The 71,467-nt window shown below is 41.4% G+C and overlaps 3 protein-coding genes and 7 non-coding genes across 10 annotated transcripts; 7 read left to right on the top strand and 3 right to left on the bottom strand.

Annotated features, from left to right (window-relative positions):
* The first annotated feature begins 11,453 nt into the window (after nt 1-11,453).
* OR6S1 (olfactory receptor family 6 subfamily S member 1) lies at nt 11,454-17,703 on the top strand. The gene is made up of 3 exons (XM_069492580.1): nt 11,454-12,437; nt 16,454-16,523; nt 17,441-17,703. The coding sequence occupies exons 1-3, from the start codon at nt 11,454-11,456 to the stop codon at nt 17,701-17,703; spliced, it is 1,317 nt and encodes a 438-aa protein (XP_069348681.1).
* TRNAP-UGG (transfer RNA proline (anticodon UGG)) lies at nt 15,504-15,575 on the bottom strand. Its single transcript has one exon. It is a non-coding gene; the product is annotated as a tRNA-Pro (tRNA).
* On the top strand, nt 17,090-17,162 carry TRNAT-UGU (transfer RNA threonine (anticodon UGU)). The gene has a single exon. It is a non-coding gene; the product is annotated as a tRNA-Thr (tRNA).
* Nucleotides 17,704-21,721: 4,018 nt separating the features above from the next.
* On the bottom strand, nt 21,722-21,803 carry TRNAL-UAG (transfer RNA leucine (anticodon UAG)). The gene has a single exon. It is a non-coding gene; the product is annotated as a tRNA-Leu (tRNA).
* An 8,413-nt stretch (nt 21,804-30,216) lies between these two features.
* Nucleotides 30,217-30,289, top strand: TRNAT-UGU (transfer RNA threonine (anticodon UGU)). The gene has a single exon. It is a non-coding gene; the product is annotated as a tRNA-Thr (tRNA).
* Nucleotides 30,290-30,666: 377 nt separating this feature from the next.
* On the top strand, nt 30,667-30,738 carry TRNAP-AGG (transfer RNA proline (anticodon AGG)). Its single transcript has one exon. It is a non-coding gene; the product is annotated as a tRNA-Pro (tRNA).
* A 3,245-nt stretch (nt 30,739-33,983) lies between these two features.
* TRNAL-AAG (transfer RNA leucine (anticodon AAG)) lies at nt 33,984-34,065 on the bottom strand. Its single transcript has one exon. It is a non-coding gene; the product is annotated as a tRNA-Leu (tRNA).
* Nucleotides 34,066-34,821: 756 nt separating this feature from the next.
* Nucleotides 34,822-34,893, top strand: TRNAP-AGG (transfer RNA proline (anticodon AGG)). Its single transcript has one exon. It is a non-coding gene; the product is annotated as a tRNA-Pro (tRNA).
* A 16,588-nt stretch (nt 34,894-51,481) lies between these two features.
* On the top strand, nt 51,482-51,922 carry RNASE12 (ribonuclease A family member 12 (inactive)). Its single transcript, XM_069462888.1, has one exon. It carries the CDS (start codon nt 51,482-51,484, stop codon nt 51,920-51,922), a length of 441 nt encoding a protein of 146 aa, XP_069318989.1.
* A 4,671-nt stretch (nt 51,923-56,593) lies between these two features.
* On the top strand, nt 56,594-57,193 carry LOC138377834 (probable ribonuclease 11). The gene has a single exon (XM_069462877.1). It carries the CDS (start codon nt 56,594-56,596, stop codon nt 57,191-57,193), a length of 600 nt encoding a protein of 199 aa, XP_069318978.1.
* The last annotated feature ends 14,274 nt before the right edge of the window (nt 57,194-71,467 follow it).

The raw sequence follows: 71,467 nt of genomic DNA, 5'->3' as shown, positions 1-71,467 counted from the left end.
AGTGGATTACACATGTCGAGAGGGAGTTAATAAATGTAAATAAATATTTGAAAATGTTATCAAGAATTTAACAAAGAGGGCGCCGCGAGGTGGCTCACGCCTGTAATCCTAGCACTCTGGGAGGCCGAGGCGGGAGGATCTCTCAAGGTCAGAAGTTCGAGACCGGCTGAACAAGAGCGAGACCCCTGTCTCTACTAAAAATAGAAAGAAATGATCTGGACAGCTAAAAACATATATAGAAAAAAAATTAGCCGGACATGGTGGCACATGCCTGTAGTCCCAGCTACTTGGGAGGCTGAGGCAGTAGGATCGCTTAAGCCCAGGAGTTTGAGGTTGCTGTGAGCTAGGCTGACGCCACGGCACTCCAGCCCGGGCACCAGAGCGAGACTCTGTCTCAAAAAAAAAAAAAAAAAAAAATTGCGGTGAAATACACATAAAATGTACAATCTTAACCATTAAAGAAAAAGAATTTAACAAAAAGATTTATAAAAATTAGGAAATAATGTCCTAGAGAAGAAAACAGAGTGAAGAGAGGCTACTTGAAGAGGTAGAGATTATAGGGGATGAATTCAGAAAACTGATGAAAGAGTTGAATTGCAGATACAGGAAGCATATAATGTGCAGCAAGCACAATGTGAACATGCGGGATTAAAAATACTTCACACATAGATGCATTACAGTGAAACTCCAGCATATCATGGGCAAAGAAGAGATCTTATAAGCAGCCAGAGGAAAAAGACTAACAATTAAGAAGATATCTGACTTCTCAGTAGCAATAATAAAAGATTGAAGACAGTGATGAGAGAAAATATATTATAACTCTTAGAATCATGTATGCAGAAAAGCTATCAAGAGCAAGGGTAAAATAAAGACATTTTTCTGGTCTTCAGGTCTTCAGGAAGATAGAAAATGAGCTTAGAAAGACAGACTGCTGTAAAAGAAGGAAAGGGCCACAAAGAAATTGGTAAACATGAGATAAAGATAGTGGATCCAATACATGCATTTATATTCATTTCCTCCTGAAATTCCACTAAAACTACAGCATGGGAAAGAAAACAATAGGAACAAAATTTTGGAAGCTGAAGAGTAGATAATTTAGCAATGACAGACATGGCACGATTGACTGAGAAAGAGTAATTCTATTCAGGTTATCAAGGAAAATCAAGAACAAGCTCAATTTATTCCATGAAATTCCTCTACATTTTGGGAAGTGAGATAAATGTAAGGATAAATTAGGAAGGATTAATTGAAAATTGTTCAAGTTAGATTCTAGACCAGGGGTGGGGAACCTGTGGCCTTAAGGCCACATGTGGTTTTCTAGATTCTTAAGTGCAACTTTCTAGGCCTTCTTTACTACCCAAGATGTCTTTCTCCCACTCCAGCATATGACTGGATGATTTGCCTCTGGAACAGGTTGAAGAGAAGGTTGCTGGATTGTTGAAGATAGGGCCAGGGGATTAAATAAATGTATGTATAGTGGATACTGAGATGCTTATCTAAGCTATCTTTTCCCACTTAGCTTCCACAAATTTGGTGGCTAGAGAGGAGATGAAAAATTTCCTTGGAGAATCTGACAACTCCAAGATGAAAGATGAAAGATAGAAAGATATTGACATCTGTGTTTCACTAATCATCAGGGAAATGCAAGTTAAAACCACTATGAGATATCACCTCATACCTGTTAGAATGGCTATTATCAAAAAAGACAAAAGATAACATGTGTTGATGAGGGTGTAGAGAAAAGGGAAACCTTGTATACTGTTGGTAGGAATGTAAATTAGTGTAGCCATCCTGAAAAACAGTATTAAGTTTTCTCAAAAAATTAAAAATAGAACTACCATATGATTTATCAGTTGATTTAGCAGTTCCACTTCTGGGTCAATATACAAAGGAAATGAAATCAGTATGTTGAAGAGATATCGGTACTCCCGCATGCACTGCAGCATTATTCACAATAGCCAAGATAAGGAATCAACCTAAATTTCCATCAACAGATGAATAGATAAAGAAAATGTGGTATATATACATAATGGAATACAATTCAGCCTTAAAAAAGAAGGAAATTTTGTCATTTGTGACAACATTGATGAACCTGGGGGACATTATATTAAGTGAAATATGCCAAGCACAAAAAGACAAATGCTACATGATCTCACTTATATGTGAAATCTAAAAAAGTTGTACTCAAAGAAGCAGAGAGTAGAATGGTGGTTACCAGGGGCTGGGAGATTTGGGAATGAGATATTGACCAAAGGGTAGAAAGTTTCAGTTAAACTGTAGGAATAAATTCTGGAGCTCTATTGTACAGCATGGTGACTGTAGTTAATAACAGTATTGTATATTTGAAAAATGCTGAAGGAATAAATTTTAAATGTTCTCACCACAAAAAAATGATATTTGTGAAGTGATAGGCATATTAATTGGTTGATTTAATCATTCCACAATATGTGTGAATATATCACATTATATGCCATAATTATGTAACATTTTTATTTTTCATTAAAAAAAACAAATTAATTTTAAAAAAGAAAAAGAAAAAAGGATCTGCAAACTTCCAAAGAGAGGAAAATTATTGGGAATCATAATTGCTTATGACCTTTCTAACAACCCTAAAAGCCAGAAGACAAGGGAGAAAATGCTTTAAATGTTGAAGGGAAATGTTTTCTAACACAGAATTCTATAACCAGCCAAGCCATCAATCAATTTGTAGTGTAAAGTAAAGACATTTTCAGACATTGAAGGTCTCAAACATTTTACTTTCTATACAATTTCTTCTGAAACAACTGCATGGTCTAGACAAAAAAAAAAAGATACAAACAACAAAGGGATCTATACTCCAACACAGGAAAGAGGTGGAGGGAATCCTTATGATCATAGTGAAATAGGATTCTATGAGAATGAGGGCTTACAAGTCTTGTTTGGAAGAATGACACAAGAAACAGACACCATTAATAGTTTCATCAACCAAGGCGCCTCCATACCCTTGCCATACTCTTGAAATACACACATTGTCATACCTTCTTCTTAACAAATTAGGAAGAAAAATATTATTTAGACAAAGAGAAAATTACTTTGGACAATGAGACTAGACCTTCAAAAATAAATGAAAGCCTTATATATTAAAAAATAATATTGGTCTTTACGGTTAGAATCAAAAGGTCATCTTTGGGGCAAATTTCTTGGTATCTGTGCTCCTGATACCTCTTCAATGGTTTGTTTCATGTTTTCATGTGAGGTTTTGCTTTTCTTGCAAAAAAAAAAAAAAAAAAAAAAATCCTGACATTTCATAATATGCTGTTTTCTTCCAGAGAGCTGCTAGTATCAAAGGTTCTAAGGAAGAAATGTAGAAAGTTTTGGGTAGGGCTTTAATAAAATGGTTAACTTTATTTAAAGAAAAGATCAGTTAACTTGAGAATGTTTTTAAAATTGTGTGAAAACCTGGACAAAGAGCATCTAAGTCACCTGCTACATAGTGAGATCTTGTGGTTGGGCAGAGGAAGAGTTATAACAGGGTATTTGAACTAAAAGATAAATTTCCAGAGCAAGTTCAAGAAAATATTAAGTCATATTTTGCTGAGTGATTTGAAGATGAAGAATGGTGCAGGAACAAGCCTGTGTAGAAGATATTTTTCGTCACATGCATCAGTTGAACAACTTTCTGTAAAGCCCTGGAGAAACTGTTTTGATTTCAATAAGAATCTTGATTTCAAAAGAAAGCTGAATCTTTGGAAAAATCATGTTTTAAAAAAGAAATGTTGGCTAAAAAATCATTTTCTCTTTTGTCTGAGAAAAAAAAATTGGCACATACCACATACTATACATAATTGGTATTTGCGTAGTAGGATTTGTGAAGTCCTCCTCTATGTGCATGTGTTTGAGAGCGGAGATAAATTCTTAGAAGATAAATTCTCATCATCTTTCATTGGTAGGAAGTTAATAGATATATGTGTTGGTTTTAAAAATGTATACACAGATTTCTTCGCCTTTCTCTGTGTGAGTGTGGGCTGGACTTAGTGATTCACTTCTAATAAACACAATAAGTACAGCAGCAGTAGTGGTATGTCACTTCTCAAGTTAGGTTAAAAAAAAGACTGTAACTTCCTTGGTGGGCACGGGTTCTCTCTCGAATCACTTGCTCTAGGGGAAGACAGCTGTCATGTCATGAGGATACTATGGAGAGGCCTTTCTGGTCAGATGAGGAGTTGATAGATCCAGTCAACAGCAAATGAGGAACAGAAATCCCCATAGAGAATGTCTCTTCAAGTCCTTTGGCTGTTTTTTTTTTTTTTTTTTTGAGACAGAGTCTCGCTCTGGTGCCCGGGCTAGAGTGAGTGCCGTTGCGTCAGCCTAGCTCACAGCAACCTCAACCTCAAACTCCTGGGCTTAAGCGATCCTACTGCCTCAGCCTCCCGAGTAGCTGGGACTACAGGCATGCCCGGCTAATTTTTTCTATATATATTTTTAGTTGGCCAGATAATTTCTTTTTATTTTTAGTAGAGACAGGTCTCGCCATTCCTCAGGCTGGTCTCGAGCTGATCTCGAACTCCTGACCTCGAGCGATCCACCCGCCTCGGCCTCCCAGAGTGCTAGGATTACAGGCGTGAGCCACCGCGCTCGGCTCCTTTGCCTATTTTTAAAATGGATTGCTTATCATTTTGTAGTTGAGTTGCAAGAGTTCTTCATATATTTTGAATACTAAACCCTTATCAGATAAAATGATTTGCAAATATTTTCTCCCATTCTGTGGGTTGGATATCATTTGATTCTTTTGGGTCTTGTCTCTAAGCCTTGGTAGACAGGACCAGAGCAGCATTTAGAGTACAGTTTGTTTTCCCCACCACTGAATCAAGATCCTTCTTATTACTTTACCTGATGCACCATGAATTATTAGTTTTTCGACTAAGACTGCTAGGAATAGACACTATTTCTGGCATTTGTGTAAGATCCTGGCTTTGTCTCCACTAACACTTTCCAGTAATTTTTCCTGGAGTATGGTATGTGTGCTTACCAGTACTCAACCATATACTTGAGGAGGATACTCTGCAGATCTCTGGAGGTCTCTGTACAGCGTTCCTCTCTCTGGTACCCTATCCGGTGAACCCTAGCCACCTTGTCTTCCTAGAACTCCTACCTTTGTCTTCTCAAGTCAAGGAGACCACTGGGCTATGTCTGGATTCCCCCTCCCTACACCATAGCCTGGAATCTTTCTTTAAGCAGTAAGCTGGATCAATAGTAGGACTTAGCTCGTTTGGTTCCCCTTTCTCAAATATCATTGTCCCTTGTTGCTTGATTTCCAATATCTAAAAACAATTATTTCATAGCTTTTGTCTGCTTTTTAGTTATTTCAAAGAGAGAATAAATTCAATCTCTGTTATTCTACCTTGGCTGAAAATTGATTTTTAAAAAAGGAAAATAACCTATCTAATGGGTACAATGAACACTATTTGGGTGATGGGCCAACCTATAGCCATGACTCAAGCATTACAAAAGTATATACATTATACAATGTAATATTATTAAGCCATAAAAAAGGAGGACATTCTGGCATTTGTGACAACACGGATAAAGTTAGAAGACTTTATGGTAAGTGAGATAATCCAGACACAGAAAAACAAATATTGTATGCTCTCATGTGCAATCTAAAAACGTCAAACTCAGAAGCAGAGAGTTGACTGGGGTGGGAAGGGCAGGGAATGGGTTGACCAAAGGCTATAAGCTTTCAGTTATAAGATGAATAATCCTGGATATCTAACAGACAGCGTGAGTCGTGATGGATGTGTCAATTAATTTCATTGCAGGTAATCAGTAAACAATGTATATGTATATCATAGCATCACATTGTACACCTTGTATATATAATATTATTTGTCAATTAAATGTTAAAATAAAATTTTAAAAAATTGAAAGGAAACATAGACAAGAGACCAAAAAAATAAGCAGAGCATTAGTAATCTGTGGGACCATATCAGCATCCAAATATATATATGTATGTATGTATATATGTATGTGTGGGTACTACATACCCAGCCTTAAATTTTATATTAAGAAATTTGCCATATGAAAAAGATGGACTCTGAATTTAATCTATTATTTTAATCCAATCTCCTCATTCTGAACTGTGATTCTGTGTGTACATATGTGTTTCCATATTGCCTTCACTCCCTCTGGATCAGAAAGCAGGTTGTGGCTGAGAGGGTTGAATTCCTCTTGGAGTTGTTAGTTCATTACAGTTTTACATTTTCTGGCTCTGAGTAGCCCACATGGTATTTGACATTCCCCTGTGCCTGGTTGGTTAATTTTGTAGAATTAGAGTTTCCATCTTCTGGGAAGTATTTTTGACATTCATTAATTTTTAACTGAAGAAATCTTGTATTTCTAAATATTTAGAGTCATCTTTAAATATGTACCTGATTGTCACTACATATTTCTGAGGCTTTTTATTATGAAAATTTTCAAACATACTAAGAGTAGAGAGAATAGTATGATGAATAATAGTGTAACTGACATATAGCTCCATGAATTACCAGTTCATGGGCAAGTAAGTTTTATATATACCCCCCCACTTTATTTTGAAGCAAATTCTAGATATCATATTATTTTTTTCTAACTCATTTTTATTTACAAAGTTATTATTAGATTTTTGGATACAATTTCTACCACAATAGGATTTTTACTGATCAGGAAAATTGAAGCAAAAGAGATTCAAAGAGCGATTAAAGCAGAAGTATAATTTCAAGAATATTGCAATTCATTCATCAATAGAGTTGTCATGCTAATAACCTCCTTAGTGTAAACATTTTCTTCTGTTCTCTATGTACAGAGAAAGTTTTCCAGGGAAAAACAGGAAACAAGATGCAGAACAGTGTAAGAAAGTCACAGGTAAATAACTAAACAGTTTGTCATTTCTTTGTTTATACACAAAAAAACACTAGAAGTATGCACAATAAAATAATGAAAATGGTTTATTAGGAAAGGAGGATGAGGTGTATAGGAATGGTGGGAGGACTAGGACTTTTTTTTTTCTTTTAGAGACAGTGTCTTGCTATGTTGCCCAGGCTGGTCTGGAACTCCTGGCCTCAAGTGATCCTCCTGCCTCAGACTCCCAAAGTGCTGAGATTACAGGCATGAGCCACCATTGCACCCAACCTGGGGACTAGGATCTTTTAATCTATACATTTTGATGTTTTTATTTTTGAACCAATTGAGTGTGCTTTAAAAATAAATAAATTTTTTTCTTCTAGCATGCTCTCACTTACATGAAAAAAACTAAGAAATTCCTATGATAAAGTCAGTTTGAAAGTATTATAAGCTAAATATAAAGCCCTTGTCAATGGACAAATAGCTATGTGTTTGTTTGTTTGTTTGTTTCACCAATTACCTGACTTTGATCTGTCATCTCTTTCTGCAGTAGCCTTAACCCTCAAACTTCAATTAGGGTTTAAAGATATGTGTAGTTTAAGTGTACTAGTTCTCAGACTTCATAGTCTCTCTTTCTTAGAGCCCCCCTCCTTCCCTCAGCTCAACAAACAGGAGTTCTAGTTTCTAGTTTAGTTTTGTTTGGCTTAGCTCAGCCAATTCTCCCAGTCTTTGTTCCACCTCCTTCATTAGAATCTAGTGATGACACTTCCCATGCCCCACCCATGCTTCCATTTAGATATTTTCTTTTCTTTCAAAAAAAGTATGTCCAGAAGGATGGACTTCAGACAAACTGAGTGCCAAGGGGCCTGTGTACTCTTTCTGTCAGCTCAAGACTTAACAGGTATTCATCTCACAAGAACAGCTGCTCCTCAAGTCTGGGGTTTAGAGCAGTTTCATTCACATGCAGTTTATTAAGCACCTAGTATGTGTCAGGCACTTTGATTGGTGCTAGAAACACAGAGATGAAAATATTCCTGCCCTAGAAATTCTGAGTCTAGCAGGGGATACAGACAAGAGAGCAAAATTATAGAACAATGGATTAAATATTGAGATTGAGGTCAAAAGAACCTGGTTCAGGTTGGGGAGTGGGTAGGGTGGTAAGATTGGTGGGGGTGGTAAGGGAAGCTTTCAGAAGAACCAATATGCACTAGAGTAAACTGAGTCTCAGAACATGAATAGGAGGTAGTCAAGTCTTTAGTAAGGGGCATAGAATGGACACAAGTAGAAAATGTGAACAATGGTCTAGAATTCTAAATAATGTTTTGAGTGTGTGGAATCATATATGTTATCACTAGGGTATAAAGTACAAGGCTGGGAGAAGCAGTAAAGAAAGCTCTAGATGATGCAGGGAACTTTCCCTTATCTCATCATGCCCTTGGGGATTCCATCCTTTCCTGACCTAGAAGCCAGGGGAGGGATTCCCAATATCATTTTAAGTCCTCAAGGAGAAGACATAATATCTGTGTTATTTGGGATATGATCATTTCCCCCGAGTGCCATGCAGGAGAAAGGTGGATGATGGTCACAGCCTTCCATGGTTGGCCAAACTCCATCCTTTTCCTCATTCCCATTGTTAATGCCCCTGAACTGTTGCAGCAGCCTGGATTTAGGTGATTGACAGACAAATGCAGAAATATTCCCAGTCACTCTTTGTTGACTGGGTCAGCTTTCCCCTGACCCAGATTTATTAGGTTCAGAGTCTTGGAAATTTCCATGAGTTGCAAATATCCCCAGGGTCTTTTAGGAATTATCATTATTTTTTCTGTCTCTATGGTCTTATTTTCTCACCATCTAGGTAACCTTTCTCCAGAAAGCACTACTGCTAGCTGGGCTCCTGATGTCTGGATCAATCCACCTGGAGGCATCTCCATTGGAAACTAAAGTTATACATGAAGGATGCTACCCTTCAATAGAGGGATTACTTAGAACCAATGACTTCTTCAGCCTTCTCCTAATCTGCACTCGGACTAATGCCAGGAGTCAGGGAGGATGGGGTCTAAAAGAAGAAAACTGACACTTTATGCAAAGAAAAAATAACCTATTAGCAAAAAAGTGAAGACATGGTAATAATAGGTAAGTGTGCTAAGTCTTTTCAAAGGTGAGAAATGAATGGTGTAACCCCTCCATATTCACCACTTGCCTTCCAGCCCCGTATTGTTCTGGTAGTAACATATCTTGGAGCATTGTTGAGATAATTCTTTCACTTGAAGTGTACCTGCTGAAGCCTAAGACAGTGATCACATAGTACAAGACATTCTTTCTACAGGGAGGGAAAGGTGGGTCCTGATGGCTGACTTGCTCATGACCGTATGAAGGGGCAGCATGATACAGCCTCCTTAGGATCACAAAGCCTCCTGTTCCCAAGGTAGAACAACAACATCTGAGGAAATATACCAGGGAGGAAAGCCCAAGAGAAAAAAGCAGATAATCCAAATTTTCCTGGTTTTCTCGAGTGCTTTGCACGTCCTCTGCAACTGCAAGGATGCCAGGCTATTGTCTGCCTCATGGTACAGGGTGTGGGAAGGACTCCAGGATGGAGCAGGACCTTGAATCATAAAAAGGAAAAGAGAATTTTTTCACCGTGATCCCCAGCCTCATGGAGACATCAAGGGCATTCAGGGGTAGGTAGGAGGAATTCCTTCCATATTTAGGGTTGGGACTCATCTTTCTGTCACTGAAGATATAGTTTAGATTTAGTTCAATAGAGTGTTTTCACAGGGAGCAACAGAGTGCCAGAAAGTCTCCTCTGAGGTGACCAGTTCCATCTCATTGCACTCCACCCTCGATGTTCTGTGTCTTCTGTCCTATCAAAGGCATACTCATTTTCTAGTATTTATTTTAGGCATCACCTTTCTCCAGAATACTACCTGTCTCTCTAAGTCTCAGTTTGGTTCCCTTTCTCTGGCCACCCTTGGTAACTTATTCTTACCTGCAGCATTCCATCTGTCACACATCTTAAATTTTTCTGTCATTCTTATTAGGCAGTGAGCTACATGAGGGGAGTGACAAAGTCTCCCATATCTCTAAATAACCAGGTAAAGCAGCATCTGGTATATAAAAACACAGAGCAAAAGTTGAATGACTTTGCTGACAATAAAGCAATTTCTATAGAAGCTGGAGAGAGAGACTCTGGATGACTCCTTAGGAAGAAAAACCACAGGACTGCTTTATCTTCGACAAAAGGCACAAAAATTGTCCTGTTTACACCTGTGGGACCCATAGGCAAGAAATTGTAAGTAAAGAGCCTAATGTTTGCTGGAAACAAAGACTGTTGGAGTATGCTAGAAAACAATAGGGCTGACAGAGAACCAAGGGTCTTAAGATTAATTCTTCCGCATTGCATGGCTGAAGGGATTCTGATTCCTGAGGCATTTTTAAAACAAGGTTTCCAAATGTCATTGATTTGATTTTTCTAACTGGTGGTGGCCCTCAGAACTGAAATAACTTGACTAAAAGAATAAGAACTTAATTTTTTATTTCATTAATAATTACAACCAGAAACTAATAATTCTGTCTCTGAAAAATTATCTAATGGAGCCCAAGTTTGTGAAAGGGCCTTGGATTGGCAACTCAATAAGGTAAATATCATGGACTGAAAAGCTTGAGGAACTCATCTTATTCCCCAAAATACTTTTCTTGAAGTTGACACAAAGTAAGTAGGTGTGGATAACTGACTGACTGACTGATTGAATGAATCAATGTGGTTTATTCCTATTCTCCCTTTTTCATATGGCATAACTTGCTTTAGAAAGCACTTTGTGTGGCAATGTGAGTTCAGTTAGGCCTTTGGATTACTGGGAAAATTCTCCATGAAAAGGGTAATTTCTTATAATAGGCACACTAATGGCTTAGATTCTTATGGCTCATTGTACAGCTGGGTAGTTAAAGTACAAACAAGGGCTGGATTCACTGATAGTCTTCCAAGGGTGGTGGCAAGCCAAGACCAGACTCTGGTGTCCTAACTTATAGCCAAGGGCTTTCTCTGCCACATTATTTGTCAGTTAAGTGCTGGAAACTCTTTTAAGTCCTTTGCACTATTATTTCATTAGCTCTTTACAGAATTTACAATTGAGGAGCACAGAGGTTAAGTAACCTTGCCATGGTTATTCAGCCAGTAAGTGGAGATGCAGGAATTCAAAGCTAGGCAGTCTGGCTCAAATTCTGATCCTGGTTGAATGGTAATCATATTCTTCACAAAATCATTTTTCTGGTATTTTTCCCTACTTCAGATGCTCAGTGATATTGTTATTACAATAATGAGCTATCATAATTTGGATGTGAGAATAGGAGATGTGAAGATGGAGGCTCCTGGCATTTTCATACTTAAGTTTCAGCTACCTTTTATAGAAAATCTTCTCAAGCTCCAAAATCCATTCAATGATAACTTCAGGTGCTTCAAATCTTAACAGGATCTGTGATTGGAGAAAGTGGGGATATGTGTGCCATACCATGATCAAATAAGTTTCAGGAGTGTTAAGAAGAGGACCTGCTATCACCAGGATCACGTTCCTATTGCTGCACAGGTGGAAAAGATAATGGCTCCTAATGGGAACCATAGTAGTGCGACAGAGTTCATCCTGGCAGGGTTCGCAAATCTCAACAGCACCAGAATGGAACTGTTTTCTGTGTTCCTCCTTGTCTATCTGCTGACTCTGACAGGCAATGTGTTGATCGTGGGTGTGGTAAGAGCTGATACTCGTCTACAGACTCCCATGTACTTCTTTCTGGGTAACCTGTCCTTCCTAGAGATTCTGCTCACTTCTGTCATCATTCCTAAAATGCTGAGCAATTTCCTCTCAAGGCAGCACACTATTTCCTTTGCTGCATGTATTACCCAATTCTATTTCTACTTCTTTCTTGGGGCCTCTGAGTTCCTACTGTTGGCTGTCATGTCCGTGGATCGCTACCTGGCCATCTGTCATCCTCTGCGCTACCCGTTGCTCATGAGTGGGGCTGTGTGCTTTCGCATGGCCTTGGCCTGCTGGGTAGGGGGACTCCTCCCTGTGCTTGGTCCCACAGTGGCTGTGGCCTTGCTTCCTTTCTGTAAGCAGGGTGCTGTGGTGCAGCACTTCTTCTGTGATAGTGGCCCACTGCTCCGCCTGGCATGCACCAACACCGTGAAGCTGGAGGAGACTGACTTTGTCCTGGCCTCTCTTGTCATTGTATCCTCACTGATGATTACTGCTGCATCCTACAGCCACATAGTCCTGGCTGTCCTGCGCATCCCCTCTGCATCAGGCCGTCAGAAGGCCTTCTCTACCTGTACCTCGCACTTGATGGTGGTGACCCTCTTCTATGGAAGTGCCATTTTTCTCTATGTGCGGCCATCACAGAGTGGCTCAGTGGATACTAACTGGGCAGTGACAGTGATAACCACATTTGTGACACCACTGCTGAATCCATTCATCTATGCCTTGCGTAATGAGCGAGTCAAGGAAGCTTTGAAGGACATGTTTGGGAAAGCGATAGGAGACTTTTTAGGGCATCTTTTCCTTGATAAGAGTCTCAATAAGAAAACAGTAAGATGCAAGTGAAGAGAGCAGTAGCTCGTCTTACATCCAGACAGTCTCCATCGTTACTCTTCTTCCCATCGTCATCATGGACATCATCAAAGAACTGAATTCTGGAACCACTAATGGACTCCAAAGTCATCAAATCCACTCTTCTTCTCTTTCAGGCAAAATCCTTGATTCCATATTATATCTAATAATAATCCATATTATTAATATTATTGATACATCATGATAAACATCATCATCACTTCATAAGACCTTCCAACCTGAAAGATCTTAACCTTAGGGTCCATGGTCACCTGGGGAATCTTAGGATGGGTTTTAGAAAATTTATAAGCCCCATAGGTATCTAAATTTTATGTGTTTGAACACATATGCATTTTGTCTGGGAGGAGGATCCACAGCTTCAATTCAATATTTGGATCTGTATGTGCCCTCTCCTCAAAAGTTAAAACTGATTAAGCATCTCTGTGGAACCTTCCAATTGTTTATGCAAATCAAGAATTTTAAGAAAAATTTCCTCATAACCATACAAAGAAATAAAAATAAATAGATTATCTGATGTTTTTGTATATATTTTCCAGAATAAAATTACATTTACTACTAGATGGAAAAAAGCTAAAGCAAAGTTAATAAAGGGACTTAATCACTTCTGTATGGCAATCCCAGTTGCCTTTGGGAAAGCAAATTAATGAGTGATTTCATTAATAATAGCATGTAATTCATACTTTATTATACAAAAATGAGTTAAAGACATCATTTGTTTTGTCATTGGATTATGTTCCTTTCATTCGTTCATCTTTTTTGCATCTTTATATCTATTATTTTAAATCTTTTGTTTTTAGTAAAATTGGGATTGGGATGAGGAGCTTTAATAACAGAGTTAAGAATGCCAACTATTGTTGTACCTACCAAGAACCAGACATATAAATTTTATCTACTTCATTGGATATATGAAAAGGGAATGGGGATTCCTATTTACAGTGCCCTTGGGAATGTTGGGAACAGATATTCATTCATTTATTTATTAATTCATTCAACAAAACTCTATTAAGCATCTTTGTTGGATACTGTAACTTACTAATATGTGCTAGATAAACAAGAAATGGTTCCTAACCTCAAGTAGCTTGGACTTCAGAGGGGAAGACTAAGTGACAAATGATAATTCAAGGGAACAGAGGTGATAAGAGGACATTGGACATTGGAGATCATACGAAAATTGATTTACCCTTCCTAGTGTATTCTCTTGTTAGAGAAGTTTTCGCAGAGACCATCATTCACTAAACAGAAATTAATGCCATGTTGAAGTGTGTTTATGTACATCGGGACAATGTATCAAAAAATCATAAATAAATATCAAGGTATGGACAGCATGCTAAACTCAAAAAAAAAAAATGCTACAAAATTGGCAAACTAAGCATTAGCATCGAAAGAGATGGCCATAAGCTTCAGTGGGCCTGGGAAATAGTAATGCTTTCATCTAGTTCTATTAGTGATACACACAAACACACTAAAAAAATTTATTTTAAAATATTTCTGAGTACTAAAGGAATGGCAAGGATCAGTGATTTGAGAGGCAAAAAGAACTTTTCTGGCTGGGCGTGGTGGTTCCTGCCTGTAATCCTAGCACTTGGGGAGGCCAAGGAGGCGGGAGGATTGCTTGAGGTCAGGAGTTGGGGACCAGCCTTAATGAAAGTGGAACCTCAACTCTACAAAAAAAAAAAAAAAAAAGAAAAAAAAAAAAGAAAAAGAAAAAGAAAAATTAGCCAGGCACAGTGGTGTGCACCTGTAGTCCCAGCTGCTCAGGAAGCTGAGACAGGAGGATCACTTGAGCCCAGGAGTTGGAGGTTGCAGTGAGCTATGATGATGCCACCGCACTCTAGCCCAGGTGATAGAGGAAGACCCTGTCTCAAAAAAAAAAAAATCTTCTGGAGTGATCTAGAGGTGTTGCCCAAAGAGGAGAGGAAGAATTGCCTTTAAAACTACCTCGTTTTATGGAACACAAAAACCTAAAGTCCATCTCAGCCACTAGCCAAAGAGAGGAATTTATGTAACAGTTTATAGCATTTCTGGAAGTAATCACCCCCATATTGTGCCAATAAAGCATGTTAAACCATCTATTTTCAAAATTTGTTTTATTTTACAATGGTATCAGTTTTGGAAAAAAAAAAAAAAAGAAAAGAGGAACCTTGGAAAGGACAAACATGATCAAATCAGACAGAAATCTTGTCAAAGATTCCTGTGTACGAGCAGTTTAGAAAGACAAGCGAGTTCGAAGGGCCTGTCATTCCAGCAGTTCATAGTGTGGGCAACTGCTACAAACCAGAATGGAACCACGCTCAAGGATTATAGGTAGAGGCCAAACAGTAGAGCCCGCTGGTTTTTAAGGTGAGCAATCAAAGAATACTAAAAGGTCTGGGTGGATTCTTGCCAGAAATGGCAAAAATGACTATCACTATGTTATAATGCGTTTTGGAAAATAACACCTGGAAATAATGAAGTTGTGCTCCTTTTGAATGGAATGGATGTCTGTGCCCTCTAAGCCCTAGGGTTCCCCCGGCTGCGATTTGGCATTCCAGTGACTGCAACAGCGCTTGCAACCGTGGGATAGACAGTCTCAGAGAACCAAGAGCGCTGCTGACCAGGCGCCAGGGGCAGGGCAGGGGCTAGACTCCGCATCCCAACGCTGGGTCACCACGGAGACCAGGGCCTCAGGAAGCGGGTTCTGTCCTGGCATGGTGGCCCCAACATACCTCCAGGTACCAATCTTTTCCATGCAAGGTGCCCTACTGAGAAGTGCACCCATTTGTTTCACACTAAGCGCCTGGGGAAGAACTGCCAGAGCATGCCACTCCTAACAAGAGAGCCTGTCAGAGGCAGACTGGGAGCCCCGATCTGCGATGAAGCCCTTGGCCCCTGGTAGCATCTTCGTTGCTCCTGAATCTTTCCATAGAAGCGGTCGATTTGCTCAACAATCTCATCTTGAAACAGGTCGAGGTTGAAAGGGGCTTCGGCGGACCTAGCCTTGGCCGCGACTGTTGGCTCCAAGGGGGGAGGAAAAGGATTAAAACAGGGCTCGTCCGGGATTTGAACCCGGGACCTCTCGCACCCAAAGCGAGAATCATACCACTAGACCAACGAGCCAGAGTTAGGGAATAATTTTTCTCTAAGAATATTCATTTATCTTTTTAGTTGTAGCACGGCATTCACTTTTGATTCCTTTGAAAAGCCCAGTGATTTTCTGTAGACCACAGGAGAGTCAAGAGGCAGGTTCAAAAGGACCTGAGCATCGGCGATCCTAAGGTAGAAATGTTCATTGCAGGATTCAGACTAAGCTGAGTCGGTCTGTGGACCAGAAGGTCTGAGTACTTGCAGGGTTAGGACCAGAATCATTTCAGGTGGCCTAGGGTTAGAGGACACAGGAAAAACCAGGATGACTGACAGAGGGAAGAACTCGAACCAATGTTCCCAAAGAAGCTAAATTCTAAAAGCCACTATCTTAGATCACTTGGCTACAGCACCTCACACTTCACATGTGTGCTTTTGCCATTTCCTTTCAGCTTAATTTGATTAACCATGTATTGTAAGTCTAGATTTAAGGCGTCTTTCAAGGGCGCGCAGGAAATGTCACCGGGGAAAAGTTGCTGGCTTCCAATTAGTCTCTTCTATAGAAAGCAGCCCACTTCTCTATCATCCAAAAGGTGGTGGGTGTGCCGGAAAAGGAGGGGTTGTCCTTACTCTACAGTCTCTTCTGCTTGGGGAACGAAGTTCTGTGTCTCTAGCTTTAACTTCCCCAGGGCGGAGAAGTGTCGGCCTTGGTCACATTGCTTACCTTGCACTCAGCACGTTCCTGGCGCATGGGAGGAGCCCAGAACGAATGTGAATGAATAACTGGACCTCCTGGACCAGGCGCCGGACTCCTGGGGAGGCTGAGTCCCAAGGAGCGAAAGGGAGAAGAGAAGCTCTCTCTCCCTCTTCAACCTTCCTGTGCAATGCCATTTTCTATTTGTTTTGGACTTCAGGTTGGCAGCTTAGAAGAGCCGGGAGGCCAAGAGAGAAGCTGTGGCCCTGACTCCAAGTTGAAGGACCAAGGTTAGGGCTGGTCCCCTTCTAGCCAGCTTCTGCTTCAGGTAACCTAGAGGAATCTGTGACGGAGCCTGACTCCACTGAAAGGTGGGGTGAGGCCCGGATGCCTGCACATCCTCACTGTCTTGGCCCCAAACTCTGAAGATCTGAGTAGTACGTCCTGTGCTTCCATTTTACAAACAACCCCAATCTTAGTCTAAGAGAGCTGGAGCAATTATAATACTTCCATAAGAATCCAAGTAGGTTAGGGAGACTGTGGCTGATGCCATGTCTTACATACTTCTCTTGTGTAAGGAACTGCATGCACCCTGGCCCTGGTGTCATTGAGCTCCGTGACTTATGAGGTCTGAGGCTGAAGAGGATGTACTGCGGGCACTACCCTTCCGGTGACTTGCACTCCAGTTTGGACTTAGTCAAGAAAATGTTTCTCTCTTATATGTAAAGAGATACTTCCTTCCAAAGAAATTTCTTTTAATTTTAATTATATGTTAAATTTTATTTAGACATGAATGTCATTTATCTGGGATTTTATGAATTTAACAGATTCCATGTAAAGAAATGGGCCGCACGGCGGCTCCATAGCTCAGGGGTTAGAGCACTGGTCTTGTAAACCAGGGGTCGCGAGTTCAAATCTCGCTGGAGCCTCGAGACAACTTTCTTTTCCAGGTTACAAAGGGGGAAGTTCTCTTCGTTTTTATCCACTGTTGAAACACACCGATTTTGAAGATAGGAAACACTTCATGATCTCTCCGAGAAAGTGAGATCCTGGAAATTTGGGGCGAAATAGCACAGCGTCGGGGCTCCTGTGATTGGTCCAGAGAAAACAAGTGTTTGTACCCTACAGTAAGGGGGAAGGAGCTAGATTGCTCACGTCTCCGGGAGAAAAGTTCCGGAGTTGGTCCATACCTCTGTGTTTGTGGAAGAGATTAGCTTTAGCCTGGTGACAGCCGTGACCCTGGAGAACTGCGCACTTCCCCACTTGCAAGCCTGCCCCGGCAGCCTGCTCCTGTGCTCCTGGAGCGAGAACCGGTTCACAGATTACCTGGGGCAGCCTGGTCCTGAAGCTACGCGGATACACCCCAATCCAGGTGGCTTCTGCCCTGCTTCTAGCCTCACTTCCTCGGATGCAGACCTCTCGTCCTGCTGCCTCCAGACTGCTCCTGGGATTCGCTCTGCTATGCACTAGGCTTTCTGGAGACTTCTTGAACTCTTATCTGAGTCCAAAGCTCGATCACAAAAGGAGTCAGGCTACACACCGGCTGCTACCAAATGCACAAAAATCTACACTAACGCTCGTGTTGCTCACTCTTCAATAGCTCAGGTGGTAAAGCGCGGAACTGTGGGGGTTGCAACTGCTGATGTCGTTAGGTTCGATTCTGGCTCCTTTCTCCAGTCCTCCACTCAATGCTCAGAGGGTTTTATATCCTCTTAACCCCAATGGCTGAGAAGCATTTATTTTCATTCGATTTTCAGGCAACAAAAGAACTACATTTCGCTTGCCATGAACCTTAATTTTGTGTGTCCTCTTTTGTGATCCTACAGTAGATGTGATTCTGTTTTCTTACGAGATGTGAATTAAGGACATTCTTTTTAGATTTGAATCTGTTATCTCTTAATCTGTAAGACTAGCTAGCACTGACTGAATATTGGGTAACATCCCTTAACCTCACCCCCATCCCTTCACTTTCTCATTACCCTAGATAATTCATACTAGGCAATTCAGGTCTAAGGAGAAATACTTTAGAAAGAACTGCCCTTCAAACAGATGTAAACAAACAATGCTGAGAGAACAAGCAATGCAAAAGGTCAAGTATGCATATTGAAAATGTTCCTTCCTTAATAAAAAAGAAATACTAATTAAAGCCAGGGGATATTATTTCATCATCAAATTGGACAAGAATTCAGTGACAAGAATACAATGTCACTGCTTTCTGGAGGGCAATTGGGCATTACAAATCAAGAACCTTAAAAAGACATTTTATTTGATCAAGTATTCTATTTCCACTTTTAGAAATTTATCATTCAAAACTGAAAAATGGAAATATGCCAATATATGTTTATCTGTGGGTGCTTGTTATTCTTTATACTTTCGTGCATTTTTCAAAATGTGCCACTTGTATACATTACATTAAAAAACTGGTTTCTATTTTATAAAAATGAAGTTTAAAAAACAGTTTTACAGTTTCTTACAAAGCTAAATATATGTTTCCCATACAATCCAGCAATCACACTCCTGGGTTCTTACCCAAATGAGCTAAAACTTACGTCCACACAATAACCTGCACATTAATGTTTATAGCTATCAAGATATAAAAAGACATGGAGGTAAACTTAGATGAATATTACTTAGAGAAAGAAGCCAATCTGAAAAGGCTTCATAGTGCATGATTTCAACTTTATGATATTCTGGGAAAGACAAAACTATGAAGTAGTTTCCAGGAGTTAGGGGGAAGGGAGGGATGCATATGTAGAGCATAAAAATTTTTTACGACAGTGAAACTACTCTGTATAGGTACCATAATGATGGATATGTGTCATGATTTATTTGTCCAAACCAGCAGAATGTACAACAGGAAGGGAGAACTCTAATGTTCTTTGGTTAATAATGATGTATCAATGTTGGTTGTAACAAATGTACCACACTGGTGCAGGGTGTCATGGTGAGGGAGGTGTGTGTGTTAGTGTGTGTGTGTGTGTGTGTGTGTGTGTAGGGAGGGAGGGTGTGTGTGAACTCTCTGTACTTTCCAATCAATTTTTCTGTAAACATAAAACTTCTCTTCTATGTAAAGTGCACTAATTTTTTTTTTGAAAAGATGACTTAAGTAATTCACAGTTTAGTTGAAGGAACAAAATAGATAATGCTGTGTTGATATATTGATACCACTAGTAAGCATTTACAAAACAATATAGATATGGGAGCACATTCAGGACAATGAAGTGATCAGAATGCTGAGGAGGGACTAACCTGAAGAGAGCTTCTTGAAGTTGAATTTTGAGCTAGAATTTGACAGGAATATTGATGCATGCCTACGTGAGTGAGGGAGCTTTTTGGTATATATATGTGGTGGGAAAAGTAGCTGAAAGAGTGCCAGGGAGAAGTAGGGGTGGCGGGTGTGGCAGGGGTGGCAGAGTGGAGCTGAAGGAGTAAGTAGCAAGGGATGTCAAGAGGAACAAGAGGAGGGGAAAGAAGGAAGGATAGGGGTTTGGGATCATTTTGGTGGTGGCAGAGGTGATGTGGGCAGGAAAAAGGCAGGGCTGATCAGTGGCAAGAGTGAGTGGATATACAAGCAAGCAAGCATCCTTCCATCAACAAGGAGATGGAATTGACTAGAACTAAGGGACAATCCAAACAAAAGCACTCCAAGGTGGTGCCCTTGAGAGTGTCATTAGTGAATATGGAGCTGGAAAAGGACCTGCCTGGGGAGGGGTGAGTGGGGGAGGGAAGGGTGATGGAGATGATGGCCTAGGAGCCATTCTCTAGGCAACTGAAAACATCAAACTAGGGAGATAAGGTTTCTGGGAGCTACCAGAGGCAGATGAACAGAAAAACAAAAATTAAGTCTGTCTAAGGATAATACACAGAATTAAATTACAAGAAGAAGGAAAAATAAACAATTGGAAGATAGAAAAATTGACTGTGAAGAAGGAAAGGACAGTGATATGAAAATTATGTAAACAGGGAATTTTATGGAAATGTCCACAGATACGAAGGCCTTTTTTTTTTCTCCACTAGGCACTGGAAGCAAGGTAAGCTTGGTCTCTCAGGGCTTCTTTTGTGAAGAACTTGGGAGCCCAAGATATTTCTTGGCGAGAGGTGGGTGAAAGGAGGGGAACTGGTCTGAGGAGGAGTCACCAAAGTGAAATAGGAGGTGTCCTAGGAGGACATGGAAGAGGATTTTGAACGAGAAGGAAAGATAAAAAGGAGGTCAGAATGAAAAAGTGACATGAGAAAATTGAAGACCTTGGTTCTTTCACAGAGTCCTAGTTCTCTGCTCCGTTCTTGTTTTGTTTTGTTTTGGTTTGGTTTTCATTCATTCCTCATGACACTGTAAGGAAATCCTCTACTTCCTTGAGGAAGCTGCCTGAACAAATTCATGAGAACTACTGTAGGTAGGTAACAAGGGCTGTAATGGCTGAAAAATGCAGGACAACCATTCTGAGATGACAGCATTAAATAGGCCCTGAGTGTATCCCCCTCTTTCCCTCAGTGGGTTAGGTTCTATGCAAGCATTGCAGGTGGGTGGCTCAGAGACCTGGACAGTGTCCAAGGTAACTAAATTCACCGGGAAGGGGCAGGAGGGGGCTAAGCCCACAGCATTCACGTCACTGCCCCCAGGGCAGAAAAGTACAGAGTTAGGCAACAACCAGCTTTTGAAGTGCTTTGGAATCACAAACCCACCTGCAAAGTCAAAATCAATGTAACTGCTTACTTGTCCTCTCCCAGCTCCCCATGAAGTATTGATGCTTGAGTGAGAGCTTGAACCCTGCTAAGTTTGGGCTTTCTACTTTCGTTCATTCATTCATTCATCACATTCAATGATAAAAGTAATGTGACTAGAACCAAAATAGGATCTGGCCTGAGTATATCGCGAGCACAGAGCTGCAGCTCCTAAACCAACGCCGGCCGGCGGCAGGTTGATGGGGGCGACGCCCCGCGGGGTGGGGAACTACGGCCTTGGGGCCACACCAGGCCTTCTGTATACTTGAGCGCGGCTTTTTGACTGAATCCAAATTTTACAGAACAAATCCTTTTAATTGTTCTGTGAAGTTTGGATTCGGCGTGGGACCGCACTCGGGGATCTGGAGGGACACATGCGACCTTAAGGCCGCAGGTTCCCCACCCCTTCCTGACAGGAAGGTGCTTAAACCAGGTAATGAGAATGATTCAATGTGAGCGTAGGTTTTAGAAGAGGACCGAAAGCATTCCCTATTGCAGAAACACAGGGTGATGACGCAAAAGTTTGTACAAAAGGAAGGTCAGGTACAATAGCAAGTCTGAGTAGCAATGCAGAAATGAGGCTACCGTGCAGAATCCGAATAGTTCAAGCAGAAACTGAGATGATTTGAGTTACAAGTAACCTACAGAGTTCAGAGAGAATCTGATGCTGGACGATCCGGAAAGAATCGTGGGGAAAGAGGATTTAAATTTCCTTTTAATCAGGATCTTGGGTATCTGGAGTCACGGCTGGACTAAAACATACCACTGGCAGTGATGGGATTCGAACCCACGCCCCCGAAGAGACTGGAGCCTAAATCCAGCGCCTTAGACCGCTCGGCCACACTACCACACACACTGATGAGGTTTGCAATTAATTCCTTCGTTTCTGAGCATTTTGCCTCAGTGTACCAGGGCAAAATTCTGAATTTTCTTTGCTTGAAGCAGGGTTCACCTATTCCATTTCTTTTCTTTCCTAAGGATCTGAGAAAATTTGGAGAAAGGTGGAATCCACATTTTCACACGCCCTGAGAAGTGGGCTATAATAAGGTAATCAACGATTATTAGCGTGAATGTCCTTGGAAGACTTCTATCTTTTCTTTAACCTACACGATAAGACACAGAAAGAAAGAAAAAAAAACAAATCCCATGAGTGACTTGCAAGTTACTAGAGGAGACTGAAGAATAAAGAACTGGGTTTTTGTTTGTTTGTTTGTTTGTCTTCCCATCCTTTAAAAGCTCTGTATAAAGAACTGTTGGGTCGTTGGTCTGTGGATTCGAATATCGCTTCCAGTGCTGTGAGGTCGAAGTTCGGATCACTGGTATCAGGAGCCCTTTCGTTTCCAGATCTGGAAAGCCTGGCACCGCGTTCAAAGGAAACTCCCTGGTCGCTTCCTCCTGCCGCTGTGAATGGTGAAGTTGGGGCTAACTGGCGGCTCTGCACTCGGGTGGACCCACGCCCACGCCCACTGCTGTAGCACCTGAACGATTTTTCCCTTTTACTGTTTCTTTCGAAAAGAGCACAGAGAAAGTTAGGAGTTTCGGAGGTGATATCCGGGGTCTCCCGCACCCAAAGTGGGAATCACTGACCTTCCAACGAACCCCACTCGGCGCAAAGCCCTGGATTATGTATTATTAACATTTACATTCTTCTTTGCGGTTTCCGCTTGGCTGTTTCTTGGTCTCTGGATCCAGAACTTTTTTCTAAGAGTCTAAAGTTTCCTAATGTTAACTGCTCCTTCCGTCCCCCACCTCGATCACTCCAAAAACCGCAACCCTCTCTCGCCTCTCTTTGCCAAAGCCTCTCTGAAATCTCTCCCCAGTCCCTGGTGGCTTGAGGGATTGGGAGAAGGGGGTCGGGGTGGGTGGACAGGGACGGAGTGTTCTTGCTGGGATCTTCCCCTGGGCGAAGGTCCTGCTAGTTCACCCTCACCGCTGCCAGGAGTATGGGGCGGAGAGCAAAAAAGTTCTCAAAAAGTAGCTTAGCAATGGGGCTCAGAGCAACACAGAATACGATACAATAGAAATGTATTCTAGAACCCAGGCAGGGAAGCGGGGGCTGCTCAGGAAGGGGCTGGAATGGTCTGAGGTCAAGGGTCGGAGGCAGGTTCTCCTCCCCTGCCCCCATCGCCTCCAGTCCCCACTCCTGGCTGTGCCCTTCTTCCCCCACCTCCCCAACACACCACGTGCGACGCGCCTCCTCTTCGCTCCTCTTCGCTCCTCTTCCCCCTCTGGGATCCCCTCTCTACTGCCAGCTCACAGGATGTCCACCGAACGCCCTGACCAGTCCTCCCTCTCCCTAGAAGCTGCAGGAGTCAGGAGTGAAGCGCACGCTCGGAGGTGGTCAGCACCCAAGGCCAGTGGGTAGTCTCTTGCAGGTTTCGAGTCCAGCCGGATGGTCAAAGATGTGGCTTCCTACCTCACTTTAGGGTGAGGAATTCAAATATCTGTTGCCAGCCCTTTTGGCTGAATGTAGGACTTCTGAGAAATTTCACTTTGCGTTTTCACGCTTTGGAGGAATCCCGAGAAGAAAGGGGGTGTGAGTTTACTGCCTCCATCAGTACATGCACGTCTTCGCCAGGGCCAGAAGTGGAATGCCTCGTGTGATTCTGAAGTTGGAGAAGATCCTAGAAATCAAATGCGAACCATCTCAATGTGTAGGCTGAGGAAGCATCAGTTTGAAAGAGAAAAAAAAGACTGAGACTCTATTACTTGAAAGGGCATGTCGGGGGCATGGGAGGAGAGAGAACAAATATTTCAAATATCTACTGTAGTATTGTGCAGAGTACTGAGCCAGACAAGACTCAGAGCCTAAGGCCTGAGAAGCCTCATATTCAGACTTGAGGAGCTCTCGGAATGAGATTTTAGTCACATTTATGTCTCTCTGTGTTGTAAGTGCTAATCTGATAAACATACCTGCTATGGTTTGCATATGGTTAGTTTGTCCCCACCAAAACTCAAGTTGAAATTTGATTTCCAATGTAGCAGTGTTGGGAGGTAGAGCCTAGAGGGAGGAGTTTGGCTCTGGGGGGTGGATCCGTCATGGATGGCTTGGCTGTTCTCATGGTAGTGAGTGAGTTCTGGTTCTGGGGAGATTGTATTAGTCCTTCTGGGAATGGATTCGTTCCTGGACGAGTAGGTTGTTATGAAGCCAGGGTGACCGTTGGCTTCTCCTTTGACCTTCTCTGCCATGTTTTGATCTAGTACAGTGGCCCTCACCAAAAGCCTAGCAGATACTGGTGCCATGCTTCTCCTACTTCTCAGTCTACAGAATGTGAGCTAAATAAACCTCTTTTCTTTATAAATCACTCCACATCAGGTATTCTAACAACACAAAATGGACTAAGACAACACTCATCTAAATAACCCACGGTTTCTGTTAACTATGTGTTAACTTTTTTTTTAATATGGAGATTCTTATGGGACAATAAGTGAACTGAGCCCTTCTTAATCTTTTTTACTGCCAAATCAGGCAATAACAGGAACCAGTCAACAAGAAAGAACCTGGTCATTACAGGAGAACTCCCTTTTGATCCTGGAATAATGCATGTTCAAGTTCCCCAAACTGACACATTTCAAAGCACGTTCTTATCAAGAGAGAAAGTACCACACTCTCATGCTCCTGGCTGAGGTTTCTTTATTAACAAGTGGGCATGACTTCTCCTATTCAATCATCCATATTGCTTGGGCACCCATTGCCTGCCTTGCACTCACTGGATCCTTCAGTGGAGGGAGGAGCCTTGGTCTGTTGCTCTCAAGAAGTTGATCACAGGTTGGATTGTGCAGGTCAAACAGGAAGTGCCCTGAGACCCACAAGCCAGGTGTCTCACCTTTCCTAGCAAAATGCCAACTTTGGCACATATATAACTGCCCAGTATCTGAAGCAAATGGGTAACCACTCCTTTGGAAAAATGCCAGCTACAGATACATGCAAAGTGTTTGTCTGGCACATGGCTATTCCTTCAATCTTCAGGTCAGGATGCTAGTATTCTAGGCTCTAGCATTCTGCAATATTGCTGGAGAGTTTAACCTTGAATTTTCTGCTATCTGTACCTTATTAATAGTCCAGATGATGAAAATCTATAGACAAGCAAGATATTTACTTTGAGGCCTTAATACTCAAAGTGTGACCAGAGATCGGCAGATCAGCATCTCCTAGCAGTGTATTAGAAATGCAGACTCTCAGGCCTATTGAATCAGAATCTTAACAAGCTCCCCCAAAATTAGAGTACAAATTAAATTTTGAGAAGTACTCTATGTACCAATCTATGTATCAAGTGGTCTGTGCTCATTAAAAACATTTGAAAGTTCCCACCAGAATCTTTCTGGATCAGCCTCACAGAAGACACATACGACATTGGAATGTAAAGCTCTGTCCCTACCTCCAACAGAGTCATCCAGCTATTGGACTGAAGAACCCTTCGGCATGTGCTATAAAATCTTGCTAAAGGTTAAATACTAGTAAATAATATATTTTTTGATGGATGTATAAGATAGTCCTTTTAGCATTTATTGAACCCCTACTTAAATATTTAGCTCTTATGTGATCTGCATGTTTATCACACTGATCATCATAGCAATGCAAAGTGCTGTGATATACTTTCAAGTTTTCTAAAGTACATGCTCAAAGATAAAGGAGGGAAGGGAAATCTTTTTCCTTATTTTCAGCAGGGAGATTTAAGGCTCTTATTTTTAATTTGCATTTGTCTTTACAATGTTCGCTGGACTTCACTGGAGAGATGGGACAACAGGGACTTCATGGAGCAATCTTACGGAACCAATCACCTCTGCAAGCTTAAGGTGAGAAGAAAAGCAATCTTGAACTAGGTCCTGGTCAACAGGACAGGAAAGCCAGGAGGTCCTTTGGGACTTGGAAATAGAATCTCCTTTGGCTTTTCAAGATAGCACACAGCCCATTTCACATCCACCAAATCTATGCTCACCATTTGCTCATGGGGAGGTGCAGAAGACAAATGAGGTTATTATCCCTGCTCAGTGGGAATTTTCCATTGAATAAAAGAAAATATCTTCTTTACCTTTTGTAATATATATGATATAAACCTAAAAGAACAAATACACACACACACACACACACACACACAACACTATGGTTAGGTGGCAACACAAGTGGTAACCAATAATCACCAGAGTTCAACCTCAGTTTCCTGAAGGTAAGAGGTCTGTGGAAATTTGAAGACAATAACTTTGAGAAAGCACAAATTGAGGCAAGTACATTTTTTTTTTTTGGCTTAAGCTTTGCAAATCTGTGTTCTTTCATATTCGAGATAAAGAATCTATTTATCTTGGAAATCAGTATGCCTACCACAGGTGGTCCTGGATGTCATCACTGTGAATAATTGGTTGGACCCTGGCAATTGTGTCTACTTTTCTGAGATTTAGATTTCTGATTTTAAAGTTACTCTATAGTCTATGAAGCTGAAAATTACAAGGTCTCCACCCAAGGATGACATGAGAGTCTCCTTTTGTGAACAAAAGCTCCCTGAATAGTAAACAGTGTGCTTTCATGCAAATAAATAAAAGAATCTTATTAGATTCATTCTTCCTGCTTGGGTTGCTAAGAATTCAGTCCTACTTAGAACCTAGATAATCTATCCTGGAAAATTATTGAGTTCTTCATATTATTTTTTTTGAAGGGGGGAGTAAGGAGGAGGGTTCAATTTCCTTTTTTTTTTTTTTTTTTTTGAGACAGAGTCTCACTCCTCTGTCACCCCAGGTAGAATGCAGTGGCATCACTGTAGCTCACAGCAACCTCAAACTCCTGAGCTCAAGCAATCCTCCCACCTGGGCCTCCCAGAGTGTTAGGATTACAAGCATGAATCATCACACCTGGCCAAGTTCTTCAGACTATTAAGTCTCTGTAGTAGTGTTCTTGACAAAAAATATTTAAGCTGAATCTAATTATGAGGAAATAACCAAAAGTTAAACTGAATCTAATATAAGGAAATAATCAGACAAATTCAGAATGTGAGACTTCATAAAAGACAATTGCCATGAAAAAGAAAGACTGAGAAGAGCAGAAATTTCTAGATTAAAAGAGACCAAAGAGACATTACAACTAAATACAAGGAGAAAAAAGAAACTTAGTTCAAGTCCAAAACTTTTTAAATGGGGGGAGGATCAATTGGGGAAATTTGAATATGGGCTATATGTCCATTAGATTATATGCAATTATTATAAATTATTTTAGGTCTAATATGGTACTAAAACTATGCTCTTATTCTTTCTTTTTTTTGTATCTTCTTTTTTGAGACACAGTCTCGCTCTGTTGCCCAGGCTAGAGCGAGTGCCATGGCGTCAGCCTAGCTCACAGCAACCTCAAATTCCTGGGCTCAAGTGATCCTTCTGCCTCAGCCTCCTGAGTAGCTGGGACTGCATGTGCCACCATGCCCGGCTAATTATTTTTAGCTGTCCATACTTTTTTTAGTAGAGACGGTGGGGGGGGGGGGGATGTCTCATTCTTGCTCAGGCTGGTCTCGAATTCCTGACCTCGAGCAATCCTCCCTCCTCGGCCTCCCAGAGTGCTAGAATTACAGCATGAGCCACCGCGCCTGCCCTACTCTTAGTCTTCTTATTTTTAGGAGATCCATGTTGAAATATTTGTGTGTGAAGGGAGATGGATATATGAAGAGAGGTTTGGGGAGGTAGGGAGAAAGCAAATTCGGCAAATGTTAATAAATGGTGTTCTAGGTAAAGGGTATTCAGGTTTCATTGTACTGTTTTTCCCACTTTTCTTTAGTGTGTGAATATACAAATGGACAATAGACAGACCATATATAAAAATAAAACTTAGACCTTTAATCTTCCGCAGCCAGCCCAGGAAATCAATCCACAGTGACCAGCTCAGAAAGCCAGCTGACATTGATAAGTTAGACTTCTAGGAAGTCAGACTACTGTCTCTAGCAACCAGCCCAAGATGCCAAACAATAACCTCCATAAAAATCAGTCCCAAATGGCTAGGAATTGATTAATAACTAGCAGCTTCCCTAATATTTGTTCCTGCTTCCAACTTAGGACCAACTAGAGAAAGCCAAATAATGTACCCCTAACAAATAGCACAGGATGCCCTGCTTCTAGGTACTCTGCCTACAGCTTCCCCACGCCACAGCCTTCCATCAGGGCATCCTGAAGGCTTGCCTGTGTCCACTATAAAGCTTCCCACTCCCCTGCCTGCCTTTGAATCTCTGCCAAAACACAAGTGGTGGTGGCTAACTTCCTTGCTATAGCAAGTTCTGAGTAGCCTTTGTTTGTTCTCCTTTAGTTAGTGTTCATTTATTTCCACGCTAGGATTAAAGATTTTCAAAATAAAAAGTTGAGGGGAAATGGAAGAGTTACAGATAAATTTTTTAAAAGTAATTTTGAAATATTTGTAAGATCCCAACTAGGGGGTCAAGCTGCTTAGGAGAAGCACTAAGGATGGACTGGAACACAACCATATTTGATGTTGCTCTCTAAGTTTGAAAAACTAGTGGAAGGGACTCTTAGAATCTCCTGGAGTCAGACAGGCCAACCCCAGTGAATTGTAGGCTTGGAGAGGCTGGGGAAAAGGTAAGAGGTACCAAGACTATGATCAGAAAAAGACAAGTCAAGAGAGGAGGAGAATAGCAAGGATGGAAGGGGTAAGAAGGCTGCTTATGAGAGACAGTTTTGACTGTTTATTGATTTTGCCTATTGTCAGTTTCTCCAAAAATAATAATAATGAAGATCATAATGACAGTAATAATAATGAACATTCATTTCCAAAACACAGACACTGAGACTTGGCAGAGTTAAACATCGGACCCAGGTTTTTTCTCACCACTGCACCACCTACTCAGTGTCTGCACTCTCCAACATTCATCTATGACCCAAAGTTTGTTTTAATTTGATTTTCCTGCTCTAGAAAAAAGGCAGGCAACCTGCCATTTCCTTAAGTTATGAGGCCTATCTTTAGGCCCAAAGAGATCATGTTGTCTCCAGTGAAGTGCCTTGTGTTAGCAAATGGGGTATAGAGACTCAGTACTTGATTCAGTCAGTAAAACAAAGTCTTGTAGTTCTCTTGGGGGCATGGAGGCTGGTGTAGAAAGACTGAGGTTTAAACACCTAGGAGTATTGGGAGGAGCAGGCCTTATCAGGCCACACAAGATCCTGCTACATTTTCCCCACTGTACAGTGTACATATTCGCCTTACGACAACATTGTGAGGTCTCTCAGTTACTCAACACCGAACCAACAATATCTGTTACCATTGCCTTCTTTTGCCTGTCTAAAGGCAAATAGAACACTTTTCAGCCTTAAAAATTTGTAAGGTCAGTGGCGCTATATTTTATATTTACATAATGAAAATTAAAGGAGACATTGAATCATAAGCTTACAGATTTCTTACAAACTTTGTGATCTTGAACAAATGAAAACCTTAAAGAATACTGGGTACAAGAGCAGACCTGTGGGCAGAGGGTCTAAATCTTACTAAGCTGTGTTAGTTCACTTCTTGGAGTTGCATGAATCAGTGCTTTTTTCCCCAATGTTCTCATCCAGGGCTGTATTTGCAGCAAGAAATATGTACAAGACTTTTCTTAGTTAAATGAAATTTTAGTTCCTGTTTACCAGATTATATAAACCAGGTTTCCAAAAATTGAAAACACAATTCTTTCTTAAAAATCGTATTATTTTCATACCAACGATGTGTATAACTCTGTGTATGTTCTTAGGAAAAGATTAAACTCTTCTTCCCCAACACCCCTTTCTCCTGTGTATTCCTACCCCTGGACCTTTAAGAGAGAGGCATTAACTCCAAAAAAGCAAACTCAGATTTGGGGCTCTAGATTTAGAAAAGGCAGAACCGTGGTAAATGTCTTCTCACCTCCTTCTCTGGAATTAGCACCATATTAAGTGGAAGGAGTGCACTGTAATTTATTTGCCCATCAGACACCCTCCATACGCGCTTCATATCTCAGGGGGTCTCTCATGTACCCACATACCTGAAATTCTTATATCTGTATCCTTTCCGCACACGGCAGAGGCAAGGGAAGCAACATCTCAGCAGAGTATCAGGGTGAGGGACGAGAAAATAGTGGCTGGTAGTGGCTCTGTTCAAAGTGGAGTCTTTTCGAGGGGTTTACAGGACACGAAAATGTTCTAATTTTGTAGGAGAATATCCTGGATTTTTACTGTGACTAAAATCCTGTTTTATAGTAATATTTCTGAATGCCGGATTTATAATAAGCATCTATAAGGTGGATAGTAAAGAAGCTGCTGGCAGGCGAGGGCTCCATAGCTCAGGGGTTAGAGCACTGGTCTTGTAAACCAGGGGTCGCGAGTTCAAATCTCGCTGGGGCCTGAGGCCTCCTTTTTGTTTTGGTTTCCGCCTCCCCCCCCCCCCCCCGCCCCGTATGTCAATTCCATCTCAGGAGATCCGGCGGGCAGGGCCAGACGAGGGTGCCTATGCGGCTATACTGCACGGATCTCCATCCCCTCGGCGCTGCTCCAGGAGTCATTCTTGTTATGTGTATTCACTTCTGCCTGCAAAAACTGCCATTCTGGTCTGTATCCATAACAGCAATCAATAAATGACTTGCGGCGTGAGGCTTACGTCTGTTGTGCAAACACAATTCTCGTATTCCTGCCAATAGAAGGCGCTCAAAGACGCAGTTCGTCAGAAAAACGCCTCGCGATATGAATAAGCTTTGAAGCGGGATTAAAACTTGCTGCTGCCGTGGCTCGTTGGTCTAGGGGTATGATTCTCGCTTAGGGTGCGAGAGGTCCCGGGTTCAAATCCCGGACGAGCCCTGTTTTATCTTATTCATACTGTTTGAAAACCTCTGCACTATGTTCTCTCTCTCTGTATTCTGCTTTGAAAACTTGCAACCAGAGGCTTCCCAAAGACGTGAAATAGCCAAACAGAGAACAACTTCAGGATTTCTGACAAAGCGTTCCTCCCTCCAGTGGCTGTCGGAGATCACGGAAGTTGGCCTCTCAGCGTATCTGTTGTAAAATGGAAATAGTAACACATCTCCCTTTCCCCGCCTACCTCCAGGAATCCTGTTCAGTAAAAGAAAACAGTGCACGGAAAACTGCTTGGAAAATTTAGCCCTAGGTAAGTATAAGGAGGATGTTGTCTTTCCTGGTAAGGAATTGGAAGCGAATGCATACAAACATTATCACGATCTGGAAGTGTGTCGTGTCTTATCCTTTTATGTGTTATCACATAATGTCTTTTCTTCTCTTTTCCTTTATTTCTTCCCTCCCTTCTTCCTTTTTCTTTCTTTCTTTTTTCCATCACAACCGTTTGCTATTCTTTTCCTTTTTTTTTTCCTTACCACAACCCTGTGAGGTAAGCAATGAATTCTGTTAACACCAGGAGAGCAATAGAGTGATAAGGAAACGTAAATTCCCAAAGGCAAATTTTAAAATGATAAATTCAAAAAGAATGTTTGTTTTGTGGACCCTTAGCAACTTTATTGCATAAATAACTATCACAGAATAGAACGACTCCATTAGAAGTAAACTATATCCCCTTGCTGGCAGCAGAGGGGCCAACTTACCCACAACACTCATATTCCATGTCTTCTGTTTCAAGGCCCCATCTTCCACTTTTCATTTTTAAGGACAACTCCCTCAGTTTCTCATCAAATAACTGTCATTTGTTCTTCCCTACACAGGGATTTGGTTTCTGCAATCAACATTCCTTTCCCACTCCCACCCTTATCCCCACCTCCCACCCACAACACACATAGCAGTTGTTTCTCCCAGTGTGCAGGTCATTCTCATCAGCCTACAAACAGGCTGTAGCATTACCAATCCTTAAAAAAATATTCCTTCTTAACTATTCTTTCCAGTTGTCCCACCAATTCTCTTTTCTTTATGTAGAAAAAAAATCCTTAAAAGTTGTCCATTCTCTATCTCAACTTCCTCCCCTCGTGTTCTCTCCTCAACCAGTTATAATCGGGCTTTTCTCTCCATCACTCCACTGAAATGGCTTTTGTCAAGGTCACCAATGACTTTGACATTTCCAAATCTAAAGGTCAGTTCTCAGGTCCATAGGTCTTCATCCTATTGGACTTCTCAGCACCATGAAGATACTGCACTCCTCATTTCAGGAGGCTACCTTTCAGTCTCTTTTGATGGCTCCTCCTTTCCTGGAGCTGTCTCTGGTTATCTGTCTGTACTTACTTATCCAATCATGTGGCTTTACATAGCATCCGTATACTGGTGATCCCTAAATTTACATCACAAGCCTCAACCTAGGTTTGTACATATAGTCACCTGCTTGCCCCATGTGAATGTGTTATAGGCATCTCAGAATTAACTTGTGTTCTGGATTTCCTGCCACTCCTCTTCCAACTGCTCTCCCAATACCCATGTCTCAGGAAATAGATCCACCATTCATCCAGTTCCCCAACACATCATGTCCAATCCACCAATGAACACTGTTGGGTCTACCTTCATCCATTTCCCAACACATTCACTATCACCCTAGTCTAAACCCTTCTTCCTCTCTTTCTCAGACTCCCCCAGTAGCCTTCTAACTTATCTTCCTATTTTCTCTCTACTCCCTATTCTAGAGAGCAGTCAGAGTTATTGTACTAGAACGCAAGAAAAATAATACTCTTCTCAACTTAAAAAGTATCCAATAGCTTCTACTCTACTCATACTTAGAACAAAATCCGTGATTATGCCCTTGCATATTCTGACAGTGACAAGCTCTCTGATCTCAACTCCTTCCCTTCTCCTCCTCCTAACTCATTCTCTTCCAGCTATACTGACCTTTTGGTTGTTCCTCAAATACATGGGCCTTGTTTCCTGTTCTGGACCTTTCACTGCTGTTTCCCTTTCCTAGAATACTACTCCCTCAGGCATTTGTATGACTTCCTCCTTCACTCCTTCCGTGCTCAAATGTCACCTCTTTAGAGGCACCTTCCTTGACCACCCTTTCCAAAATAGCCTCCAATTGTCACTATACCCTACACTACTTTATTTCTCTTCACAGCACTTACCACTACTTAATATTATTATATACATTCCTTTCTTTCTTTCCTTTCTTTCTGTTTTCCCTACTAGAAAATAAGCTCCAGTGTGGCAAATCTTTTGTTGCACTCGATGCTGTACCCTTGGTACTTAGCATTGTGTACTACATGTATTAGGTAATTAGGAATGAATGAATGAATAGATGAATAGTCCCACACTGTTGCACACACCTTCTGGTCTCCAGAGGCCCCAGTTAAACAGAATTATTTCTGCTTTCTATAGACTCAGATTGGAATCTTCCCAGGGATAAGAGCCATGGCTATGAGATTGTATTACAAATGGAAAGCTTAAACCGATCTTCCTCATCTCTGCAGACTGTTCTAAGCACCTTACGTGTATTCACTAATTTTCATAATAGAGGTATATATTATCTCCATTTGACAATATTGAGGAATTAGGTAAGCAACTTGCCGAAGGTCACTCAGCTAGTAATGTGAGAAATGGCAGCCTTGTGTTCTAACAGCCAAGGCCACGGTCGCTCGCCATTCTTCCCACGTCACCGCACTGCTTTCCTTATACCGCATTTGTTTTTTGCTTGATGATGTCTTGCAGTGTTTCCAGATCTTTTTGTAATCATATGGTTTACTTTCCCAGTTTCACCTGTGAGTTTCCCTTGTGAACTGGCATTATGTGTTACTCATCTTTCTATACTCCTCAGCAACTAGAACAGTGCCGATTACACGACAAGTGCTCAAAATACGCTCTTTGGCTGAGTGAAGAAAAGTAAAGCAAAGCTTACGAGTTTATGGTATTAATGTCCTAACACTTTACCTCTGGGAAACTACGATTCAAAGGCATCGTTATGATCTTGCAAGGGTGTTACTATGATTCAGAAGCATTTTCCGTTATGAAACACTCAGAATAAAAGTTCCAAAACAGTGCATGCCGAGATTCTCTAGCAATTAAAAACAGGTGATTGGTCTGGAGGAAGGTTAATCGACTGTCTTCACGTGGCAGTTCTAGTACAATCGCTGCTGAGTACAGACGGTGTCAAAACAATGCACCTGTGGCAGCGGTGGGATTCGAACCCACGCCCCCGAAGAGACTGGAGCCTTAATCCAGCGCCTTAGACCGCTCGGCCACGCTACCTACTGGCTGGCCTAGGAAAGGCATATCCTCTACTAGGCACTCTTTTCCCTCCCCCGCCTCCCACATACATTTGTTTATCGGGTTTTTTGTATTTCTCTTTTTCTTTTCGTTCTGATGTATTTAGCTTTCTTTCTTCTTTTAAGCTACAGTATTTGAGATTGGTGGAAAGAGCTGTAATCCAAGCTTTGCAAGGCTTCCGGAGAGAGGGAGGACAATCTTCGTCATCTCTGACGATTACGGCGCTCCGGTCCTGCGCCGCACGCAGGCTGCTCACCTGGCACGTTTGGGGCGCTCTCCTCCCTCAGGGTACTCTGTATGGGGGGCGCCACGCGGCGACAGCTTTCGCTAGGCCGGCCGCGGGTAAAGCGGTCGGTAGTTGTTAAGGAAACGCCCTCCGGCCCCTGAATCACTCTGGACTGTGCCTGATTGCCTCCCTCCATTCTCGCATCATCTTTGGCCCACTTGGAAGTGACAACCATCAGTGAAATTGTTCTCGTTAATGCCTGAAAATTTTTCCTAAACAAGATTCTTGGTCTCCAGGCGCCGCCTTCTGGAATTTGGGCGAGGGGTGTGTGTGTGTGTGTGTGTGTGTGTGTGTGTGTGTGGCGGGGGGAGGGGGGACTGCAGTGAGTTGTTTCATCCACTAGGTGTCACCTCAGACCCATGGTTGCTTAAAAAAAACACTTCACAGCTAACTGTGGACGTGGCTAAAACTTTCCATACTGAAGTTTGTAAATGCAAAAACATTTCATGCGTGGCTCGTTGGTCTAGGGGTATGATTCTCGCTTAGGGTGCGAGAGGTCCCGGGTTCAAATCCCGGACGAGCCCAATTTTTGTCTCTGTTGGTTGTCTCCTTAATAAAATCACAGATTTGTTGATGTTAAACATTCCTTGCACAAAGTAAGCATCATCTGTAGTTAATATTACTATATTAACACCATATTATATTCCAGTATTTCAGATGTATATACTTCATCTTTATACGAACACTCTTTGTCATAATATTAAACCGTGAGGATAAATACCAGATGCTATCACATATCATTTATATAGTATTTCTTATACAAAGTAGTATTCTAAAATCAACCAACGTTTCTCTTTTGCAATTTTTTGTTACTTTTCCAGAATTGTTCATTCAGGACTTAGGTATATTTTATATTAATAGTTTCACATAACCCTCATTTTTCCTTCATTGTACGTACAGGGGCCCTTCTGGGCACTCTGAGAAGTCTATGAGCAGCACATGTGGTGAAGTGTCTTGTCACATAAAGCCTGGGCTCACTTCCTCATCCAATCCTGAGATTACAGGGACCTTGTGTGTGCACGTGTGGGTGGGGGACTCTCAGGTGGTGTAGCCCTTTCTGAATGAACTCAACAGGGATTTGCCTGCATATTAGACTCACCTGTGAAGCTTTTCAGCTATTCACTGCTGGGTCCAACCCCAGACCAAGTAAACTGGAATCTCTGAGGATGGGGCCCAGGCATGATTATTTTTGAAAAGCTCCCAAGGTGTAATTAGGATTGCCTGGGAACTATATGTGCTACCAAGTTGCTCTACAAGCCACCGCCCTGCATCCCAGTAACTCTAGGCACCCTGTGTCCCATGCCACCTTCCTCAGAATCACCCCCTTCCAATTGGTACTCTATGTTCCCTAGTTAAATTTACTCTTGGGTCCAACCATGTGCCAAACTTAAGTTTCTCACTGTGATCCTCCTTATTTCCCCAAGCCATAGAAAATGGACCAACAGCAGGAAACTCAAAGAGAAAAAAAGAGAGCTTAGCGGTTGTCTGCTTATTTGAGGCGTGTATGTGGATGTGTGTAGGGGGGGCTTTCATTCCCTAGAGATAGACCCTTAGATCACACTTTTCACCCTCATTCCCTCCCTACCTGCTCAGTATTCAGTGTTCACATCCTACAATTCAGCCAGATATGTCCTGACTCACCTAATGAACGAGAGCCAGAACCACAGGTATTTTTCACCTCACTCCTACTATGCTGTTGAGTATTTAAGTTCTGGTAACTCTTCAGATATTTGGAAGAGCTGTGCAAAAAATAATCTTAGAATCATCCTTTACTCCTCTCTCTTACAACTCATATTCTATCCCTTAACAAATGATATTGGCTCTACCTTTGAGTATTTCCAGAAACCATACGCTTCTCAACATCCTCACCCATCACTGCTGTGGTCCCAGCCATCACTATTTCTCACCTGTACTGTTGCATTAGCCCTTTAGCAGGTCTCTCTGCTTTGTCCTTGTTCCCTTTAAGTCTATTTTCAACAGAACAATCAGAATGATCCTGTTTAAACCTCAGAACTTGTCATTCCTCTGCTTACAACCTTTTGTGCATCTCTATTTCACTCAGCATAAGATCAAAACGCTTTGCCATGGCTTAAAATATCCCTAAATGATGTTGCTGCTTTTTAGACTCCCTTTGCTTCTCTGACCTCATCTCCTGCCACTCTGTTCCGGCTACGTTAGCCTCTGCGCTCCTCAGAAATACCTCCGTGTCTTTGTACTTGCTCTTCTCTCTGCCTTGAGTCTTATCTCCCCCATATCTGCAAGGCTCAATCCCTCACTTTAAAATCTCTGCTCAGATTTCATCTGTCAGAGATAATGTCTCTGACCTCTCTATTATGAAACTGCACCCACCCCCTTTGCTCACTATCCTCCTTTCTCTATTTTAATTTTCTTCATCGCATATACCACCACCGGACTTTTGCTGTTGTTAGTAATTCTCCCTCCCCCACCATGACAATGAAAGTTCCCTGAGACCAGAGTCTTATTTATAGGTGAAGTTTCAGAGGCTGAAACAATTCTTGGCACCTAACAAATACTTTATAAATATTTGATTAATGAATTGTGTGAATCGTTTTAAATCAAAAGGTTATACAGGATTACCTCTCCCCCATCCAGAAAAAAGCCCAAAAAGTTACACAGATTTTTAAGGGATATAAAGACTATACAGGCTTTCAAGTGATCCTGTGACACTGGGGAAGATAAGCAGCATGCAAGTTTGGGGGCCTTGATAGTAGGAGGTCTTGCAGTGTGGGAACAGTGCCATCCTCAGGGAAAGACTGAGGGGGAAGGGCACGCCTGAAAAACATACTGTGGCAGCGCTCCTTCTGGCCACAGTGTGGCTCTATAAAGGCTCTAAAGACGTAAAGGCAGGCACGGAGTATGCTCTCGGGAGCTGTAAATTGGGGATCAGTGCCAATGACTTGCTGCAAACTTGCTTCAGGCAGAGCTGCTTAATTACAGGGTTGCATCAGGCTCTTAAGGCTTTAAACAAATTCCGAACCGATGGGTCACATCGCAGGGTTGCACACAGCAGGGCCATTCTATAAGAGTCTGTAAGATAAATGACTTAACAAGGTGAGGAACAAAAGTCCACGATAGGGGACCAGAGAGGAAGAGAAAAGCTAAGGTTAAGAAAGGGCTTGTATAACCCAACAGGACTTCCTCAACCTCACTAACCAGATTTTTGTGATAAGAGATCAATCACTATCAATGTGAGTCGTAAGAAAACATTGCTGGCAAGTAAGGAGGGTGGAGGGAGGAATACGTGGAACGAGGAATGAGAACCTGCCGCTGTTCACAAAAACACGCATGAATAGGTCAAACTGAAATCTGCCCCCTTGTGGATAAGGCAGGTATTGTCATGGGTCTTCCGTTTAGGGTCTTGAAGGAGAGTTTGTAGGTTGTGTCAATTGCTAGAAACGTCGCTACTTTTGGCTGATCTTTGTGCATATGATAAAGGTGGAACTTATATGAAAGAGAGTTGTGCTATTGTCCAGGGACATGGTGTTATTAAAACTAAACTGAACTACTTATTAAAGTAGATGGCATTCCGTGGATATGGAGGGAAAGCAGAGAGCAGAGGTAGCAGCCGATAACAAAATTCCTGACCTGATCTTTAACAGCTGAAGTGAGAGGGTCAGAGGAGCAATACTAGATTTAAGGCCTTGAATAGTAAGTAGAGGTGAATCAACTTTTTCTTTCCTTTCATTGATCTTTCTGATCTTATGCCCATATAATACTATAGGGTCCCACCAAAGCAACCCTCAAAAAAGAAGATTGAGTTTTATAAAGAAAAGCTCTCTCATACTATGATTAAAGAGCAAAATACATCTCTTTTAGGCCATTCACTCATGCATTCTTTTATTTATTCAATATTTACCGAACAAATATTTGTTGGACATCTATTGTATTGCAGGCACTGTGCTTGCAACAGAGATTACTGCAGGAAACCAGACAGATGTGGTCTCTGCCCTCATGGAACGATTTTTTTAAACCTAAGAAATATAATTAATTTATTATTCTAGTGATAAGGGCCACGGAGGATTTTTGCAGGATTGTATGCAAGCACAATAGAAGCTGTTCACTTACTCTGGGGTTTTAGGGAAGGCTTGTCTGAGGAAAGAAAGGACACACAGGATTTAACCAGGCAGAATGAGAAAGGTCGGTAGAGTAAGGAATATTCCATAATGAGAGAGTTAGATACGTTAAAAACCTTGAGCTGGAAGGAAGCCTGATGAGTTCAGGGAACCGGATGGAGGAGTGTACAGCAGGAATATGGAGGTGGAAGGAGGCTGGTTTGGGTGAGGCTGTCTACGCTTGGCCCAGAGACAGTCGTAAGGACTGTGGTCATTATCTTAAGACTAGTGAAACAGCCATTGACACATTTTAGGTGGAAACAGGAGTGGATATCTTCAGTAAGTAACTGGATTTGTATTTTTAAAAGATTACTGTGGTGCAGTGGGCTTGACAGTAAGCCCTTAGGAGCCTCCTTTCAGCTTTTTGACAAGCAGGTGCAGAGCCCTGCTTCAGGGAATGGTGTAGCCCCGGGTGCTTTATCAACTCTAAAATTGTTAGCTGTTTTCGCCTCCTTCACTGCATCAGCTCTGCCAGCTCTCAGCCACTTTCGTAGGAGGCCAGCGAGGCTCCTGGAGCTCGACTCAGGATCGCAGAGCCAGTCAGTGGCAGAGGCAGTGTCAAGACAGGCACCCAGCTTTCAGGACTCCCAAACCACTGCTCATCCTGCTCTAGCTGGGTGCTTCTGAAAAGGGAGTTTTTAAAACACACACTGGATTCTTTAAGGCTTGGTGATTATTTGGGGTCGGGAGACAATTTTTTGTCTTCTTTTCAGGAATCTTATCTGATATTCAGAAAAGCTGGAACTGGTCCAGAAGGAGAGCAGAGCCTGGGAGTGGCAGGAAAGATCAGAATGTCCTGGGAGGTGCTGCAGGGGAAGGCTGGGTTAATGGTCCTTGCTCAATAAGGATTCAAAGGGAACTGTTGAGGCCTCAGCCTGGGGACACACAGAAGAAGGCAGAAACACTATGATCAAAGCATTCTCAGAAATGGAAAACTGAAGGGATGAGTCTACCACACACAGTGGCTGTCAGAGGCTTAGGGCACTTTCCCTCAACCTGGTCCTTGGGCTATCGCCTTGTGGCAGTCATTTCAGGAACACAAAGAAAGTGATAAAACAAGAAATGGCTTGGTTTCCCCCCAAGGGGGAACAGGACCTCCACCCCCACCCCCCCCACCCCCCGTGCATAGCCTGGGGCTGTAACTGCAAGGCCAGGACTGATGGCCTCTGACTCAGAACACATCTTGCCCAAGATCAGGAGCAGCTTGTTCCTGGACATGTGCAGACCCCAGTCTATCCACCTTACCTGGACAAGAAGACAGGTGAGATAGTGGGAGGGGAGTTGGAACAGTGCCCAGGGCTCGTGAGGGCATGGCAGGAATCCTTCAGTTAATAGCTTGTTGAAGAAAACAGCCTGCACTTGCCAGAGGTAGCCAATGAACCCCTCCAGAATAGGGGTGATTTAGGGAGGTGTCTCTTTGGCCAGAATGCCAATTCCTAGGCCATTTCACAGGGCTACTCCATCACACTCCTGAGTCAGAGCTCCCCATTTCAGGGTCTGGTTTCCAGTTCCAGCTCCTCATTTCCCCATTGCTCACCTCCACTCCAGGCCAGGAAGCAGGGACCACCTCCATTCCCTTGAGTGTGCTGGGGATGGAGAAGCAGAAATAGAACCTGTAGTCAGAGAATTGTCATCTTAAGAGAATAGCCATTGAGTTCATTTTAATTTATCTCAGAACCTTAGTTTGTAAAATCAGAGCGGGACCTTATAGATAGTCAAATTCTTCCTTTATTCTTTCCTACCACCCCCATTTTAGAAATAAGAAACAGAGACCTTGAGAAGTGACATAATTTTCCCATGATCACACAGCTAGTTAGTGGCAGAAGAGGGGCGAGGTCTGACATCTTTTATCCATTCATCAACTGCACAAACATTTTTTGGTCTCCCAAGAGACACCAGGCATTGTGCTAGAGAAAACAAGTACATTGTTCTGGCTCTGCAGAAGCACACAGCATGTGGAAAACAAGGCCGAATAAACCCTTTGTAGTAGCACCACATAGTAAGTTATGTACAGGAACCACAGAGGAGAGCTTCTTACACACACTCAAGGAGGAGATGAGGGTGGTCAGTGTAAAAAATGGTTCCTGGAGGAGTTGATGAAGTCCCATGGCCTTTGCCTGGCATTTAGAATTATTTCTTGATATGTGAGCTCACGTTGAACACCTCAGAGTATGTGTGAACCAGCATAGATTTCTTCATGGGCCTACTTCCATAGTTAGAAAGAAAGTCAAGGTGTCATCTGACTCTTTTCCTCACCAGGGTAGTAGGTGAAAATGGTTAGGGAGGTAGGGCTCCTTAGTGGAAATGAGTAGGGGAACAAAGAAATCAAATCCCAGCTCAGAGGTACTTCCAATCTAAAGAGGTATTAAGAGAGATACTGAAAGGTGGCTGCTGGGCAATAGAGAAGTAGGAAAAGAGAAAGTGGTGGAGGGAAGGGAGCACTTTCTGCTTTAAACGACCTTCTTGCATCCAAGCAATTCTTGGCTCCTTCCCAGCCAGTAGCCCTCCTTGGCTCTGCTTCCAAACCCACTTGCATATTCTCCCTTCCCCGTGCCTGAGCCTGGAACCTGTCTCCCTGGTGAACTCTGGAACCCAGATCACTCCAGCTCATCTCCATGATCCCTTGTGAACTGGTTTCCCCAACTGCTGAAAGAACACAGATAATGAACAACTCTGAGAAATACAGACCAACCCTCCCTCTTCGATGTGGTGTTTGGGAGGCAGGCCCTGTCAGTGCCCCGGCAAGAAGAACACTGATGAGCTGTCTCAATTCTGTGATGTGAGGCTAGGACATACCCCTTTTCTTGTGGATGCTCAGGACAAGGGCAGTAATCCAGACGCAGAGCTTTCAGATTGGGGTATTGAGTATTCCGTATAATTTAAAAGGCAGTTTTGTTGTGGGATGGGTGAAACTCTTTAGAAATGATTATGCTGTTTACTGGTTTGGGGTTGATCTATTACGATATGGGCTGTTGATCACAAATGCAGATTCCCTTAAAGCCAGAGACTTTGATTCAATAGGTCAGGGATAAGGCCCGAGTTTCTGTATTTTTAATTAGTATCCAAGATACTCTGATAGGTTTCATTTAAAAACCACCCCCTTTTTAAAAAGTCTGTGGGAGCCAAGAAGTGGCAGTGTAAGGAGTGGTTGAGGGCTGGTGGTGAGCTCATCAGCCCGCCCCCGTATACTCTGCAGACTCTTTCCATTCCCATTCTTTCATATGGGCAATTCATGTTCTCTCAGTTACATGTAAAGCATTCAGAAAATGCATCTTCCAGAAGAGTGCCCAGCCCTCTCTCTGGCATGATTGCTGTCTCCTAGGCCCTCCTTCGTAGAAACGCTGTGGTCACCATTACAGAAGTTCAATGAGAGTCCAGGCCTTGGGGAAGTAAGGATAAAGTCCCACGCCAGAATAGCCAAGGAAAGGACAATCCAAAAAGGGCATTCCTGTGAAGGGCCTGCTGATGGATGCTAGGAATAGTAGATACTGTGAAGCAGTGTTCATTTTTCTCTCTCTTCTGTAATTAAGAGTTTTCAGAAAGTCTGTTATACCCTGTATCCTTACGCTTAGTGTGTATTAGAGCTGCGGTCCCCAACTCCCAGGCGGCAGACCCAGCCAGGCCACACACCAGGAGGTGAGCAGTAGGCAAGCTGAGAAGCTTCATTTGCATTTACAGTCGCTCCCCATTGCTCGCATCACTGCATAAGCTCCGCCTTCTGTCAGATCAGCTACAGCATTAGATTCTCACAGGAGCACAAACCCTACTGTAAACTGCACATGGGAGGGATCTAGGTTATGGCTCCTTATGAGAATCTAATGGCTGATGCTCTGAGGTGGAGCTGAGGCAGTGATGCTAGCGCTGGGGAGTAGCTGCAAATACAGATTATCATTAGCAGAGAGGTTTGACTGCACAAGAAATGTAATGTGCTTGAATCATCCCGAAACCGTCCCCCAGCCCCCACCAGCCGTGGGTCCGTGGAAAAATTGTCTTCCATGAAGCCGATCCCTGGTGCCAAAAAGGTCTGGGACCACTGCATTAGGGAATAAAAGGCAGGGCCTGTACCCAGGCTTTGGGAGGAGGGTGAAGCAGGCCAGAGACAGCTGCAGTTCTGTGAAGAATCAGTAATGAGAAGCCCGGGACAAACTGAGAAGTCCGGAGTACTAGTTTTGCACAGGGCACAAAAACACTCCTCAGAGCGCCTGTAAAACATGCTGGGAAGGGAACTAGAATTCTAGAAGGAATGAAGGACTATTGTCAGATGGATATTCCAGAGGGCAATCCCCCAAATCTAAAACCTGGGGCTACTGAGGTTGCATTCCTTTTGCTTACTGTTTCCTCTGTTCCCACTTAGAGGCCTGGATCGTGGTTTGCCATCTATGGTTTCTAGTTCCTTGCAGCATCTTCCAAACTTATATTCCATAGAACTTAGTCCCTTACAATGTTAATGCTGGTGCCTCTAAAATGAAGTTCCATGCTCAAATTGGTTTGTAAAATCCTAAATTAAATTAGATTAGTAAAGCTTCTCTATTACTGGGTTTCTCAGAATCTGATGCTCTGTGAATCTTGGATTCCGGAAGGGAAGGAATATGGTTAACAATGTTTCTCAAACTTTTGATCATGAAACTTTTTTCTTGAAGCACACTCATTAACATTTCCCAGCATGATGTTTCTCTGAAGGCAAGTAGGAACAATGCTTCCAGTTGTCCTCCAGTATTTATTCTCTGTTTTTTACTTAGTATTAATAATAGAACCCCAGGATTTTAGCTGGGCACATGTCCAACCAGAATAAACCCTACATTTCCCAGTGTCCTTGCAATTGAATGTGACTGTATAACCAAGTTATTGTCATTGAGATGTAAGTAGAATGGTGTGGGAACCTTTGGGATGTGTCTTCAGACGGCAGTGTCATGCCCCTTTTTTTGCTTTTCTTCTCCCTGCTGGCTGGAATGCAGACATAATGGCTCTGGACAGAGCAGCCATCTTGGACCATGATGTGGAAGCCACATGCTGGGATAGAAGTCCAGTGCCTTATAGTACAATACCAATCCTGGACCAACTACTTGCAGCTTTCTTTTATGCTAGACCAAGTAGAATGAAGAATCTCAGAGCTTAAAGACAAGGCTTTTGAACTAACCCAGTCAGTCAAAGATGGAGAAAGAAGAATAAAGAAGAATGAACAATCATTCAGAGAAATATGGGACTAGGTGAAACAAGCTGATATAAAAATTATAGGTATCCCTGAGGGAGAAGAAGAAAAAGCAAAAAGCATGGAAAACCTATTCGAGGAAATTATTGAGGAAAATTCCCCTGGTATCACCAGAGATTCAAACATCCAGAGACAAGATGAGTCATTGAACACAAGGAAGATTCATAGCAAATAGGACATCTCCAAGACACATAGTCATCAACTTGGCCAAAGTTAAAATGAAGGAGAAAATTCTACAAGCTACAAAATGAAAGCAACAACTAACCTACAAAGGAAAATCCACCAGGCTAACAGCAGACTTTTCAGCAGCGATCTTACAAGCTAGAAGGAATTGGGGCCCCATTTTTAGTCTTCTTAAACAGAACAAAATTGCCAGCCAAGAATTTTTTTCCTGAAAAACTAAGTTTCATAAATGACGGAGAAATAAAAACTTTTCCAGACAGGCAAACACTAAGGGAACTTATCAATACTAGGCCTGTACTACAGGAAATACTCCAAAGTGCATTATATATGGAACAGCATGATAGATATCCACAAGTATAAAATCACCTGAAAATTAAAGCTCAGAGCTCTTATAAAACAATAGCACAAGAGGGAAAACAAAACAACAAGATATCATCCACCATGATGAACAGAACAGTATCCCACAAATCAATACTAACACTGAACACAGTCTTAATGCCCCACTTAAAAGACAAAGACTGGCTGAATGGATGAAAAAACATAAGCCAAGTATATGCTGTCTCCAAGAAACACATCTGACTCATAAGGACTCACACAGACTGAAGGGAAAGGAATGGAAAAAAATATTCCACACAAATGGAAACCAAAAGTGAGCAGGTGTAGCCAGTCTTATGTCAGATAAAATAGACTTTAAATCAACAATGGTAAAAAAGACAAAGATGGTCATTACATAACGGTAAAGGAAGCAATTCGACAAGAAGACATAACAATCCTAAATATATATGCACCTAACACAGGAGCTCCCAGATTCATTAAGCAAATTCTACTAGATCTAAGCAAAGAAATAAATAGTAGCATCATAACTTCTAGGCTTCAACATCCCACTGAAAGACCTTGAAGCAGAAAATCAATAAAGAAATACCAGACTTAAATGGGACTCTAGAACAAAGGGATCTAACAGACATTTACAGAACATTCTACCCTAAAACTACTGAATATGCAATGGGACATTTTCCAAGACTGATCATGTCTTAGGCCACAAAACAAGTCTGAACAAATTCAAAAAGAAATTGAAATCGTACCATGTATCTTCTCAGACCATAGTAGAATAAAGCTAGAAATCAAATCCAAGAGAAACATTCAAATCTTCACAAAGTCATGGAAGTTAAACAACCTGCTGTTGCTTGGGTCAATGATAAAATTAAGATGGAAATCAAAAGATTCCTTAAGCTGAATGACAAAGGGGTCACAAGCTTTCAATATCTGTGGGATATAGCCAAAGTAGACCTAAGTGGAAAGTTCATACACTTAAATGCCTACATTAAAAAGACAGAAAGCTCGCAAATGAACAACCTAAAGTCACATCTTCAGGAACTAGAAAAAGAACAGCAAACTAAACCCAAAGCCAGCAGAGGAAAAGAAATAACAAAGCACAGAGCAGAAGTAAACAAGATAGAAACCAACAAACAAAAAAATACAAAGGATTGATAAAACAAAAAGTTGATTCTTTGAAAAGATAAACATAAGTGACAGACCACTAGTCAGATTATCCACATATAGAAGAGAAAGGATTCAAATAAACTCAATCAGAAATTTAAAAGGAAGCATTACAACTGATACTGTAGAAATTTAAAATATCATTTGTGAATACCATGAAACCTTCTATGCATACCAACTAGAAAACAGAGAAGAAATGGATAAATTCCTGGAAACACAGAACCTGCCAAGCCCGAATCAGAAAGAAATAGAAATCCTAAATAGACCAATAATGAGCAGTGAGATTGAAGCAGCAATAAAGAATCTCCCAGAAAAAAAAAATGCCCAGACCGGATGTATTCATAGCCAAATTCTACCAGATGTACAAAGAAGAGCTGGTACCTATCCCACAGAAATTATTTCATAACATCGGAATCTTCCCTAACTCATTTTATGAAGCCAGTATCACTCTGATACCAAAGCCAGGAAAAGACACACAAAAAAAGAAAACTACAGACCAATATCCCTTATGAACATAGATACAAAAATCCTCAACAAAAATAAAAAAGTACATATATATATATATATGGTCATTAATATGAAATGTCCTATTTTGAATCAAAATTGCAGTGTATTATATCTCAAACAAGAAGCAGTACAATTAATCAAACTATGCACCTAAACTATTGACACAGTTTTGCCATATTAATGGTAGTTTGTTTATGCCAGCAGCAAAGGAGCCTAGAGAGTGAGTGGTGGTGAAATTGCAAAAGGTGTTTTCCACAACTTGTTGAAAATTGAATATATTTCCTTGCAAGAAGTGGTCCAAAGCCTGCAAGAAGTGGTAGTCAGTTGGTGCAAGGCCTGGTGAATAATGGTGGATGACAGAGAATTTCCAAGTCCAGCCTGTGTAGTTTGAGCAGTGTTGTTTGTGTGACATGTGGTTGAGTGTTGTCTTGCAAGAGGATTGACCTATCTCTGTTGACCAGTCTTTGCTGCTTAATCACAAGCATCCTCATCATTTCATCCAATTGGTTGCAGTAGACATCTGCTGTAATTGATTGACCAGGTTTCATGAATCTGTAGTGGGTAATACCGGTGCTGGACTACAAAACAGACACCATTAGCTTTTTTTTTTTTTTTGATGAATATTCAGTTTTGGACTGTGTTTTGGCACTTCATCTTTATCCAACTGTTGTGCTGAATGCTTGTGATTGTCAAAAAGAATTTTTTGTCACATGTAACAATACAATGTAGAATTTTTTTGTCTTTATGTCATGACCTCAAAGAAAGGCAAGCTTTGAGACAATTTCTCTTCTTATGTTCATTTAATTCATACGGTACCCCTCTATGCAGCTTCTTTACCTTTCGATTTGTTTCAAATGGTTCAATATTGTTGGAATAGTAACGTCAACCCTTGCTGCTAATTCATGAATACATTGAGATAGATTCACTTCCACTATGGCTTTCAGCTCATCATTATCCACTTTGGTTTCAGGTTGCCCATATGGCTCATTTTCAAGATTAAAATCACCAGAATGGAACTTCTCAAACCATCCATGCACTATGCATTCATTAACCAAATCCTTCCCAAACACTTTGTTGATATTTCAAGCTGCCTGCACAGCATCAGTTCCATGATGGAACTCATATCAGAAAATAGCACCGGCTGGGTGCGGTGGCTCACGCCTGTAATCCTAGCACTCTGGGAGGCCAAGGCAGGAGGCTCACTTGAGGTCAGGAGTTCGAGACCAGCCTGAGCAAGAGCAAGACTCCGTCTCTACTAAAAATAGAAAGAAATGATCTGGACAGCTAAAAATATATATAGAAAAAAATTAGCTGGGCATGGTGGCACATGCCTGTAGTCCCAGCTACTCAGGAGGCTGAGGCAGAAGGATCACTCGAGCCCAGGAGTTTGAGGTTGCTGTGAGCTAGGCTGAAGCCATGGCACTCTAGCCCAGGCAACAGAGTGAGACTCTGTCTCAAAAGAAAAGGAAAAAAAGAAAAAGAAAATAGCATGAATTTTTGACTTGTCCATGGTTTCACAAAAATTGCTCTAAAAATTTTTTTGAAAAATAATCACAAACCACAATGTGTGTTTGAAAGACTGAGGATGTACCTTCACAATAAGCATAAAACAAGAAGTGTCAAAGTGAAATATCAGAGATAGCAACTGTCAAACTTAGTACTTAAGGAAATCAGATATTTCATGCTTAACTGAATTCAACAACATATCAAAAAGATTATTCACCATGATAAAGTGGTTTCATCCCAGGGATGCAAGGATGGTTCAATATATACAAATCAATAGATGTGATTCATCACATAAACATAAGCAAAAACAAAGGCATGATCATTTTAATAGATGGAGAAAAACCATTGAATAAAATCCAGCCCTCTTTCATGATAAAAACCCTCAACAGGCTAGGCACAGAAGGAACATATCTCAAAATCATAAAAGCTATATATGGTGAACCCATGGCCAACATCACACTGAATAGGGAAAAGTTTAAAGCGTTCCTCCTAAGAACTGGAACAAGACAAGGGTGCCCACTGTCACCACTTGTATTCAACATAGAATTGGAAGTCCTAGTCAGAGCAATCAGGCAAGAGAAAGAAATAAAGGGTACCCAAATCAGGAAAGGGGTGGTCAAACTATCCCTGTTTGCTGATGATATGATCTTGTATCTAGAAAAACCTAAAGACTGATCTTTGACAAAGCAGACAAAAACATGCACTGGGGAAAAGAATCCCTATTCAATAAGTGGTGCTGGGAAAATTGTATTGCCACTTGTAGAAGACTGAAACAGAATCTGCACCTCTCACCGCTCACAAAAATTAATTCATGATGTATAACAGACTTAAACCTAAGGAATGAAATGATAATAATTTTAGAAGAGGTCAGAAAAACTCTTATAGATATCAACCTAGGCAAAGAATCTATGAAGAGAATCCCAAAGGCAATCACAGCAACTATAAAAATAAATAAATGGGACCTGATAAAATTAAAAGGCTTCTGCACAGCCAAAGAAACAATCAATAGAGGGAACACACAATCTACAGAATGGGAGAAAATAGTTGCATTCTATACATCCAATAAAGGGCTAGTAACAAGAATCTACAAAGAATTCAAGCAAATCAGCAAGAAAACATCAAATAACCCCATTAAAAGTGGGCAAGGGTGGGGTGGGTGGACAAAATTTAAATAGTGGGCAAAAGACATGAACAGAAGCTTTTCAAAAGAAAATAGACTAATGACCAATAAGCATATGAAAAAATGCTCAGTGTCTCTACTCATCAGGGAAATACAAATCAAAACCACAAAGAGATATCACCTAACTCCAGTGGGAATGGCTTTTATCAAAAAGTCCCAAGACAACAGATGCTGGCATGGATGTGGAGAGAAAGGAACACTTATACACTGTTGGTAGGACGGCAAACTAGTACAACCTCTATGGACAGTAGTATGGAGATAGCTCAAAGAACTAAAAGTATACCTATCATTTAATCCAGCAATCCCACTAGTGGGTATTTACCCAAAGGGGAAAAAAAAGACATTTTATAAAAACAAGACACTTGCACTCAAATGTTTATTGCAGCACGATTCACAATCACAAAGATGTGGAAACAACCCAAGTGTCCAATACATGAGTGGATCAATAAAATGTGGTGTATGTATACCATGGAGTATTACTCAGCCATGAAAAAAAAACACTGAACTAATACCTTTTATAACAAACTGGATGGAACTGGAGACCATCCTTTTAAGTGAAATATCACAAGAATGGAAGAACAATAACTACATGTGCTCACTACTAAATTAACACTTACAGATCAACACTCATATGCACATGTGGTAGTAAAATTCAATAGCAATCAAGCAGATGGGAGGGGAGAGGAAGCGATGGGTAAATTCACACCTAATGGGTATAATGCACCCTATATGGGTGATGGACAAATTTATAACTTTGACTCAAACTGTACAAAAACAATTCATGGGTCGGGTGCGGTGGCTCACGCCTGTAATCCTAGCACTCTGGGAGGCCGAGGTGGGTGGATCGTTTGAGCTCAGGAGTTCAAGACCAGCCTGGGCAAGAGTGAGACCCTGTCTCTCCTAAAAAAAAAAATAGGAAGAAATTAGCTGGACAACTAAAAATATATAGAAAAAATTAGCCGGGCTTGGTGGCGCATGCCAGTAGTCCCAGCTACTCGGGAGGCTGAGGCAGAAGGATTGCCTGAGCCCAGGAGTTTGAGGTTGCTGTGAGCTAGGCTGATGCCACAGCACTCTGGCGGGGACAACAGAGTGAGACTCTGTCTCAAACAAACAAACAAACAAACAAAAAGCAATTCATGTAACCAAAATGTTTGTAACCTCATAATATTCTGAAATTTAAAAAAGAAACTCCAACAAAGACTCCTAGAATTGATAAATAAATTTCTCAAAGTCTCAGATTACAAAATGTACACAAATCAGTAGCATTTCTATACACGAGTAATAGTCAAGCTGAGAGTTAAATCAATGACTGCATACCACATACAATAGCTACAAAGAAAACAAAATACTTAGGAATATACTTAACCAAGGAGGTGAAAGACCTCTACAAGGAGAACTACAAAACACTGATGAAAGAAATCATAGATGACACAAACAAATAGAAAAATATTCCATGCTCATGGATTAGCAGAATCAACATTGTTAAAATGTCCATACTGCTCAAAGTGTTTCACAGATTCAACACAATCCCTATCAAAATATCAGCGTCATATTTCATAGATCATATTTCATAGATAGAAAAAATAATTCTAAACTTCATTTGGAACCAAAAAATAGCCCTAATAACCAAAGCAATTTTAAGCAAAAGAACAAATCTGAAGGCATCATATTACCTGACTTCAAATTACACTAGAAGTCTATAGTAACCAACACAGCACGGTGCTGGTATAAAAGTAGAGACACAGAGCAACAGAAAAGAAGAGAGAACACAGAAATAAAGCTATCTACCTACAACCAACTGATCAACTGGTGAATGGATAAAGAAAATGTGGTGCATACACACACACACACACACACACACCATGCAATAGGACGTGGAATAGATCTAAAGGACAATGGAAACCAAGAAGGGGAAGGGTGGGAGGGAGACTAGGGATAAAAACTATCATGTACAATGAACACTATTATGGTGAGGGGCACACTGAAAGCCCCAACTTCAGTATTATACAAGGTATCCATGTAACAAGAATATATGTACACCCTTAATATTTTGAAATAAAAAAAGAAAGGTCCACACTTATTTAATGAGGGCACATTCATGGCCTGCTTTATCCAACTCTCCTTCTGAAAGTAGCTTCTCTTCCTCCCCAGTGGTGCTCAAGCACACTTCTCTACAGGTCCCTCCTTTCTGCTCTTTCCACTTTGGCCCTCCCCACACTCAGCTGGCTCCTTATCAGATGTTGCCAGGGAACAGCAGGACACAAGGGATTTTCTCAGATCCATGATCAAAAGACTATATTATCTGTGAGAGCAACAGCAAGGATATGTTACCTGTGAGAGCAGCAGCAAAAAATGCAGGTGAGAGGAGATAGCACAGAGGCAAGGAAGGAGGGGTTGGGAAGGGATTGGGAAGAAAAGGTTAGCAGAATGTACTAAAATCATGTGAAATGGGGGGGAATTAGGGTTCAGAAAATTATGGGCCAGTTATTCAGCAACATGAATAAAACAATCTGGCACAGGTATTTCTGACCACCTTCTGTATGCCCAGCTCTGCGTTAAGCACTTTGAAGGATTCAGGAGAAAATAGCAGATGTGGTACCTGCTATCAAAGAACTTACAGAAACATATAAATACAAAAGGAATAATTAGAGAACAGTTAAATACCAAACTTTGAGAGTTAAAATAGTCAAAAAGGGCTTTCTTGGAGAACTGTGCCTCCAGCTATCTTGCAGGGTTAGCACAATTTTCATTAGCAGAGAAAAGGAAATAAAATATCCCAAGGATGGGGGAGCAGTCAGGGGCGGGAGCAGGAGGAATGTGACTACCCTTTGCTACTTTCTGTCTCCCCCTACTCAACAGGAGTTAAACCCAGAGATATGAAGGGAATCTTACCTCTAATGATAATAATGGTGATAATTTTCTTGCTGCTTCTGTTCTGGGAAAATGAATTGAATGAGAAAATAATGCAGGTGTCAAGCTTAGAGCACCTGCATGTGGACTACCCTCAGAGTGACATTCCTGTAAGGTACTGCAACTACATGATCATAGAAAAAGTCATCAGGGAACCTGACTACACTTGTAAAAAGAAGCATGTCTTCATCCACGAGAGGCCTCGAAAAATCAATAGTATTTGCACTTCTCCCAAGAAGGCGCCTTGCCAAAACCATTCCACCACTTTCTGCTTCCAGAGTGAGACAAAGTTTCAAATGACGGTCTGTCAGCTCATTGAAGGCACCAGATATCCTGCCTGTAGGTACCACATTTCCCTCATAGAGGGGTTTGTTCTTGTCACTTGTGATGACTTGGGGCCAGTTAAATTCCAGGGATATGTTGAATAACTTGAGCTCACATAACTCAGCGCCTGAGTCTGAGATCCTCTCGTCTGCTCTCTCAGTGGCACTAGGGCTGGGTGTCCCGAGGCAGACTGGAACTGTGGACATGGGGGACTGCCTTGAATGAAATGGGTAGCCACTGGTAATTATTAATAGTTTATCCTTCCAGTATTGCTGAGTTGGAATCAATAAAAAATCTTTCCTGAATTAAACCATAAACTCTACATGTGTTTCAATTTTTGTCCCTTGTCTTTGGGTCATTTGATAAGAGCCAAGATTGAATCAAAGGCAGGAATTAAGACAAAGTGACTGAGACTCTCATTTTAGGTACAAGATTTAAGGGGGCACTAAAACACCCCGGTAATCTAGATAAATAATATTTTAATTCAATATTATTTTGTTTTGTTTCATAGGCCATATATTAATAGAATGTCTGCTCAATTTTTTTAAGAGACAGGGTCTTGTTATGTTGCCCAGGCTGATCTCGAGCTCCTGGGCTCAAGAGATCCTCTTGCCTCAGCCTTCCAAGTACCTGGGATTACAGATGCACACCATCATGCCCGGCTAAGTTTTTTTTTATTTTTTGTAGAGACAGGAGTCTTGCTATGTTGCCCAGGTTGGTCTCAAACTTGTGGGCTCAAGCAATCCTTCCCCCTCTGCCTCCCAAAGTGCTGGGATTCCAGGCATGAGCCACTGTGCCTGGCCTTAATTCAATATTTTAAAAAATCAAAATTAATGCAAAAATATTTGATGCACAAAATATCTAAATTTTTAATATCCAATGTGACAGGGCTGGGATTAAAATGAGGTGAGTTACATGAGTTAAACTGTGGAAAGACATGGATAAGGGAGGGAGTGGGTCTCTCGGAGTTTAGTGTATCTCCTCTTTGCATCTCCAGAGGGGACTGAGAAGACTTTGAGCCGGAATACTAACTCCTTTCCCTTTTTAATTCTTACAACTGAACCCATTGTTTAGTTCCCCCATGTTAAGCTATAGGCATAGTATCCTTAAGCTGTAGGAAGACGGAAGAGAAAGAGAGGCTTCTAATTCTGGGAATTTCATTAAGTCCTGTTCTTCTCTGGTTATTAGTTTCCTCCTCTGTAAAGCAAGGATCTTGAACTAGATAATCTTTGAGGTTCTTTCCACATCTATTACTCTATAATTCTATTTCTTAGGTAGTGTAGAAACGGGCTTTGCCGGAGGGGCTGTTTTGTATTCGGAAGTAGTAAGAAACAAGGGGCAATTGGCAAGTAAGGGTCAGGTTGTGGGATCCCTAATTCTGAGCTATGATGTTTCAATCCTGTATGTGAGAGCCAGAGACTCGTACTGTGAGCTCGAGCAGGCATGAGTGATTCACAAGCTTTAAAGAACACTTTCTGTCCTGATCTTTTCAGTTGAGAGATCTCACTGTTGCATGGCTCATTTGGACTTAATTCAAGGTCATATCAAAGAAGGAGGTGCACTTACAATAATCGTTAGCTCTGTCTTTTGTAACCATAAAGTTCTATCTGATTGATTTGATTTATGGGGGGGGATGAAGGTGACAATCATGAGTAAAAGACACTTTGCAGCCTTGTTAGTAGGCCAACCTTGTTAGTAGGCCAACCTTACCCATCTCATGGCTTCTTCCATCTGGGGTGGCTTTTTTCAGCTGTTTCATTATCTATTTATCTGTGGTAAGCCTATTGTCATTGTTGTCTTCGTGGAATTTTGGGTGCCACCAAGTGAGCAGAGCCTTCGGCATCTGAATAGAAACTGAGCAGGAACAGCTGGTCCCTAGTGTATGACTTGTTGGGTCTTGGTAGCATCATTTCCTGGACAAAACCCTGAAATAGATTAAATGTGTCCTTTAAGACCATTATTCTATTTTCTGAATTCTGCTTCCTTTTCCTACCCCTTTCCCTAGGTTTATTGCTCTTTCTTTCCTTCTCAGTGCTTTTTGTTCCCTTCCTTCCCCAACCTCCCCTCTTCTAATTTAAAAAAAAAAAATGTTGCAGATAAATGCATTCCCACTAGTGTAAGTAACTGAGACTCTCCAGTGGAATCTATCCTCAGAATATTTTCATTTAATGAAAATCAAAACCTAATTCAAGTGAACTGTGACATTTTGGTCAATTGTACTTTGGGGAGGTATGTGTTTTAATAGGCACCTTCTAGCAATTTGAAATAAAACCCAGGCAGCTCTGAATTCTGCCCACTTGAAATTCATGTTTCAGAAAGATTGGGAATCTCTGATCTGTTCTTCCTGTTTATTTTTCTCCTCGTCTTTTTGTTCTCGTGTATCACCTCACTATTGATGTGAATGGCACAGAATGTAGAAGTTTAGGAAACAAAATAAATTCCCTACAAATCCCTCTTGCTTACTTCCTTGAACATGCATCAAGTCTGTGGTCAATGCACCCTCTCAAGGCACATACCTGAACACATCCACTTACTTCTTAATAATTTATCAATAATCCATCAACCCAATTAAGGCTTATATATTCTTGGTGCTAGGTCTTTGCTCTAGTTTCATAAACAGGACATTTTAAAATCAAATATAACTTTTAAAAGTCCATATGTAGGCCGGGCGCGGTGGCTCACACCTGTAATCCTAGCACTCTGGGAGGCCGAGGCAGGTGGATCGTTTGAGCTCAGGAGTTTGAAACCAGCTTGAGCAAGAGCAAGACCCCGTCTCTACTAAAAAATAGAAAGAAATGAGCTGGACAACTAAAAATATATAGAAAAAATTATCCAGGCATGGTGGCGCATACCTGTAGTCTCAGCTACTGGGGAGGTTGAGGCAGAAGGATTGCTTGAGCCCAGGAGTTTGAGGTTGCTGTGAGCCAGGCTGACGCCATGGCACTCGAGCCCGGGTGACAGAGCAAGACTCTGTCTCAAAAACAAAAACAAAACAAAACAAAAATCCATATGTACTAATGTCAAATGAATGGTATAAGAATTATCACCTCAAATAACCATCCATTCTGGGATTCTCATTATGAATTTTTCAGCATTGACCTCAAGTAAAGGATTTTATACTCTAGTCAAGCCACATTATGTTGTTTACAAATATTGTGGAAAAACTAGTCTGTGTACAGTTCAGTATTTGATGCCGTACAGAATAAAAATAATCAGAAACTGTGTTCCAGGCTCAAGGAGTCTTCAGCCTTAATAAGAAGGGGAAAAGTTTAACATGTATCAACTAACTAGAAAAATGAAAAAGATCATATAAAATGAAGTGCAACATAATCTGCGCTATCGGGTTTCAGAAAAGAAAAGTAATCACTCTGGGTTAAAGTATTAATAGACAGGGGAGATTTCATGGAAGATAACAGTGGTGCTGCCTGCCTGGGTCGTTGGGATTCTGACTGCCAGGTGGACACTGTGTTCAGTTCCCCCTGAGCGTCCTTGGTTCCACATTGTCTCCTCCGCCAATCTCAGACAATTCTATCTACCTCCTTCTTGCCCCTCCTTCCCTCAGTTAGACTCAATAACAGAAACTCCCAGGAAACAAACATAATTTCTCTTCTAGCCCTGCAACAAGCTGGAATCTTTCTCTACAGGATCAACTTGCCAAAGGAACCGGTAAAGACCAGAATCCCATGACTGAGAATGGGTGGGGAAAGAAATGAGAGATGGGGAAATGACTGTGTGTTTTGTGCTTTTAAGTGGCTACCATGTGCCAGGTACTATGTGAGGCTGTAGGAGATATCACAATGGTGAGGAATGTGTTGGGTGAGAATTGTGAAACACCATGGAGATTGTAGAACCTACCAACGAGATTATTAACAAAGGGAAAATGTTCTAGCACTTTAAATATATTTTTACATAAACCTTAGATAATTCTTACATTTTCTTTTTTTTTTTTTTCACATTCGGAAACTGAGGTTAAACGAGATAAATTGTAAGTGGAGAAGCAAGGACTTGAACCTGGGTCTTCAGACTCCACAGCTGATTGTGTTTTCATCCGATCATAGTTCCATTAACAGATAGAATGTCTGATGTCTTAACTTACATGTTAAGACAACTACTAATGTAGATGTCTCAACTTACATGTAGGGTTCACTCCTGGGAATAACTGTCATAAGGAAAAGAGACCAGGCCGGGAGAGGTGGCTCATGCCTGTAATCCTAGCACTCTCGGAGGCCAAGGTGGGTGGATCGCTCGAGGTCAGGAGTTCGAGACCAGCCTGAGCAAGAGCGAGACCCCGTCTCTACTAAAAAAATAGAAAGAAATTATCTGGCCAACTAAAATATATAGAGAAAAAATTAGCCGGGCATGGTGGCACATGCCTGTAGTCCCAGCTACTTGGGAGGCTGAGGCAGTAGGATTGCTTAAGCCCAGGAGTTTGAGGTTGCTGTGAGCTAGGCTGACGCCACGGCACTCACTCTAGCCAGGGCAACAAAGCGACACTCTGTCCCCCCCAAAAAAAAAGAAAAGAAAAGAAAAGAGACCAATCTTAATCTTCTCATTTATAATCTTTTATTCTTTTTAATTTTATTTATTTACTTTTTTTATTTAAGAATATTATGGGGATACAAACGTTTTGGTTACATAAATTGCATTTGTATCATTTGAGTCAAAGTTATTCCCACCTAGTATGCACTGTACCCGTTAGGTGCGAATTTACCTGTTCCCTTCTCCCCGCTCCCTATTTTTATCTCTACTGCAGAAGGGATTACACCAGATCTGAGATGGAAACCTTCTCTCTTCTGCTACTCAGCCTGGGGTTGGTGCTTGCAGGAGTTTCAGAAAGCATAACGGAGATAATTAAAGAAGAATTTACAGAGGAAGAGATGCAACATGACATGGCAAAAAGTGACCAAGAAAAACAGATCATTGAGATATTAATGAACTTCACCCTGTTAGATAAAAATACCAGCCTCAGCACATCCAAGGATATTATATCTTTCCCATCATTGACATTCAGAAGATTACATTATAGTGTCCCCAAGGGAAACAGTTCAGGTGATGGCAAAGAGTGTTGCAATGACATGACAGTTTGGAGAAAAGTTTCAGAAGTTAATGGGTCATGCAAGTTGAGCAGTAACTTCATCCATGGCTCTTTGGAAGTGATCCATGGGGTCCACAAGGCCCCAAGCTGCAAGTTTGGACACAATCGTGGCATATGCTGCTGTGAGAGTCCAGAACTGGAGAATACTATGTGCCAGCTCACCACAGGCAAACAACTCCCCAGATGCCAATACCACGGTGTTACTTCATTAAAGAAAATGTTGACAGTGCTGACAGGTCATTCTCTAATGAGCTGGTTGGTTAGTGGCTCTAAGTTGTAAATCCTACAGAGCTTTGAGACTGGGGTCTAACTAAAGAAGGACATATTCATGTTCATTTTTTTCCTTTCCTTCCATTATTCAGATCTACCCTTTAGCACTATAGTAAATTCTTGCTTATTTACTAACTGAAAGACTGAATATCCAAAATTGTGAATAATTCAATTAAAATTTATAACTGATCCTGGAGTACAGATTCTCTCTCTCTCTCTTTCTCTCTCTCTCTCTCTCTCTCTCTCACACACACACACACACACACACTTTTCTTCTGAGCCAAATTGAATTCCACCCTAGCTGTACTATAAAGCCAAGAGGCTGAGTCCACTTAACTGGGCAAAATTAAGGAGAGAAGGCCCCAAACCAGTATGAATAATTAAGAGTTAATTGTACTGCCAGTGAGGCTATTCAGAAAAATAATAAATGAGTGAGAGAAATACTAGTATCATTGCTTCCCTTCAAAGAAGTGTGCACATTGATGTGTGCACACACGCATGAGCACTCACCCACACAAGGAGTCTGCCTGTCCTTTAGCAGTTGCCAGAGGAAAAAGATCTTTTGGCTTAGCAGGTGTTCTCAGTGTCCACAGCTCCAGCCTTATGCAGTCTCCATTCCTCCACCCTCATCCCCATCTTACAGGTTGATGGTAAGATAAGAAATACAGCTCTTATTGCAACTTTTTTCTCAAGCAAAGTCTTGATACCCTGGGGCTATGGAGAGGAATGGCAAGCCATGGAGAAATAGATAAGGCAGAAAGATAAGAATAAGAAGTCTATGCCAAGTACCAGGCAGGATTGGTTTTCAGCATGAATGTTTTTCTGATATTTTAGTCAACTTTTCCACTATCAATTATTTATTTGGAAGTCTTCATGGTTCAACATTCTGCATAAAGTATGAGCAGTCATCTTGTTTATTGATTTGTGCCTACATGATCTGTTCCCTCTATTCATCTTCCTTCCCTCCTGAAGCCACTCTTTCTTAATGTTCTAATTTTAAATAAATGCATGTAAATGAATGTGTGTCACAGGAACATTTTTCTTATTGTACATAACTCTTTATGTGTTAGTTTCCCCAGCATTGATCATATTTGGTGCAAGATTCTCATTATATTGGAACTGCAAAACTCGGACAATCAACCAATATGCAGCATTACAGGAACATTTTAGTACCTTTTAGCTGGGTTTTCCTTGTCAGTGTGCTGGCAGCTTAAATAAATAATCACTGTGGATTTTGCCAACAAGTATGTAATTAGCACTCGATTTTCACTTGGCAGCCAGAGGAGAGAGTGATTGATGGAGGAAAATACCTGGGTCCCAAAGGTCTCATCTCTGTAGGAGGAAAACCCAGGACCCAGGAAGGGGATGTGCTCAAGTTCTACCCCAGGGATAGTTTCATGTGGCAACTCTGATGCTACCACCCACTCACCAAATGGAAGGGTGGGTTCCATCCACAGTAGAATGGTTTAAGCAGTCTCCTCTGGGTTCAAATTTAGTTCAGATTTGAGCAACTTCTTTCCTATAGTAGGATTTCCGGTTCTGGTTGAGGGGCATGTCAGCCCCAGAGACAATAACTATTTAAGTGCTCGGAGAGATTTTTTATAATGTGTAAGAAGAAGCAAACCCTGCCTAGTTTGGAATTAAGTACTGATTTTCTCGCTCACCAAAAGAGAGGAGAAAATACTCAGAATAGATACCTCTTTCTAGACCAGGAGTGCCCTTTGAAGAGGCTTAGTTAAGACCAAAACTTTCCACTTCTCTGAAAGAAGCAGGAGCTCTGGGTCCCAGCCCTTTGGAGCCCTGATTTCCCAGGGTCTATGGCATCCAGGATCCATACTAGGAGGTCTAAAGGATGCCAAATGTGGAGGTGTCACGAACTGTTAGTGCCCCTCAGAGCTAGCACTTCTCACCCTTGAAGGCTGTCACCTCTTTGACATCATGTGCATCCTAAGGTCCCTCATAAGGACGTTGGGCAGGGGATTTCACATGTTAAAATACTAAGTTTTTATAATGTCTCTTTTCTGCTCCCAAACCATAGAGGGCTCCTTTTTTCTCAGGCTGACTTTCAAGGCCCCCAACGCTCCATTCTCATCTTACCTAACCTGTCTCCAGCAAGTGTCTCTGTCATTTTGGGGCTACCCTCTTCAGCATCCACAGAATTTGCTGCAACTTGTCTTCACTCCTGGGGTAGGCTTATCTCAATGCTTCCTTTCTCCTTTCTCATTCTGTTATCTCAGCCCACTCGATCACACAAACTCATCTGACTAGCAATGGTGCAACAAATGTCTTTTACAATTGTTAGAAAAATAAGTGAGAGGTGATGTATGTTATATCCCTGTACCTGAAAGGAAAAATTTGAGGGCATGAAATGAAGTGACAAAGGGGACAAATCCAATTGTAAAAGGGCCATGGAAGGGAGAGTCAGGTAGGGAAAGGAAGTTGAGAATGGAATCATAGGTTTGTGAAAGAGATGTTGAGAGGGGTTATTTAGCGTAAGAGAAGTACTCCTCTTGTGTCTAACCATTCCCTCTATTTTCCCAACATAATGGGTACTAAATTTCTTTTAAGCAGCAATCCTAAAGTGAAAGCAAATCCCTGGCTTCAAGTGCCCAAAATGATCCTGAAAGAAAGAGATCCATTGTAACATCACAGATAAATTCTCATATATTCTGTGAAGCAGGCCTCCCCATGCTCTCCAAAAGTCATTTGTCCTCACTGGGATTCAGTTTCCTCATCTACACAAGGAAACAGTTGGATTAGATCTGCGTTCTCAGACTTAGGTATGCGTCAGGATCCCTGTGGCAAAGTCTTCAGGCTGTTCACCCAAATAAACCCTCCGTGCTCTCAAAGGGACAGAAGTTCAGTGAGGTACAGAGTGCCCAGCCAGACTTCCTTTCCTGGGCTCTCTGATCAGGGTGACAGGTGCCACATCCAAGTTCAGGTCTTATGACATTGGACTGGACTCCTCTGTGCTTTTTTTTTCTTCTCAACAGCTAGATCCCCAAAGTGGACATGAGTGTTCCCCAACTTTAATCATGAAAATGGTGAAATGATGATCATGTCCCAAGAATGGCCTGGGAACAGCAAAATGGAAGGGAGCCACATCCCCGAATAACTGTTAAGCAGTTATTTTGCTAACCTGGACTGCTCGCTTTGAGACTGTTACATGGAAGAAAAAGAAATATTTATATTTTTTAACCTACTATACTCTGAAATTGTATCCCATGAGCTTAGCCTTACCCTAACAAATATAATAACTTCAGGAGCTGTTATTAAATACAAATCCCTGAACCCTAATCCCAGAAGTTTGGGTTCTACAGACCAGAGATAGGACTATAGCAGAGGGGTCTTTTACAAGTGTGCTAGGTTTGCTGATGTGCTCCAAAGTTTGAACACCACTACATTAAATGAAATAAAATCTTTCTTTCAGTCATAGACCATTCTAGTCCTAATGAGGGAAAAAATGTTGCTGCCTGTGCATTCAGAGCTTTTGAAGACAGCACCGAGGCAAAATAATTCAGTTTAACTCAAGGAGCCTCTACTTGCCACAGTCTCCCAGAACTAGCAAGGCAGTCTCTTTAGCCTGAAAGTTCCAAGCCATAGGATACATCTATGAACAAACACAAGGCACTGAAAGGCGCTCATGTTTCCAAAACAGTGGCTGACAAGTTGAAAGAGGCATCACACATGTGAAATGCATCCTTTTTCCTCCAGATAACTGGCAGGTTTGGGATAAAATGCCTGTTTTAAGTCCTTAATCCTTCACATTTGCGAAGTATGCTAAATTTTTTCAAAATCATATACAACAATCATCACAAGGATATTTATCGATAATAGCAACAATAGCAATAACAAAAATTGAGATTTTATGATGTGCCAGGAACTAGCCTAAGATATACATATTCTCTTTTTGTTCTCAACCCCCCCCCATGAAGTAGATATTATTATTCCTGCTTTAGTGATAAAGAAACAGAAATACAAAGATGTTAGGCAACATACAAGATCACACATGGAAAAAGTGCAGGACGTGGAGTGCTCGTCTTCCAGTAGGAAGCAAGGACAGTCTAATTCCATAGGCCATACTTTTAGCCACTCACTTATTTTATTTTATTTTATTTTATTTTTGAGACAGAGTCTCACCCTGTTGCCCTGAGTAGAGTGCTGTGGCGTCAGCCTAGCTCACAGCAACCTTAAACTCTTGGGCTCAAGTGATCCTCCTGCCTCAGCCTCCCGAGTAGCTGGGACTACTGGCACTGTCTGTATTTTTAGTAGAGACAAGGGACTCACTCTTGCTCAGGCTGGTCTTGAACTCTTGACCTCAAGTGATCCTCCTGCCTCAGCCTCCCAGAGTGCTAGGATTGCAGGAGTGAGCCACTGTGCCCATCCTAACCACTCATTTTTATTTGACAAGAAAAAAGCAAACTTGCTCATAACCATACAGAAAGATAATAGTGGAATGCTGCTGAATAAACTTGACCCCACAGGATTGTTTTGAGGATTAAATGGTAGCTATTGTTATTATTATATTAATTTTGACTAAATCAGAGCACTGTGCTCTGTACACAATTAAAGTACACAATTAAAATTTTTTCCCAATCTATAAAGAGTTGATATATTTAATATCAAAAGAGGTCTATCAGTGTAATCAGAAAAAAATGAACGTACCCTACAGAAAAATAAACAAGAGGCACAAACAAAAAATTAACCAAAGAAGATATAAATGGTTGTTAAAGGCCGGGCGCGGTGGCTCATGCCTGTAATCCTAGCACTCTGGGAGGCCGAGGCGGGTGGATCGCTTGAGGTCAGGAGTTCAAGACCAGCCTGAGCAAGAGCGAGACCCCGTCTCTACCAAAAATAGAAAGAAATTATATGGCCAACTAAAAATCTATATAGAAAAAATTAGCCGGGCATGGTGGCGCATGTCTGTAATCCCAGCTACTCGGGAGGCTGAGGCAGTAGGATTGCTTAAGCCCAGGAGTTTGAGGTTGCTGTGAGCTAGGCTGACGCCACGGCACTCATTCTAGCCAGGGCAACAAAGCGACACTCTGTCTCAAAAAAAAAAAAATAAATAAATAAAAAATAAATAAATAAATAAATAAATGGTTGTTAAAGACTTGAAAATTTTTTCCTTTCTACTGAATGTAATATAAATAAAACCAATGTGCCATCGTATTTTACCTACCCAATCAGTAGAAATAATATTAAATATATGACATAGTGCTGGCATAGGTACAGGACTGAGACATTCTCATGCACTCCTCCTGGGAAAGCAAATTGGCACATGTGCTGTCTTTCTGGAAAGCAAGGTGAGCTAAGCCTCATTCTGGTTTCCAGGTCCTCTGCACAGTTGTCTGCTTTATCTCCCTGTTGACACTACCCCTTTCTCTTAGACATCATTTAGGTAAGAGTTCTGGCCCTGGTGGTCTTTGAGGTCGGGTCCTCATTGGAGGCCTCAGTAGGTTCTGGGACTTATCTTGCCTAGGGTCAAAGGACAGGGCCATAAGAGCCCTGAGCACGTGAGAGCTCTGGGACATGCTGCTGTGCCTGTTCTCGCCTTGCTCTCCCCAGCTCAGGCGGTTCCAGGGACTCCATGTTCTCCTGTAACGGAATATGCGCTGAGCTTTTCTGACCTTTCATATTAAATTCCCCTCCTGAGAGCTCTCCTGGGTACAGAAGGTAGGGCTGGTTAGAGGCGGAATATGCGGGTAGAGGGCAGGGTTGGGAGGATGGATGTTGAACATGCCCACACAGAGTGTGATGGCCCTCACATCCCCTCCCTTAACCTTTGCCCTTTGACCCATTTCTATCCCTTCCTCATTGAACTTTCATATTCTCTCCTCTTGACTTCTTTTTTTTTTTTTCCGAGACAGAGTCTCACTCTGTTGCCCAGGCTAGAGTGCCGTGGCATCAGCCTAGCTCACAGCAACCTCAAACCCCTGGGCTTAAGCGATCCTCCTGCCTCAGCCTCCCGAGTAGCTGGGACTACAGGCATGCGCCACCATGCCCGGCTAATTTTTTCTCTATATATTTTTAGTTGGCCAGATAATTTCTTTCTATTTTTACTAGAGACGGGGGTCCCACTGTTGCTCAGGCTGGTCTCAAACTCCTGACCTTGAATGATCCTCCCGCCTCGGCCTCCCAGAGTGCTAGGATTATAGGCATGAGTCACCACGCCAGGCCCATATTCTCTCCTCTTGACTAGAGTGTGCCCTCAATACACATCTCCCTTTTGTGCCCTGCTGTGACTCCTCTATTTTCTTTTCTTTTTAAGCTTTGCACCATTCAACTTTATGTGTTCTTCTCTATGTGTCTGGCATTCACATTCACTGTCCAGTTGTAGAGTGACAATTTGGACAGATTTCTGGAGCCAGGCCAATTGTAAGACTCTCACTCAAAGGCTGACATTAAGTATGTCCTGGTTTCAGCCCCTGTGGGAGTAGTCCACGTGTTAATACAGGGCCTGTGGAACATGTGGGTCTGAGTTACCCAGGTGGGAAAGGAAAAGAGCAGCACTAACTGCTGGACTCCCCGCTAGGTTCACATGAAGTCCTTTCAGAGGATGCCGCTGAGCAGCTCCCTATTCTGCTAAGTTCCCCTTGTCTTCCTCTAGGAAACTCCAGAAGTGCTCAGCTGTCTTTACAAAATATCATACTTAATATAATCATTTTCTATGAACTGCTTCCTTTTGTGCCTGATGATTGTGCAGTATGATGATGCCTACGAGTATCAACCAATGTGTGGCAAATTATACTGACGTAAAATTTTGTCCCACCATTCAAAAATTTGTTCATACATTAAAACTTTTATTCCTCATGTCAGACACTCACCTGCCCATAAATTATAAAAGTTGAAAGCCATGTTAATGTAGGCCTAGAGTAGTTGAATAGGCATTTGAACCTAGAAAAGGTTCATATATGGGACCTGGCGTGGTGGCTCATGCCTGTAATCCTAGCACTCTGGGAAGCTGAGGAGAAAGGATTGCTTGAGCTCAAGAGTTCGAGACCAGCCTGAGCAAGAGCAAGACCCCATCTCTACTAAAAATTAAAAAATTAGCCAGGTGTCGTGGTGGGCACCTGCAGTCCCAGCTACCTGGGAGGCTCAGGCAGGAGGATCGCTTAAGCTGAGAAGTTGGAGGTTACAGTGAGCTATAATGAGGCCACTGCTCTCTACTTGGGGCAACAGAATGAGACTCTGTCAAACAAAGGAAGGAAGGAAGGAAGGAAGGAAGGAAGGAAGGGGGGAAGGGAGGGAAAAGAAAGAAAGAAAGAGGGAGGGAAGAGAGAAAAAGAAGGAAAGAAAGAAAAGAAAAGAGGCTGGGTGCAGTGGCTCACGCCTGTAATCCTAGCACTCTGGGAGGCTGAGGTGGGAGGATCACTCAAGGTCAGGAGTTCGAGACCAGCCCGAGCAAGAGCGAGACCCCGTCTCTACTAAAAACAGAAAGAAATTATATGGTCAACTAAAAATATATAGAAAACATTAGCCGGGCATGGTGGCACATGCCTGTAGTCCCAGCCACTTGGAAGGCTGAGGCACAAGGATTGCTTGAGCCCAGGAGTTTGAAGTTGCTGTGAGCTAGGCTGACGCCGCGGCACTCACTCTAGCCCGGGCAACAGAGTGAGACTCCGAATCAAAAAAAAAAAAAAAAAAAGAAAGAAAGAAAGAAAAAAAGAAAAAGAAAGAAAGAAAAGAGAAATACACAGTAGTCATCCTCCCTTATCCCTGGTTTTGCTTGCTTTCCGTAGTTTCAGTGACCTGTGATCAATTATGGTGTGAAAATGTTCCAGAAATAATTCATAAGTTTTAAATACCTTTTATAAAAGTATATTGTTATAATTGCTGTATTTTATTATTGTTAATCTTTTTATGTGCCTAATTTATAAATTAAACTTTGTCTCAAGTATATATATATATATGGAAAAGCTTAGTATATATAAGAGAGAATGCTAGGATTCACCAGAGAAGCAATGGGGAGGACCAAAAGTGAGTAAGGAGAGGGTTCAGGGCAACTTGGCTGGCTGAAGACTGGCAAAGAGCCAAGAGAAGCTGCTGCATGTGGAGAAACAGTAAGAGAGAAGCCCCCAGGGCTCCACCCTCTGAGATGAGCTTTTATGATCTTGCCTACAAGAGAATCCCCTGACCCATGTAGGTCTTGGGACTAACACAGGGAGTTGTTAGAGACTGCACAAAGACACTGCTCCAAAAAGAAAACCCATGTGGAATCCCACAGGCGTCTCAGACTAGTGTAGCATGAGCCAGGCACCATTCTGAAAGCCTAGACACCAGAGAACTGCGGGCATGCCTGCAGCCATTGTGCATCTCGGAGGAGGGAAAGAGGAGCCCAGGTATTCTCATGCACCCCTGAGAAGGTCCCCACTGCCCTGCTCTGGGCTTGCCATCTTTCATTTCAAGCCCACAGCTGGTGACATTTTGAGATTTTAACACTGGGCTGCACCCTGCCCTCAGGTTGAGTTCAAGGTGACAAGGCTGCAGTGCCATCCAGTCAGGAAGGGACAGGGGAGACCAAGCTCTCCTGAGCACACTTAGGAAAATACCCACCACCCTGTTCCTGGCAGCTGTGGGACTGGAGACTATCCTGCCCACTCCATTGCAGCTATCAGTAACACCAACACAGACCATTTGGGTCCCAGTGGATGGCTCCAGCACTGCTACTGCCACCTCCCACATCACTCCAACTGCCCAGGGGCCTGAGAACCCACCAACATATGTGGCCCTCTGCTCCAGTTACTAAATTCTGAGAAATCCACCTGAAGACCTGATAATTGGCCCTCCAAGACACACCAATACCCCTGCCAGCATAAGTTGCTCTGGGGCCCAAAATCAGGTATACTAAGCCCACTGCTTCCACCACTGGGGCCCAAAGACTGGCTCAGCTGGCATTTAAGTCCCCAGCAAAACTTCACCACAGCCTCAACTAATAACAATTTCCTAAGCCACTAAGGAAATCACAGATGCCAATGACCCCGTGTACTGCCTAAGAAATCATACAAAGATCACACTAGTGCAGGCACCCAAAATCAAAGCCAAGGTGTCCTACTCAACCAAAAACATATATACATCTTCAGGAAAAAATTCTCTTTTAAAGTAATTTCAAAAACTCATAACAATTGACTGCTACATCAGATGCACAGGTATCAATGGAAGGACATGGAAAACATGAAAAAACAAGGAAATATGATACAACAAAAGGACCACAATGAATCCCAATCAAATGTCCAGCAATGAATCCCAATCAAAAAGAATTCATCATAATGCCAGATAAAGAATTCTAAATATTCCATGTGAATTTTAGTATTGACTTTTCCATCTACATCAAAAACCTGTCATTGGGATTTTGATAAGGATTGCATTGAACCTTTAGATCAATTTGGGAAATATTACCATCTTAACAATATTAAGTCTTTCAGTTCATGAATAATAATGTTTTTCTGCTTATTTAATTCTTTAATCTCTTGTAGCAATGTTCGTATAATAGTTTTTAGTGTACAAGTCTTGCACCACCTTGGTTAAATCTATTGCTAAGTATTTCATTTTTTTTTTAATTCAGAATATTATGAGGGTACAAACATTTTTGTTACATGAATTGCATATGACTCCTCCAACCCAGGGCTACAAGCGTATCCTTCCCCCATACAGTGTGCCCCGTTTCCATTAGCTGTGAGTTTACCCTCCCCACTCCCTCCACTCCTCCACCAGACCAGCACCCAGGGAGTATTACTACTGTGTGAGCACCTTAGTGTTGATCGGTTAGTACCAATTTGATAGCGAGTACATGTGGTGCATGTTTTTCCATCATGAGCACATTATGCTAAGTGAAATAAGCCAGTTCTCAAAGGAAAAATATTGTATGAGGTTACTTATATGAGGTACCTAGTTTAGTCAAATTCACAAAGATAAGAAGTAGACTGGTTGTTGCCAGGGGCTAGGGGGAGAGTGGAATGGGGAGTTATTTTTAATGGGTACAGAGCTTCAGTTTTTCATCACAAAAAGGTACTAGAGGTGCATAGTGGTGATGCCTGCATGACCCTGTGAATATTCTTAATGCTCTTGAATTGTACACTTAAACATGGCTAAAATGGCAAACTTTATATTACATATATTTACCACCATTAAAAAAAGATAATTTCTTCTTCAGTAAAAAAAAGAAAAAATTCTAAATATTGATTCTAAAGAAGTTCAATGAAATACAAGAGAAATCTGAAAACCAATATAAAGAAACCAGAAAATCAATTCAGGATATGATGAGAAATTTGTCAAGGAGATAGATATCTTAAAAAAAAAGCAACAACAACAGAAATTCTGGAGCTGAAAAATTCATTGAAGGAAATAAAACCACATTCAAAAGCTTCAAGGATAGACTAGACCAAGCAGAAGAAAGAATATCAGAATATGAAGACAGGTCTTTTGAAATAATCTAGTCAGACAAAAATAAGAACAAAAGAATAAAAAAGAATGAGCAAAGTCTTAAAGTCATCTGGAACTACATAAAGGAACCAAACTTATGAATTATCAGTATTCCCAAGGGGTGAGAGACATCAAAAAGTTTAGAAAACCTATTTAAGGAAATAATCAATGAAAACTTCCCAGTACTAGCAAGAGAATTAGGCAGTCAGATACAGGTGGCCCAAGGATCCTGAGGCAAACATATTGCAAAAAGGACTTCACCATGGCATATAATAATCAGAATGACTAAAGTCAAAATGAAAAAGAGAATTTTAAAATTAGCAAGAGAGCACACTTATAACTTTGACTCAAACTGTACAAAAACAAATTGTTTAACCAAAACTTGTATGCTCCCATAATATTCTGAAATTTAAAAAAAAAAAAAAAGAATATACTCCAAATAGAGGTGCTGGGATAGTGAGCTTAAACTACCAGAAACTTGATTTTTTCCTAAGAAAACTTTCTAACAATCTCTACTTGGGATATGCATCTGTTCTGAGGTAGCAGTAAATCTCCATAGGTCACATATCCTGCATGTGATGATTTCATATTCATTTCTCTTTCATTAGCCCAAGATGAAAAGCCACAGGGTAGACTGCAAGCAAATAAGAAACATATACCAAATCTAAAATAAAATAAAATTAGCAAGAGAAAAGTATCCAGCCATCTATAAAGGAAACCACATCAGACTAATAACAGACTTCTCAGTGGAAACTTTACAGGCCAGAAGAGAATGGGATGGCATTTTTTAAAGAGCCAAAAGAAAAAAAACTATCATCCAAGAATTTTTTATCCTGCCAGAATAAGCTTTATAAATGAAGGAGAAATAAAGTCTTTCCCAGACAAGCAAACACTGAGAGATTCATCCCCACTAGACCAGCACTACAGGAAATGCTCAAAGGTGTCTTAAACATGAAAATGAAAACATACAAAAACATAAAACTCAAAGGTCTAATAAAACAATCACATAAAAGAAGAAAATGAAGGAATTAAATGGCAACATGACAGAAGTTCAGCAAACCACAGAGACAAAAAGATGGGGTAAAAGAAGGAAACAAAGAATTTATAAAACAGTAAGAAGTCAATTAACAATATGGTAAGAACAAAGTCTCAAATATCAATATTAACCTTGAATATACATGGATTAAATGCTTCATTTAAAAGATATAGATTGGGGCCGGGCGCGGTGGCTCACGCCTGTAATCCTAGCACTCTGGGAGGCCGAGGTGGGCGGATCGTTTGAGCTCAGGAGTTCAAGACCAGCCTGAGCAAGAGCGAGACCCCACCTCTACTAAAAATAGAAAGAAATTATATGGACAGCTAAAAATATATATAGAAAAAATTAGCCGGGCATGGTGGCGCATGCCTGTAGTCCCAGCTACTCGGGAAGCTGAGACAGGAGGATCGCTTGAGCTCAGGAGTTTGAGGTTGCTGTGAGCTAGGCTGACGCCATGGCACTCACTGTAGCCTGGGCAACAGAGTGAGACTCTGTCTCAAAAAAAAAAAAAAATAAATAAAATAAATAAATAAAAGATATAGATTGGCAGAATGGATAAGAAAACATGATACAACTGTATGGTGCTTACAAGAAACTTACTTTACCCATAAAGGCAGATATAGACTACAAGTAAAGGGGTAGAAAAAGATACTCCACACAAACAGAAACCAAAAGTTAGCAGGAGTAGCCATACTTATATCAGATAAAACAGACTTTAAATCAAAAACTGTAAAAAAAAAAAAGCCACAGAAGTTCCTTATACAATTATAAGAGTATCAATTCAGCAAGAGGATATAATGATCCTAAATATATGTGCATCCAACATCAGAGCACCCAGATTCACAAAACAAATATTACTAAAGCTAAAGAAAAAGAAAGATAGCAACACAATTATAGTGGGGGACTGCAACACCTCATTCACAGCACTAAACAGAATGCTGAGACAGAAAATCAACAAGGAAATATTGGGCTTTAGACCAATTGGATTTAACAGACATTTACAGACATTCCACCCAACAAATTGGAATATACATTCTTTTTATCAGCACATGGAACATTATCCAAGATAGACCACAGTTTGGGCCCTGAAACAAGTCTTTACAAACTTAAAAAAAATCAAAATCATATCAGGAGCTTCTCAGATCACAGTGGAATAAACCTAGAAATCAATAAAAAGAGGAACTTCAAAAACTATACAAATACCTGGAAATTAAGCATGCTCCAGAATGATCACTGGGTAAATGAAAAAATAAAGACAAAAGTTAAAATTTTTTTCAGATGAATTAAAATAAAAACACAGCATACCAAAATCTATGGGATACAGAAAAAGCAGTGCCAACAGGAAATTTTATAGCATGGAATGCCTGCATAAAAAAATAGAAAGATCACAAATTAACAACCTAACATTGTACCTCAAGAAAAAAAAGAACAGGCTGGGCACGGTGGCTCACGCCTGTAATCCTAGCACTCTGGGAGGCCGAGGCGGGTGGATCGCTCGAGGTCAGGAGTTCAAGACCAGCCTGAGCAAGAGTGAGACCCCGTCTCTACTAAAAATAGAAAGAAATTATATGGACAACTAAAATATATATATACAAAAAATTAGCCGGGCATGGTAGTGCATGCCTGTAGTCCCAGCTACTCGGGAGGCTGAGGCAGTAGGATCGCTTAAGCCCAGGAGTTTGAGGTTGCTGTGAGCTATACTGACGCCACGGCACTCACTCTAGCCCGGGCAACAGAGTGAGACTCTGTCTCAAAAAAAAAAAAAGAACAAACCCAACTCAAAATTAGCAGAAGAGAAGAAAGAACAAAGATCAGAGCGGAATTAAATGAAATGGGATGAAAAAATACAAAGGATCAATTAAATGAAAAATGAATTCTTTGAAAAGATAATCAAAATTGATTAACCACTAGATAGACTGACCTAGAGGAGAGAAGAGCCAAATAAACACAATCAGAAATGAAAAAGGAGACATTATAACTGACACTACAGAAATGAAAAGGTCATTAGTCACTATTATGAATAACCATACACTCACAAACTAGAAAACCTAGAGGAAATGAATCAATTTGTGAAAATATACAACCTCCTGAGATTGAACCAGGAAGAAATACATCTCCTGAATAGACAGACCAACAATGAGTAGCGAGATTGAATCAGTCATAAAAAAAATTCCCCACAAAAAAAATCTCAGGACAAGATAGATCACAGCCAAATTCTACCAGACTTACAAAGAACTACGGCCAATCCTACTGAAACTATTCCAAAAGACTGAGAAGGAGGAAATTGTCTCTAACTCATTGTACAAAACCAGTATCACCCTGATACCAAAGCTAGGAAAGGATGTAACAAAAAAAGAAAACTGCAGACCAGTATAAGGAGCTAAATTTATCCCATACCCAGGGTTACAACACAGACCTTAGAAAACCTGAAGAGAACATCATTGCTTTCAATGATGTTTTCTGTGTAGTAATTATTGCTTGTTTCCTGCGTAATACTTTTTGTCTATATCTGTTTGGATGGGATTCAACAATTTATTACCAGATAAAATGGAAAACAAAGTATCAGTAGCTTAAAGAAGGCTGAAAATCTTCTTCCTCATGTAAAAAAAAATCTGGAGGTAAGGCACTCAGGGACTGGCACAGGTACCCATGTTTTCACCGGGAACCTGGGCTCACAGGGTCCACTGTGCCAGCCTCAGAGTGTGGTTTCTGTTCTCAAGGACACTCTTGGGATGAGATTGCAGCTGAAATTTCAGTCAAGACACACATTCCAGACCAATATCAGGAGAAAGCTTCATAGGACCAAAGGGATCTCCCTTTCTTTTA

Source organism: Eulemur rufifrons, chromosome 2 (assembly GCF_041146395.1).
Source record: "Eulemur rufifrons isolate Redbay chromosome 2, OSU_ERuf_1, whole genome shotgun sequence".
NCBI classification, from domain to species: Eukaryota; Metazoa; Chordata; class Mammalia; order Primates; family Lemuridae; genus Eulemur; species Eulemur rufifrons.
The sequence above is the reverse complement of the archived record's forward strand: the minus strand, read 5'-3'. Positions and strand labels throughout refer to the sequence as shown.

What these genes read in the sequence shown, in the direction of transcription:
- OR6S1 (XM_069492580.1), top strand. Translation starts at nt 11,454, where the DNA reads ATGGCTCCTAATGGGAACCATAGTAGTGCGACAGAGTTCATCCTGGCA. An exon ending in AGAGTCTCAATAAGAAAACA is followed by an intron (nt 12,438 to 16,453) that starts GTAAGATGCAAG and finishes TTTGGACTTCAG; the next exon opens with GTTGGCAGCTTAGAAGAGCC. An exon ending in CTCCAAGTTGAAGGACCAAG is followed by an intron (nt 16,524 to 17,440) that starts GTTAGGGCTGGT and finishes TGTTTGTGGAAG; the next exon opens with AGATTAGCTTTAGCCTGGTG.
- RNASE12 (XM_069462888.1), top strand. Translation starts at nt 51,482, where the DNA reads ATGATAATAATGGTGATAATTTTCTTGCTGCTTCTGTTCTGGGAAAAT.
- LOC138377834 (XM_069462877.1), top strand. Translation starts at nt 56,594, where the DNA reads ATGGAAACCTTCTCTCTTCTGCTACTCAGCCTGGGGTTGGTGCTTGCA.